The following is a 69914-nucleotide window of genomic DNA, read 5'->3' on the forward strand; positions in this document are numbered from 1 at the left end:
TTCAAATAAGTATTTATCACATTAAGAGTCTGCATAATCTTCTTCTGTGCACCTGAATATTAATGCATTGATAAATATTTATGTTCTGTTTTAATTTAGATTTTTCTTCATTGTTGTTATGTTTTTTTGTCTTTCTTAGGAAAATCTCCTTGGAAGATTAAAACAGATGGGTGAGTTTAACCGCAGGTGTGCTTCAGCAGACGGTAATTGCGTTTGTGTCTGTCTGTGTTTTTGTGTCATGTGGTTAGATGTTTTTGCTCTGGTTGACCACTCACATTATACACTTCAAGACTCAGGATTTAAAGTAAAAACTTACCCAGAAATTAAAATGATGTCATTATTTACTCACCGTCAAGTCTTTCCAAACCGTTTCTTTCTGTATAATATTTTATCTTCTGTAGAAGATAAATGGAGAAAAAAATGAAGAATGTCCTGGTCTCTCTTTGCCATAGTTACATGCATTAATGAGGGCAGGAGCTGTCAAGCTTCAAAAAGTTTGCAAAATCATCATAAAAATATCCCAAGTTTTCTAAAGTCTTATTTTTGAGGAACAGATATGAATGTAAGTTTTTGTTTTTGTTGTTGTTGTTTTTGGAAGATAGTGCATGGTGCATTCATGAGAATGAATCTTTTGCATCTGATATTTTTGATGAATCTATGATTCATTTGCAAACAAACAAACAAACAAACACACACAAAAAAACATCCAAATGATTTATCCATAAACAAGGTAAATTTACTTATTCAATGATCTGATTGCAGCTCACCAAAGGGGAGAATTATCAGTGAATCAGTGTTGTTATTGTTAACTAAAACTAAAACTAAAACTTAAAAATAATTTTTGGTAATTAATAAGACTGAAATAAAATAAAATATAAACTTAAGAATAGAAATGTTGCATATAGGCATCTAAAGGGCTTTTCACACTGCGCTTAACCCTGGGTTATCGACGTTCTAAACACCACTTTTAACCCCTGGGTAAAGGAACGTTTCACACTTGTAATTTAGATGCGGGGTTAGCACTGCTTTTAACCCGGGGTTAAGAAACCCAGCTCCGGAGCAGGGTTAGCACCGCTTTTGCCAAACTTGTACAGTGTGAAATGATGCAGTGTTAGACTGTTACAACTATGCTTAGCAACCGAAAACCAACCACATGCCTTATGTTCACATGCTTTGGACAGTCATGGAAACACAACGCACAATGTATATAAACGGTCGTTTCTACGTATGATAGGAAAAATGTCAAACGGCAATGGAAAACACAACAATTGGAGTGAAGAAGAGACCATCATTCTTACCTTTATAGTTTGAAAAGTTCATTCAGAAAAACTTGATATTACAGTTAGCAATGAGGATGCGCAATAAGCCTTTATGTAAACGTCACATGCTGCGTTTGTACAGTCAGTAACACTAGCCGCGTCTCATTTCGGAGGCTGCGTCCTCCAAAGGTCGCATTTGAAGGCTGCATACTCATCAGGATGTCTTATTTAAGAACTAAAATGTATTGTTATTCCCCGTGAGGTGTAAAATACTGTAATTTCTTTGTTTCTTTGCAATCTAATGGTTACTTTACTTAAATCAGACCACCTCGATGACGTATGCAGCCTTCAAATGTGACCTCCGTAGGACGCAGCCTTTGAAATGAGACGCAGCTACTGACACCCCAAATATGCAAATAAGGACTTTAACCCGGTGTTTAGGAATGTGCAGTGTGAAACGTGAATAAAGATAACCCAGGATTCCATTTACATGGGGTTTAGAATAACCCAGGGTTAACTCTTTCAAGTGTGAAAAGCCCTTAACTGAGATAAATAGGTACTAAAAAAGCTATAACTATATAGAAAAACTAATGAAAATGACAAAAACACATAAGAAAATTACTAAAAATAAAATGCTATCATTTGACTTCAGAAGACTTAGAATATATTAAATGGCTCATTTTGACCAGTTGCATGATACATTTATGATGTCTCCATTTATTGTAATTAAAATAAAAAGAGCAACTAGTCAAATCCTTATAAAGTCATAGATGAAGGTTAATAAATGATGACTTTCATTTTTGGATGAACTGTCCCTTTAAGGTCCCGCCCACAGGATCCTCTATCAGACTGCTGCACTTCATTCCCACATCTCTGCAGAACCCTTCAGGGACTCAGATTCTCTCAACATGAAAAGAGAAAAGTGATGAGACCCTGAAGAGGGAGAGGGATCTGGTATTTAGGTTTCTGTTGCTGGATTCATGCTGCCACTATACAGCACAAGTTTCACTTCACTTCCTCTCCCTCTCCTCCACCGCCTCTCATTCTATTCCATCTGTGAATAAACAAGTTTGTTATTTATTTGTGCCATGCTAACAGCGGAAGTCTGCGGCCTAATTCATTAGTTCCCTTGTTAGACATTCATTGTGTTTGCTAATTATGGGTTCTCTGTTTCCCTCCCTTTCTCCCTCCCGCTTTCTTCCACATCAGACAGAATTTGATTCTTCCCAAATTACTGTTATTTTCTGTCTCTGCTCTGAGCATATGAGTGGATAACAATGTAGCGCCTGAGGGTAATAACGGTTGAATCAGGGTGTGGCAATCAGGTAGGTCTGCCTTTATAACAGCCCATCACAGGGTCTATTTCAAACTGTCTCCATGGAAACAGAGCAGGGAGGGTCTAAATTTGCATGGACTGTCTGTGTGACGACACAACTGCCCTGTTTGCTCTCTTCCTGTCCGTTCCTGCTCTATCTGGCTCCACAGTGAGAGTGAGTAGAGTGGGGGGTTGCTGGATTTTGGGAATGAGTGCCATTGCAATGCAGTGAGAGCCCAAGCTAAAAATACCTATTGACACATAGACTCCAACAAACATGGTGAGAAGCAAACAGCCACACCTCCCAAAAAACACAAATGCACATGTAGAAAAAATGCTTCAGAACATGAAAAAAGTGATATAAGTCTAAAATATTGTCCGCTGGATCTGTAAAATTGTGTTTAGGCTGTCTTGGCTAATTCTACTACAAAATAGGCGGCTCATGGTGGTCCTGTGGTGGGATATATTCAAATGCCGTTTGATGATAATATATTATGTCAGTACTATTGTGTGCCAGCATAGTTTGGCCTCTCTGACTTGCCGTACTGAAAGCAGAGTTTAGAATCGGGCAGAAGACAGGACACCTAATACACTCCACTGCCAACGCCAGCACCCAACTCGGAAGCAGACTAGAGACAACTGCCTGCTCATAAATTACACTGGTCTATGTGTATGTGTGTGTGTGTGTGTGTGTGTGTTCTTGAAGCAGTGAGCGTACTGAAATAAATTTAAGGGAAACTCCTATCTAAATATAAACAGTAAACACTATAAATCATTTTAAAACTCAAAATCATGAAAAAATGTCAACATTTGTTTATATAGTTGTGCGAGGTCCTCTCAGTAGAGCTCTTCCATCATGAGGTCAGTTTGTAGGCCAACCTGGAGGGCTAATTCACTAATTGATATGACATGTAGAAGCCTGTTTCCACCAGAGAAAGAAAATAAAAAGGTAATGCAAAGTTATTTTTTATGTAATTTTGACTTTATATCTATCAATGTGACTTTATATCTCACAACTTTCTCAATTGTGACTTTGTGATATTATTACTTGTAAATGGCACTTTTCGTATTCGTGACATTATATTGCTCAATGTGATTTTATATCATTCAATCGTGAGTTTATTTCTCATAATTGTGACTTTTTTTTGCAATTGTAACACTTTTTCTTGTAAATGCAACTTTTTTTTCAATTGTGACTTTATATCGCTCAGTGTGACTTTATATCACGCAACTGCCCGTTTATTTCTTGTAATTGTAACTTATATTTTGCAATTGTGACATTATTTCTTGTCAAGGTGCCTATATTTCGGAATTGTGACTTTATATTGCTCATTTTGACTTTATATCGTTCAATCGTGAGTTTATTTCTCATTGTGACTTTTTCTTGTAAATTCGACAATTTTTTCAATTGTGACTTCATATCGCTCAGTGTGACTTTATATCATGCAACTGCCAGTTAATTTCTTGTAATTGTAACTTATATTTTGCAATTGTAACATTATTCCTTGTCAATGTGACTTTATATCATGCAACGTCAGTTTATTTCTTGTAATTATAACTTATATTTTGCAATTGTGACATTATTTCTTGTCAAGGTGCCTATATTTTGGAATTGTGATTTTATATTGCTCATTGTGACTTTATATCGTTCAATCGTGAGTTTATTTCTCATTGTGACTTTTTTTTTGCAATTGTAACACTTTTTCTTGTAAATTCAACTATTTTTTCAGTTGTGACTTCATATCGCTCAATGTGACTTTTTATCATGCAACATTGCAACTGCCAGTTTATTCCTTGTAATTGTAACTTATATTTTGCAATTGTGACATTATTTCTTGTCAATGTGCCTATATTTTGGAATTGTGATTTTATATCGCTCAATGTGACTTCATATAATGCAATTATGAGTTTATTTCTTACAATTGCAAAAAAAGAGTCACAATTATAACACTTTTTCTTGTAAATGCAACTATTTTTTTTCAATTGTGACCTCATATCGCTCAATGTGACTTTATATCATGCAACTGCCAGTTTATTTCTTGTAAAAATATTTTGCAATTGTGACATAATTTCTTGTCAATGTGTCTATATTTCGGAGTTGTGACTTTATATTGCTCTCTGGGACTCATAAAATGCAATTTTGATGTAATTTTGCAATTCCGTCATTATTTCTTGTACATGCTACTTTTTTTCTCGCAATTGTGACATTATATTGCTCAAAGTCACTTTATATCACACAATTGCAAGTTTATTTCTCGTAATATCTCAAATATCTGTAATTGTGACTTTACTTCTTATTTTAAGCTATCTCACAGTGATCATTTTTATTTTATATAACAGAAACATGAAGAACATGAACTAATGTTAACAGACCTTATTTTATCCATAAACTGAAAACCAAATTTCTAAAAACCATTTCAACACTCCATTCTCATAAAATAGTTTATCATGTGATCAAATATCCCTTGACTCATAAATATTGTGGAGCTACGACCAGTGACATTCCTAGGATTGCTGTGCCAGTGTTATCCGTTCCTTTTGCATTCCTAAGGAAGGTGATACAGAGGCTGTGAAGTCAAGAAGTCCGAATGCCACCTCTGCACTTCTTTGCATTCAGGATTAAGCTGCATTTTTCATTTCACTGTGAGGCATATTTAATCAATCAGACATCCTAACAGGGAAACTTATCCTTTCCTGCGATGAGTGGTATGGCTAACAGCTTCCAGAGTCTGCCAAACTCATCAGATGTCTAAACAACATGCAAATGAACACCAATCAGATTAGAGACACAATACGTGTCTGGTCTCTGATAAACCTCTGCGTGATCTATTGTGTTTACCATGATTTACATTGATAAGAAGTCAGACTCTGTCTCAGTCAATACCAGACCCTTGATTAAAGCCAGACTGGTTTAATAATAAGACTAATTCATTCAATCTTTGTTGATTAGTGGTTTAAAGGGTGTTGCAGACTGGTTATGTACGTCATGTGAAAAGCAAGCTGCGCTACACTAATTCAACACATATGGACAGCACAAGCATGACCAATGAGTCCTGTTAAAGACCACAGAATTTAATTTGGATAATTTATGAGGTCATGGTTGAGTGAAATGTGAGAATAGTGTAGAGCTGATGGCGGTTACAAAGAGGCAAATAGTTTTACACAATCTACATGAAATTAGTGAGTTGTGTTTCTCTGTTTTACTGAGGGGAAAATTATTGTGTTGGTTATTATGAGCAAATTATGATTATGAGGCACTGTAACATATCCAAGTCACACCCCAAACAACAAGCCTGTCTTAATAGTTTTCCCAGTTTAATTAGAAAAGGATTATAATGTAATTCACAAGCAGGATTTTACATGACTTGTTTTTGATTGTGGTGGAATAATCAAATTATATAGGAATGCTTTATTGTCTTCAGTGTTTACAGCTGGGAAATTATTAATAATGTCTTAGTTGATCTGATGCAAGACTGTGTGACCTGATGGCCAGTGATAGTCAAATGTTTTATTTCCTAAGTGTGTTACTGTGAAGCTCATAATTAGGCCTAGTATCAGTCAGAAGTGTGGACACACCTACTCATTCTTTTTGATTACTATTTTTCACATTTTACAATAATAGTAATTTAAACTATGGAAAAACAGTGATTGAAAGCAGGGGAATTATGTAACGACCAGAAATTGTTATGCAAATCTTAACTTCTGCTTCTTCAAAGCAGCTGCTCTTTAATTTGATAACTTTTTATTCTCTCAAACAAATGAGGTAACCACTTTCTTTCCAACAGTTTTGTAGGGCGGGTTCACACAGCACACGGTTTTGCGTTCCACTCCGCAGCTATTTACCTGTATTTCTATGTAAACATACGATAGATACCTGTATTTGACAGTTCCGTTGAGCATTGTTGCCTTTTCAGAGTCTCAAACAGGCCCATTTTGTTTTTTAAGGGTTAGTAATCCAAAAATGAAAATTTTGTCATTAATTACTCAACCTCACGTCGTTCCAAACCCGCAAGACTTTCGTTCAGCTTCGGAACACAAATGAAGGTTCGTCTTTTTAATGAAATCTGAGATTTAAAGGATTGGTTCACTTCTGAATTAAAATTTCCTGATAATTTACTCACCCCCATGTCATCCAAGATGTTCATGTCTTTCTTTCTTCTGTCGGAAAGAAATTAAGTTTTTTGAGGAAAACATTCCAGGATTTTTCTCCATAGTGGACTTCAGTAGGGTTCACCAGATGGAAGGTCCAAATTGCAGTTTCAGTGCAGCTTAAAAGGGCTCTACGCAATCCCAGACGAGGAATAATGGTCTTATCTAGAGAAATGATCTCTCATTTTTTTAAAATAAACAATAATAATAGTTAAATAAATAATAGTTTTTTTAAACCACAAATGCTCATCTTGCACTGCTCAGCGATGCCCCACGCATTACGTTGAAAGGTCACGCGTGAAGTAGGCGGAAGTACCGCGGTAGGGCGAAAAACTTCATTTAATTTTCTCCTTCAACTTTAAAGGTCCCGTTTTTCGTGGTTTTTTGAAGCTTTGATTGTGTTTATAGTGTGCAATATAACATGTGTTCATGTTTCGCGTGTAAAAAAACACAGTATTTTTCACATAATTTACTTATCTGTATACCGCTGTTTCCACTGTCATAAAAACGGGCTGATGACTTCCTTGTTCTATGAAGTCCCTCCTTCAGAAATACGTAACGAGTTCTGATTGTGCCAGCGGTTCCTGTGTTGTGATTCGACAGCAGTTTAGCGCATCTTGCCCGGAAAGGTCACGCCTCTTACCATAACGTGGAGATGCACGCGCTCAGTGTTATTGTAAACATGTCTTTAATTTTACCCTATCAATTTGAGCCGGAATCAGACCCGGTGATTGGACTGCGGGATGAAAATAACAGCGTTTCGACGACATGGCGACAAACACACTCTACAAACGCAACTCTTGTGTATTCCTGTGGGCGGAGGTTAGTCAAAAAACTGTTTTAGTGACGTCATTAAAGAAGGAAGTAGAGGGATGTAGCCCAAACTGGCCGTTCGATGTAGGCGACTTCTGTTAAATAAAATATCTCGCTTGGCATTGAACTTTGAGCTTTAAAATTTTACAGATTTTATTTATACTCTAACAACAACATTACACACTAACTAAAGTTTGAAACATGGGATCACAAAGAACGGGACCTTTAAAATCTTCCGATATTGTTGTTTTACCTTTTTTGTAAAGGGTGTTTAGCTTAAAGGGTTAGTTCACCCCAAAATGAAAATTCTGTCATTTATTACTCACCCTCATGCCGTTCCACACCCGTAAGACCTTCGTTAATCCTCGGAACACAAATTAAGATATTTTTGTTGAAATCCGATGACTCAGTGTGGCCTGCATAGGGAGCAATGACATTTCCTCTCTCAAGATCCATTAATGTACTAAAAACATATTTAAATCAGTTCATGTGAGTACAGTGGTTCAATATTAATATTATAAAGCGACGAGAATATTTTTGGTGCGCCAAAAAACAAAATAACGACTTATATAGTGATGGCCGATTTCAAAACACTGCTTCAGGAAGCTTCGGAGTGTTATGAATCAGCGTTATCGAATCATGAGTCGGATCGCGTGTTAAGCCGCCAAACTGCTGAAATCATGTGACTTTGGCGCTCCAAACCGCTGATTCGACAAGCTGATTCATAACGCTCCGAAGCTTACTTGTACTTATGTACTCATCCATGTAGTGTGTGAATTGTATAAGGTTATTTTGTCATTAAACAACATAGTCTGATACCCTCTCCCCCTCCGATATGTAATTAAAGCTGCGAAAGTTGAGTGCATGAAGTGTCCAACATTCCATACTTTGTTTTTTCTGTTATTTTAGTGCTTCATCCGGTATTTAAAGTGTACTTTTTCTTTTTGGAATTTTCAGCGTGAACGCACTACTTCCACTATTTATACTTAAAAACGTCATAGAATAGTGCATAAGTACATGAATTGGGATGCACTGAATGGATCGGTACTTCCGCCAACGTCACGCATGACCTTTTTAGTTTGATTACGGCATGCGTGTGGATCGCAGAGCAGTGCAAGACGAGCATTTGTGGTTAAAAAAGTATATCAATTTTTATTTTATTTTTTTTCGAAAATGACTGATCGTTTCGCTAGATAAGACACTTATTCCTTGTCTGGAATCGTGTAGAGCCCTTTGAAGCTGCATTGAAACTGCAATTTGGACCTTCTACCCGGTGAACCCTACTGAACCCTACTGAGTGTTGTGTTGACCGAGAGCAGATGTTGCGTGAACAGCTGATTGATTACATTAAGAATTGCAAATATTTATTGTATTACAATTTTTCTGAAATAGTTTAAATATGTAAATGAAACATTGTATAATTAAATATGCACTAATTTACATATTTATCCAGAACAGATATCTGAACATTGGATACAGGTTTAAAATTCTATTAATTTTGTTGACATATTAGAGTCTTTTATAGGGGATAATTGAAATCCCTTTTTATCATTGTCAACAGCCAGAAATGTTTTTATTCCACCATGTTAAAAGGCAAGTGATACAGGTGCTGGTCATATAATTAGAATATCGTGAAAAAGTTCATTTTTTTATTGTAAATTATTTTTAAAAATGAAACTTTCATATATTCTAGATTCCCTACATTTAAAGTAAAACATTTCAAAAGTTTTTTTTTTTTTTTTTTTTAATTTTGATGATTAGAACGCACAGCTCGTGAAAGTCCAAAATCCAGTATCTCAAAATATTACAATATTTCCTAAGATCAATCAAAAAATGGATTTTCAAAACAGAAAAGTTCAAGTTCTTTAAAGTATGTTCATTTGTACCCTCAATACTTGGTCGGCAGCACATATTACAGCAAATGACTTGCTCCTAGCACAAATTACAGCATCAGTGAAGTGTGGCATGGAAATGATCAGCCTGTGGCACTGCTGAGGCACTATTGAGCCTTCAGATCATCTGTATATTGTTGGATCGACTGTTTCTCATCTTTCTCTTAAAAATATCCCATAGATTCAGGGGTCAGGCATGTTGGTTGGCCAATAAAACACAGTAATATCATGGTCAGCAAACCACTTGGAAGTGGTTTTTGCACTGTGGGCAGGTGCTAAAGTCCTGCTGGAAAAGGAAATCAGCATCTCCATAAAGCTTGTCAGCAGATGGAAGCATAAAGTGCTCCAAAATCTCCTGGAAGATGGCTGCATTGACTTTGCACTTGATAAAACACAATGGACCAACACCAGCAGATGTCACGGCCCCCCAAATCATTACTGACTTCAGAAACTTCCCACTAGACTTCAAGCAGCTTGGATTCTGTCCTCTCCAGTCTTCCTTCAGACTCTGGGACCATGATTTCAACATGAAATGCAAAATTTACTTTTATCTGAAAAGAGGACTTTCGACCACTGTTCACGGTCCAGTTCTTTTTCTCCTTAGCCCAGGTAAGATGCTTCTGACGTTGTTTCTGTTTCAGAAGTGGTTTGGTAGTCCTTTTCCTGAAGATGTCTGAGTGTGGTGACTCTTGATGCGCTGACTCCGGCTTTATTTGACTCATTGTGAAGCTCTCCCAAGTGTTTGAATCGGCTTTACTTGACAGTATTCTCAAGCTTGTGGTCATCCCTGTTGCTTGTGCACCTTTGCCTACCCAATTTCTTCCTTCTAGTCAACTTTGCATTTAATATGCTTTGATACATCACTCTGTAAACAGCCACCACATTCAGTAACGACCATCTGTGACTTACTCTCTTTGTGGAGGGTGTCAATGATTGTCTCCTGGACCATTGCCAAGTCAGCAGTCTTCCCCATTAGTGTGGTTTCAAAGAACAAGAGATACCCAGAATTTATAGTGTAGGGATGGTCATTTAATGAAACTCAAATATAAATATTCTAATATTTTGAGATACTGGATTTTGGACTTTCATTAGCTGTATGTATTTAAAAAGAAACTTTTGAAATGTTTTACTTTACATGTAGGGAATCTAGTATAAATGAAAGTTTCATTTTTAAAAATAATTTACAATAAAAAAACTAACTTTTTCACGATATTCTAATTATATGACTAGCACCTGTATATAAACAAAGTCCTATATAAAAACCGTCAGGATATAGATAGGAATAAAACTATTTTGATATATGGAAGTGCTAATAAGGTGGAGATTTCAGGCTCTGTGCATGAGAAAAAAATTGGAAAAATGGCCTTTAAAGATATCTATTGTAACTGAAATCTACTGGCGTAAATAGATAAAGTACAATAAAATAAACACTGTGTATTTTGGATGTCTTCTTTCCACTAGTCTGAGGAAAAAAGCAGGTTATGAAAAGCCAAATAACCCACAATCTTTTGTGAAAAGTTTATAAGATGTTAATCGATCATTCTAATATCCACACAATTTAAAGTATACGTTTCACATAAATATTTTTACCTTAAATTTATGTTCGCCTACATTATACTTTCAATTACACTAAATTGTCATTGTGTTCTGCGCACTGTGTGTAAAGACTTAAGTAGCTGTGTCCTCTTGTGCAAACATAATGATAGCAAAGAGTCAGGGGAATGGTTTTATTGCAGAGGGCTGTTTCTGTCAGTACAATAACATTTCAATAAAGAAAGAATAACATTTCAATTAAGAAAGAATGATCCACACACTATCACACCCACACAAACAAAGACACACCCACATGAAATCCCTAAACAAGGGCATGCAGGACTGGAGGCTGAAAAACAGGAAACCAGCACACTTGTATCGGTAACTCCGCACATCTGTGATGATGGACTAACACCACATCATCACCATTACCTGAGTCCTATAGCAAAAGTACACTAACTATAGTTCTTCAAAACCAACCCACTCTCCACCAAATGCACTTTTTAGTCCAAAATAAACTGATCCCAAAATCTCCAAGTGGCTTGTGTCAGTGTGCATGTAGAATGTGTGTTATAGTCTCACTTTTATAACTGGAACGCTTGTATTAAGTTTTTCTGATCCCTCTTTAAACTTTGCATAGTCTAGAACATTTTGTGCCATGAAGTCACTCTCCACTGCAACCCTAAATGACACCCTAACATCATTACCCGCATAATAAACGTGTATCTGCCTAGAAATTAAAGTATTCAACAGTAAAAGACTGCTGGTTGCTGCCTCTTGCTTTAAAAGTGCTTAGAGTGTCCATAACTTCTTTTTATCAGAATAATCTTCTGAAGTCAACAGCCTTTGCCTCTATTTCTTATCCTCATACATGACATGGTTCTACCCTACATGCCGAGGTTTGCGGTACTGAGACAGAGGTTAAAATACATTCGCATGGGGGAAACTCACAGTTTGAGGTCAAAGCGTGACATTTGACCTCACCTAACCTTTGGCATCACTGCTGTGAGATTGACAATAAATCAGTGATTGTATTCATCAATGCTTGTTTTAGTAACATTGATTGTACAATCACTGGTTATACAGACATTCCCTCTGCCTTCTCAGAAAGGGAAAAGGCTGCATGCAGGAGGTACAAAAGTTTTCATAGTATTTTGATACTTTTCTGATGATAATAAATGAAAAGCAGAGAAGGTACAGAGGCACGGAGAGGTTGAAATAGAACACAAAAACCAGCTTTATACTGTCTATACGATGGGCTGTATGAGTGTGCGATGAGTGTCAAATGAGAAATAAATGTTCAAAACTTCATACAGTCCTTGATTGACACATTGCAGATTGAAATGAGATGGTCATAAAGAAATCAGTGATAAATAGAGAAACCGGAATGTGTGAACATGGAATGAGAAGGAGAGCGATCACGTCCCTCACTCACACTCGTTCTCTCCTAGCACACTGAACATGTTGAGAGTGAGGCCCTTCTTGTCAGCCTTCACGGTATCATCTTCATCATCCCCATAAGCGTCCTCATCATCATCTGCGTCCCGATCGTTATCCTCCTCCAGCTCTGAGCTGGATTCGGCATCGTCGTCTTCTACGCATTCTTCCTCTTCGTCCTTTCTTCCTTGTAGAGCGATGATCTCAGTCAGGTCAGGGTGTGATTCCCATTCATCTGAAGAGATGGAGATTACATGTCAAATCTGGTACTCAAGTGGCAGATGACATAAACAAATCTGTAGTGGTTTGACCTCTGACCTTTACTCTGAGAGTATCCAGGTGGCCGCAGACACAGACACAAGCGTCCGTCGATGGCTAATCGCAGTAGACTGTTGGCTGCTCGATAAACATCATTACGGGCCGCTTTAGCAGTCTTGTACCCTCTCTTTTCAGCCCAGGCTGGAAAAAATGAAAAAAAAAAAAAAAGACAACCAGTTCCTCCCTCCAATCAAATGTTAAATACGAAATGAATGACGCCACATTAGAAGAGTACACACCTTCACACACGTCCCATGCTGTCCAGTCCTCTGTTTCGGGGTCACATGGGGTTGCTGGACTGTGGTTGGGATGTTTCAACTTTAATATAGACCGGAAGTTGGTCCGTTCACACAGGTATCCTACTGAACTGTAAGGCTCCTGTAGCTGGGACACTGGATATATACCAGCCAGGATCTGTTTGAGAAGATGAATAAAACACACACACATACATGAACAAAAACAAGGCCGGGATGATTTCACTTTCATAAATTAAACAGTATGATGCTGTTTTTACCTGTAGTTGTTTGTCCACTTGGGAAGGGAAGACCAGCCCAGGACAATCACACAGTTTCACAGTGGGAGTGAGGTAGTATGTTTGGAAATATTTAGTGTGACCTGGAGTTCGAGACACGCTCACGACCTTCCTGCCAACCAGACTGTTCAGCACTGAAGATTTGCCAACATTAGGAAAACCTGGAGAAAGTGCAGAAAGACTCAATGTAAATCTTAAATGAATGAATGAATTTTAATTGACACTTCATATAAAAAATAAGTAACTGATATTGATCTAGAACACCAAATTGCAATTTGATACTCACCCTCAAGCAACCATAGGTGTATATGACTTATCAGACAAGTACATATCAGTTATATTAAATAATATCCTGGCTCTTCCAAGCTACATAATGGCAGTAAATAGAGGTTTTGAAACCCAAAAAAGTGCATCTATCCATCATAATCGATAACCACATGGCTCCAGGGGGTTAATAAAGGCCTTCTGAAGCGAAGCAATGCTTTTGTGTAAGAAAAATATCCATATTTAAAACTTTAAAATAACTAGCTTCCGACAGACAGCCATTACTCATCGATTTACGGCGAAAAAGTGACCTCTGACCCGACGCATGAGGTATTGACGAATGCGGAAGCACACAGGAGAGAGCAAAACAAAACACCGGTCACGAATTAGAATTTTTAAAGAGAAATGTTGGAGGATTTCGATAGAAGAGAAGAGGAGCTTGAGTTTGTTGCACAGCCCTATTTGTTTGAACCGCGAGAGACGTCAAAGCTTACGATACTCCTACATCGCGCCAAGGGTTACTCTTTTGGCTTAAGTCTATGTGCGTACGGCCATCTCCAGGAGGCTAGTTGTTTTAGTTTGTAAAGTTTTAAATATGGATATTTTTCTTACACAAATGCATATCTTCACTTCAGAAGGCCTTTATTAAACCCCTGGAGCTGTGTGATTATGATTATGATTATGATTATTATGAATTGCGATTGTCCTGTTTATCCCTATTTTGGTGTATCTCCAACTGAAACGGCTTCTTGAATGAGAAAAAGGTAGGGCGGGACTTAACTGTCCATGATTAGCTCACTGAATTGTTGTCATTTGTTAATTACTGCAATCTCATGTGAGTGACAGGATGCTGGAAGGGAGGGATTATTGTCCAGTGTCATCAAAAGATGTCCTTGTGTGGGGGAGGGCACATTCATTTTTTTTTTTTTAAATAATGATATGCACAGATAAATAATTTTTAATAAAAACTGAAATGTTCCATCAAAAAAACTGTCAATTTTGATTTCATGGTGACTTTAATCTAGGAGAAACAGGCCTTTACCTATGCAGCCCAAGGTTAGTACTCCATCTTTATAAAGTTCTTGCGTGGGGCTGTTCATTTCCATGGCAACGTCACTATGATGCTCCATCAGCACAGATTCTGATCCATCATCAGCCTGATCCCCCTCTGTTCCCACGGCAACAGCATCCCTCTGGATCTTCTTCTCCCAACTATTCAAATCCACTGAAAACAACAATATCATCATCATCATCATCATCATCATCATCATCATCATCTATGTTCCAGTGCTCCTTTAGTTGTCTGGGAGGAACCTGTCTTACCTCTTCCTGCTGTGATCTCCTGACACGCTTTCATGATTTGGAATGGTCCTCCTACCTGATTCCATCCTGCTTTCTTCCTCACCCTCTTCTTCTGTAGAACTGCAGTAAGTACAGAGGAAGAAAACATTTTTAAATCTCATCTCTTTTGCTCAGTCACATTATAGATAAAGCACTGATAGTGGAAGGACTCTCTCACGGGTGCTGTAGGGTTGTCCTGGGTGCGAGGTGAAGCCGACACAGTGCAGGTGGGGGAACTGTTTAGTCAGATAGTGTTTCCATGCCAACACCAGTGGGGCGGGGCACAAGTCCACTTTATTGAGCACCAGGATGATGTACTTCTTTAACTCACCGGTGATGTAGTGATACAGAGCAGGAGAAAACTGCAGCACCTACAGACAGAGTAATAATGGCAATGATTACTCAACTATGGATACTATAAATTATAGCTTCCACTCCATCCTTCATTTGCTCAAAAAGTATAAAGCAACACAAAAGTGCTGTTTTCTGACACTAAATGTAATACAATCTCTGGCCCCACCTAGTGGGGACTTTATTACTTCAGTTTGCATAATTTGAGACTTCTCACATTTAGTGTTACATCTATGCAATTTTGATGACCTTTTGAAAACTGCTAAAAGTTTCAACAGGCATTACAGTCGCACACTTACTGGGTGTCTGATATCCACTATGAGCAGAATGACATCAGACATCTCAATTACTCTCCACAGCTGCCTCCATGTCTGAAAGAGAGTCAGTCAGTAGTAAAGAAAACAAACAAACAAAAAAATTAACCAATTTGTAATAGCTGTTATTTGAAAGACCACTATTCATGCTGTCTGAACATCAGTAATGAACCCTTAATCTGTTATTCACATTCTTTTAGATTAGCCAACCTGTTTGTAATTCTTTGGCCCACTTTAGTTAAAATAATGACTTTGAGAGGTTTTTGGCTCAGGCATTTATAGTTTTGGATTCATGTAGTAAAAGGTTACTACATGAATCCAAAACTATCTGAAAACTGTTAAAACAATGAATTCACTGTGATCCAATATTTGCTGAGTAACTGCTCAGCTAAGTGCTTGCAACATTTAGCTGCAAGTTTATAAATTCTTAGAAACTAAGGTTGTTTGTCTAAAAATGATCTGCACAATATTGTGGTGCTTCTGTTGTCTGTAGGCTATTAAAGACAAACAGGAATCATAAAAGCCTTTTTTATATTAAGTTTAATATGCTTAAAATTAGTCTTATACATTTAAATTAGCATTTAGGATAAGCGTTGTTCCTTTTTCACAACAGTTTTATGCGTCACAAGGCTTGTGAAGGGCAACAGCTCATAAACAAGTGAATCTGAACACTTAACAGTGTTTGCCTCCAGCACTGTCTGGCTAAACAGATGCTCAAGTGCAATAAAAAAAACTATTTCATTACAGCTATTGACTCAGCAACAATCAAATTCTTGTTGCTGATAAAAATTATTTCTCCGAGTACTTCAGTTCTGTGTTTTCTAACAGAACATGCCTCACCTCGAGGTTGTGCTCAAAGTGGCTGAGGGTACCAGGTGGGTTCTTGGACTGAAGAGTGCTCAGATACTCCAGAAATGACTTCTCCTCTTTCCGCAGCAACTCCTCCCGCTGCATGCCATAATGCCATGAGGGCCGCCGTGGGAAATTTAGGCCTGTGATTAGACAAAATGAAAGTGAAATGAAAACATAAAGTGGACTTTATTTACAGCAAAGTCTATATATATATACAGTACAGTCCAAAAGTTTGGAACCACTAAGATTTTTAATGTTTTTAAAAGAAGTTTCATCTGCTCACCAAGGCTACATTTATTTAATTAAAAATACAGTAAAAAACAGTAATATTGTGAAATATTATTACAATTTAAAATAACTGTTTTCTATTTGAATATATTTCACAAAGTAATTTATTCCTGTGATGGCAAAGCTGAATTTTCAGCATCATTACTCCAGTCTTCAGTGTCACATGATCCTTCAGAAATCATTCTAATATGCTGATCTGCTGCTCAAGAAACATTTAATGTGTACAATTGTACAAAATGTGTACAATATTTTTTTTCAGGATTATTTGATGAATAGAAAGTTCAAAAGAACAGTGTTTATCTGAAATCTAATCTTTTGTAACATTATAAATGTCTTTACTGCCACTTTTGATTGATTTAATGCATCCTTGCTGAATAAAAGTATTCATTTCTTTAATTTCTTTTCAAAAAAATAAAAATAAAAATTCTTACTGACCCCAAACTTTTGAACGGTAGTGTATAATGCTACAGAAGCTTTGTATTTCAGATAAATGCTGTTCTTTTGAACTTTCTATTCATCAAGGAATCCTGAAAAAAAAAAGTACACCACTGTTTTCAACATTGAAAATAATCATAAATGTTTCTTGAGCAGCAAATCAGCATATTAGAATGATTTCTGAAGGATCATGTGACACTGAAGACTGGAGTAATGATGCTGAAAATTCAGCTTTGCATCACAGGAATAAATTACTTTGTCAAATATATTTAAATAGTACACAGTTATTTTAAATTGTAATAATATTTCACAATATTACTGTTTTTTACTGTATTTTTAATTAAATAAATGTAGCCTTGGTGAGCAGACGAAACTTCTTTTAAAAACATTAAAAATCTTAGTGGTTCCAAACTTTTGGACTGTACTGTATATATAGATGCTCCAGCAAAACTTTGGCTCATTTTGTGAAATGTGTCTCAGTTGAGAACCACTGTTTACTCAGAAACATAATTACCTTTCTCTTCAGGGTAGATCTGGTTTATATCCATCTCTAATTCCTTTTCTGCCACCGGCTTCAGGATTTTCTCCATCGCTATTTTCTTCCTCTTATCCACCTCCTCCTTGCTTTCCCTCTCAAAGTGTAGACGGAATCTGCAAAACAAGCCATTATCAGATTAACAAACAGGACGACACATGCCCTTGCTAAAACATCTCGTGTTGAATTAATAAGACGAGACTGGACTGACTGTTTCACCTGTCCCGACTCACCTGTTGGGGTCATATCTGCCGTCTCTGGTGCCAGGCTGCTGGTTGATCCTCCTGATGTCTGTCGTCTCGCTGTCTGATGTATCGGACTGTCTGTCTCTGCCAGGTCCTCTCTCCACACTGGCATTTCGGCTACTGTGACTTGAACCTGTTTCTCCTGCATACACACATACAGAAACTTTTGTTTCTGTCTGTCTTGAACATAACTGTCTAGAACTAAAAGCAAAGTAATATATAATATAAATAAGGTTTTTTAAGTCCTTAAAAAATTCATGTTTAATTTACTGTTACTTGCCGTTTCTTTAACTGTATGTTAAATTTCGTAGCAATTTTCTTGTAAATCACATAGTTTTTTATTAATTATATGCTCTTTTCTGTGAAAAACATGGTGTACTTCCAATAACCATGTCTCCCCCATAACAAATAATGTTGTCATTACAATTGTTATGACAATAGTGTGGAACTTTACAGTGATGGCATAAATAATTATCCCTTTAATGCTATTTCACTATCTCTTCTGCAACTATTTTAGGTAGTTTTACAGTACTCTAGACGCGAATACTTGCAGAACTGCAGGCGGACAGCAGTTAATTCAGCCTGCTTTAGTGTGTATTGATCGCTTTGTTGTTGTGTTACGTAACTTCACGCTGAGTCTGCGCACTTATATACCGCATAACACAAGCGCCAACTACAGCAAAACACGAGCTGTTCAAAAATGCGTGGCATAATCACCCCCTTTCAGCATCATTTCACTGTTGACAAGGCAGAATTTAAATTTGGTCTGTAAAGATAAATTACTGTGACGTTCGACCTGTCAGGAATCAGGAGTTGTTTACTGCAGACAGCATATCAAGCTCATCATGATACATTCATAATGTTGCTGGACGTGAAATTCAGCGTCCATGCAACCCAAATAAAAATGACAGCACGCGCAGTTTACTGCCTGTCAAGTTTGGTTACATACATCCACAGAAACTTAGCAAACAAAGTAGTTACAGCAGCGTAGTAGCTCAATTAATGTTCTAATATGTGAAAACATGTTCACATTTCTGCACACTGAAATATAAATCATAAAACAATGAGTCACGTGGCTGATGTAGAACGTCTGCGAGTGCGTTCAGCTTGTCGCGCGCTAACTCAGCTAAGCTAGTTACCCACCTCTCTTTTTCTCGCGTTTCACCTGGAGCTGCTTCTTTTTCTGTTTATTACTGAAAGGCTTTTTGCGTGGCATGTTCGCATGAGTCAAAGGAGAAAAGGGAAAGAACACGCGAGAACGTAACCTCCGTTGTTAGCTCTGTATTTACATTCGTGAAGTTTCTCCGCTACTCGCATGGACTTTTCTGTGACACCGCCCACTCTCGGGGTGGACGGCCGCTACCAATATGAACTTCAAAGATTCAACACTAGGCGTCACAAATACATATGGTCTCTGTACAATACAGTTATTCTCTGGTCTTTTACTGCATTTGTTCACTTTATGCGACTACTGTTTACAAAAGTAAAACGATAAAGCAATAAGTTATTTTGACCCCCCATATTTTTGACAGTTGGTGCAATCTGTCATAGAAATGAAACTGTTGTTCGAAAGAATGTTGGGCGTCAGGACGACTAAATATATCAAAATAAGTTAATTGTATAAATAACTATAAATCAGTTTTATAAATATCAATAACTATAAATAACTTGACGGTATGTTGCTGAAAGACTAATGTGCATAAAGTTAACCACAAATAATTCCTTCTGTCTTCCATATTCTAAGCAATGCTACTGTTTATGCATTACATCATTTACGGTCTGAGGGAATTTAGATTAAAAAGTTTAAAATCTACAAACCACAAAAGAAGTATCTTAATTATGTAAACTTGATTCTTGAAGGTTCTGGAGAGGGTCTATGGACAGAGGTATAAAAAACCCACAGAACTTATTTCTAAATGTGAACAATTACATTAATGACCTAAATATTATAAAAGGCAGTAATCATATTTAATGTTGTAAATGAAAATTACTAAAAGGGATAGTTCACCCAAAAATGAAAATTCTGTGATCATTTATTCACCCTCAAGTTGTTCCAAACCCGAATGAATTTCTTTCTTCCGCTGAACACATAAGAAGATATTTTGAAGAATATGGGTAACCAAACAGTTGATGGACTCCATTGACTTCCATAACTAATTACATAAAATTACTATGGAAGTCAATGGGGTCCATTAACTGTTTGCTTACCAACATTTTTCCAAATATCTTCTTTTGTGTTCAGCAGAAGAAAGAAATTCATTCAGGTTTGGAACAACTTGAGGGTGAGCAAATGATCACAGAATTTTCATTTTTGGGTGAACTATCCCTTTAACCCAGGCTGACAGAGTTTGTAAAGGTTGCATACCCATGCTATAAGACAATCACAAGGAGGCACATCAGAAGCATTTTTTTTTTAATTTCTTGTTTTAAAGGGTTAATGCACACTAATCTGATTTCGTTAATGTCTAGAGGTTGACATTTGGGGTGCATGTTATTAGTTATTTTGATAGAATAATAGTAGTAACATAGTAATAATAGAATATTACATGTCATCTGCAGATGGAACTGGACTAAACAGGATTTTTTTTTTTTTTTTTAAGAAAAACACCATCTCTAGATATTTGCCATTGACATTAGTTGACACAAATTCTTTTTGTCCTATTTACTGTTGTCCTTTACTCATTCACACACAATACATTTGATAATCATATATACGTGATTTTCTGCTTAACGTACTGCAAACAAATTTCCCTTTTAAAACGAAAAAAGACCAACAATTCCCATACATACTGTGCAAGAGACAATATTTCCATTCTTGTTGACAGTAACAATATTAATGTTGACAGTGCAATGATCGTACCAACAACTAGACGCAGACAATCATACAAATGTAATAAACCAGATATTTTAAGGAAAGACTTGAGATATGAGCTGGGTACCCACTGAAACAGCTACAGTCTTCAAGGAAGCTTCTGTGAGGAAGATCAGGATTACAGCAATAAATGTTTAAAAAAATGGAAAGAAAAAAAAAAAAGACAAAAGTCTTTCTTCTTCAATTTTGTCCATTTAAGTCCACTTGCTCCTTCATACAAATAAGAAGGTATTGAGTAAGAAAATTCTTTCAGTATCCACAGACGTGTAGATCTCGTTAATAGCAACAGTTTTTTTCTAACCTCCAAAGTTTCATTCCTCGCTCCATGGGACTCCTCATGAGTTCAGGTGTTCCACCTGTATGGCAGAAGCCTCCACGGTGATGCAGAGGTCTTTGTGAGGCGTGATGTCAGACACACTGACAGTTTTATACTGCACATCTGCAGAAGTTACTGGTTTGTACTGGTTCAGGTCGAATACGCACGGCACACCGGCTGGCCCGCCGAAAATGTCGGCCCTCTCGGCTCGGCTCTGTATGTCTCCTTCCGAGCCGCCTCCTCCAACACGACCTGGGCTGTGACTTTGTTGGGTTGATCCGGGTGGAGACGGCAGCATATCTGGGGCATGTTTACGCATGTGTTTCATCAGATACGTCTCCTACAGGCAGAGAGGGATATATATTAGGATCATTTTGAGAAAAGGAACTGGGAATGCTGCGAGACTGGTTGTTAATGTTTGTACCGAGGTATATGTGCGGTTGCATAAACCGCAGGAGTACAGCTTGGCGTGCTTGACCGTGTGAGTGGACAGATGAACCTCCAGGCTGGCTGCATCTACATAACCACGGTTACAGTGGTGACACTTATACGGTTTGTCCTTGTTGTGTTGACGCCGATGAGACTGTAAAAGATTTAAAGAAACATTGAAATGACTAAAAAATGAAAATTCTGTCATTTACTCATCCTAGTATTTTTTTTTTTTTTCAAATCTGTCAAAAGCCGATTTGCTCTCATCCCAATAATGAAATTAAATGGGGAGCAGGGGTTGTCAAGCTCCACAGAGCACCATAAGCATCATAAAACAACCCATATGACTTAAGTGATTAATTCAAGTGTTCTGGAGCTGTACACAAGCTTAGTGTGAGCAACAGACTGAAATGTAAGCAATTATTCACTAAAAATATGTGCACTAAAAATAACAAAACTTAAAATTGAAGAATCGGCTCTCTTTCAATTTGATTGTGAGTTTAAACTGAATTGGCCACATCCTACTGGAAGCAAAACAGGAATTTGAATAGGAACGATAGAAAGATCCATATATCTACTTATCTATATCTATATAGACACTACTGTACCAAAGTTTGGGGTCAGAAAGATTTTTAAATATCTTTGAAAGATGTCCCTTATCCTCATCAAGGCTGCATTTACTTGATAAAAAAGGCAATAAAAACTAATATTATGTGTCACATGATCCTTCAGAAATCATTCTAATCTTGTGCCGATTTGGTGCTCAGGAAACATTTCTTATGACATTCTTATTACTGATTATTTTTTCAGGATTCTTTGATGAACAGAAAATTCAAAGGAACAGCATTTATTTGAAATAGAAATCTATTGTAACATTATAAATCTCTTTACTGTGTCTTTTTATCAATTTAATGTATTGGCTAAATGAAAGTATTATTTAATTAAAAAAATGGTAGTGTATATCTGTCTCTATCTGAATCCTTAAAGCTGCAGTCCGCAACTTTTTTTGTGTTAAAAATTTACAAAAATTATAGAATGATAATATACAACATGAATCCATTTTCCAAACCGTGTTTTTGTCTTATCATGAATTATTATGGTACACTTATAATAAGTGTTTATATTCGGACTATTTCAGACCGGACTGGTAGGACTCGCCGCAGAGTATCACAGTAACTGCGTGACTCGCTATAGACATATACAAAGAAAAGTAGCTCCGGCTAGAATGCTCCTCCGCAAGACACGTGCAGTTCTGTTTATTAACCGCTAGAGGGCCAAAAATCGTGGACAGAAGTTTTAAGGGCAAACTTAAAGGATTTTTAAACATTTTTCAAAACTAAAATTGAAAGCTAAAATTCAAAATTTTTGCTGATAAACTGTTTTTCTAGTTCATTTACAGTTACAATTACATGATTTCTTAAATTACAATTAATTTTAATAATAATTTCTTTGCATCCTTTTACCTTAGGTAAAATTTAAAGCCATTCCAAATTCAATTCTGAAACGCAAAACATTTTCAAGCAAACGCAAAAGCATTGACAAATAATATTTCCTCCCATCCCATATGTTTTCCTTCACTATGTCCCTATAGGGGCTCTGTACAAATCTAGACAAACTGAGAATCACGATTTTTTGTTTGAAATGGAGATCATAATTCTCCCATGGTTCTGAATAGACAACTAAACAAAATAAGTAATTTACTTTTTAATTAATTGATGCAGTCTATTTGAAAAAAAATTATTTATTTAAATGAATTATTAAAAAAAAAAAAAAAACGGTTTGAATGATTGATTCAATGACTCACTCATAAAGACTTGTTTCATTACTGGATGAATCGGCGTTTTTGAACAAATCTCTTCAAAAATTTATTAAAGACAAATTTTTAACAATCACTTGTCGCCACCTACTGGCGTAACAATGTAATCGATACAATAATTAACGGAAGCGTCAAGTTGCTTTCAAAGGGTGATTTACTCATTTTTTGATTGCGCTCATAGACATCAGTGTTTATATCCAAACTATAAACTTATATCCCAGTACTTCTGTAAACATTTTAATTATTGCAACACAAAAATAATGACACAGTGTGGTCAAGCACACCTATACCTATACATGAGAACACCTACACAGATTTGAATGTAAACGTACTTGTCAAAGGTTTAATAGACAGTAGAATCATTATCATCACATTTAGGAATAAGATCGCCTGACTCTGAATCAAGATTGCAATCTTTTAGCAATTAATCGTGCATCTCTACTTTATAGATTTAAACAGAGAAACAGAGTACTTTCCTCACCTGCAGATTAGAGAGCTGAGTGAAAGACTTCTCACAACCCAAGTGTGAACATTTGTATGGCCTGTCTCCTGTGTGGATTCTGAACAGGCACAAAATTTGTCAAGAAGTAAGAAATGAACGGAAATACAAACTGAGTATGTGTGGTTAAGGATGAGGTGTAGAAAAAGCCATAAACACAAATGAAAAAAACAAAAACAAAACAAAATTACATTACATCCATTACTGCACCTGTGGTGTTGCTGTAAGTGACTAAGCTGTCTGAAGGTCTTCTGGCAGTAGGTACAGGTGTAAGGTTTAACTCCTGTGTGGATTCGTATATGCTGAGCAAGGTAGCTTGAGTTGGCAAACGATTTCGAGCAATGAGGACACTTATGGGGTTTGGATTCTGTGTGGTTTCTGTAACGAAGGAAAGACAACCATGCTTACCCATGGGCTCATTCAATAATTTATAGACATACACAAATATTTGACATAACAATATTCTTCATTTCTACACTCACTCTGCTGACCTTTCTCAGGTGGTCCCTACTGTCAACGATTGTCAAAAGCGCGCAGTGTATTTCGAAGACACATTTGGATGTGGTGTGGTAGGTGTTTGAATGAGGTCACAGAAAGGGCAGATCCATTTCTCAAAAAAAACATTTGCACTAAATCCTCACAGGAACTCTGTGGGCCACAGAGCTCAATCCCATGTCCAGGTGCGATCAGGAGTGGACGAAACCTTTATGTGACCTCTATTTCAGAGCGAGGCAGAACCTCATAAAACTTCTACACAGTTATGGGACCATAATGCAGAGTCAAAGAGAACTAGGCTTTCACTGACAGCTTCAATTTCAGTTCAATCCTTCAGTCAGTGTGTGCAAGACTCCACAGTGTGGTGTAAAAGTTTAAGTAGTCTGCGGTAATAAAAAGTGTGCCAGAGGAGAAATAAATTATACAAATAGAGAAAGGAAAATATAAAAAAATATATAAAATGACATTTCTTTCATTTTCTTGAGATGAAACTTTTGAAGAACTTTTCCTGACAATCTTTAGACTCTTCTAAGAATTTTTCCTCCAGTACATCAGTGAGACAGATTTAATGTGCAATCCACCCACGTGGTGACATCATGCTATAGCTGACTTCACCATTATAAAAACTGTGGTATATATTTAAACAGTCCATTAGATATAAACTTGCATACAAGCAAACCATCGCCAGAGAATGTTGCTATAGCAACAAGCAAAAGAGGATGAGACCCTGTTGTCCACCTTTCCAACGTGACTGTGGAATGTCTCAGAGGGTGAACACCCAGGACACGTGTCTGCGTTCAAAAACTGTTAAATGAGCACAACGGAAAGCAGAATGTGGAGTTCACAAGAAGCAATTTAACCGCCCAGGTTTTGTCAGTTATTTCTAAAGTAGGCAGGTTGAAAAGAGCTACCACTTTCAAATAAATAAATAAACTATAAGGTTTATTTATTTAATAAACTAAAATTATATATATCTCCTGAAACTAGCATTAGCCTTTATGAAAAAAATGCTGCAGAAAAACATTTTTGTGTTAAACATATGTAGTTAACATGTTAACTTTGACAGCCCTAAAAAAAAAATTCTTCACCACACTCACACTATTGAGACACATTACAATGGACCTAGTACCAATAAATTTTTGTGTTTATACTTTCATGCATTTATAATTTTCTACAGTTCAACTAATGCAGAATCAGATTAGATCAGGGTTGAGGAACCTCCAGGGTTTGCTTTAGCACAATAATAAAACAAAAAAATGTACTTAATTCAGAAAATGTGTGGTCATTATAATATGACAGTATAAATAAGTCTTTATAGATAAAAATCTGCATTAGGCTTTATATTTCAGAAAATACTCAAAATAACTTTTAAAGCTGCAGTCTGTAACTTTTTTGTGTTCAAAATTTATAAAATGTATATAAATTTCAAGGTCCAGAAAGGTACTAAAGACATCCTTAAAACCGTTGACACGACTGCAGTAGTTAAACCTTAAAGGTGCCCTAGAACCAGTTTTTACAAGATGTAATATAAGTCTATGATGTCCCCTGAATTTGTCTGTGAAGTTTCAGCTTGTAATTAATTTTTTAACTGCCTATTTTGGGGCATCATTAACTATGCACCGATTCAGTGCGCGGCCCCTTTAAATCGTGCACTCCCTGCCCCCCCGAGCCATCGACTATAATACAGTGCATAAACAAAGTTCACACAGCTAATATAACCCTCAAATGGATCTTTACAAGATGTTCGTCATGCATACTTCGGATCATGTGAGTATAGTATTTATTTGGTTGTTTACATTTGATTCTGAATGAATTTGAGGCTATGCTCCGTGGCTAAAGATAACATTACACACTGTTGGAGAGATTTATAAAGAATGAAGTTGTGTTTATGAATTATACAGACTGCAAGTGTTTAAAAATGAAAATAGTGATGAATACCATAAGAAACGATGGTAACTTTAACCACATTTAACAGTACATTAGCAACATGCTATCGAAACATTTAGAAAGACAATTCACAAATATCACTAAAAATATCATGTAATCATGGATCATGTCAGTTATTATTGCTCCATCTGCCATTTTTCGCTGTTGTCCTTGCTTGCTTACCTAGTCTGATGATTCTGCTGTGCACAGATCCAGACGTCCTGCCCTTGTCTAATGCCTTGAACATGAGCTGGCATATATGCAAATATTTGGGTCATACATATCAATGATCCCGACTGTTACGTAACAGTTGGTGTTATGTTGAGATTCGCCTGTTCTTCGGAGGTCTTTTAAACAAATAAGATTTATATAAGGAGGAGGAAACAATGGAGTTTGAAACTCAATGTATGTCATTTCCATGTACTGAACTCTTGTTATTCAACTATGCCAAGGTAAATTAAATTTTTGATTCTAGGGCACCTTTAATTTTATGAAGCGACAAGAATACTATTTGTGTGCAAAAACAATACGAAAATAATGACTTTATTCAACAATACCTTCTCTTCTGTGTTTTTTCTGTGTTTCTTCTCATATGTTGTTTACGTCCAGCGCTTCCAGATTTTACGTCAGAACGCCGGCTCATTGTTCGCCGGCTACTGCGTCAACATCACACGCATGCAACTTTGGCCAATACTGAGCCGGCATTCGGACGTAAACACGGAAGCCTTCGCTGTGCTTACTCCGTCGACTGTGTAAGAGTATGGAAGAGATTGCTGAATAAAGTCCTTATTTTTGTTGGTTTTGCGCACAAAAAGTATTCTCGTCGCTTTATAAAATTAAGGTTGAACCACTGCAGTCACGTCGACTGTTTTAACTATGTATTTAGTAACTTTCTGGACCTTGAAAATGTTGATTATATTGCTGTCTCTGGACGAGTCATATACCTCTTGGATTTCATCAAAAATATTTGTGTTCCGAAGATGAATGAAGGTCTTACGGATGTGGAACGACATGAGGGTGAGTAATAAATGACAGAAATTTTTTTTTTGGGTGAACTAACCCTTTAAAGTCTTTATACATAATGCAAAACTATTTGACGGCATTAATTATGCCTTAATTTTAGAACTGTAATATCAACATTTAATTGTTTTTTAGTCATATATGACAAACGCTCTCTGACCCAACACACTGATTCACTCTTTAACGTGTTTAATGCAGTTTGAATTACGATATCATATGTTTTGCAATGTGTATAATATCGTGAGGAAGTTGGCGAACACACACACGCGCTCCCGCAGTCCTCTCCCTAAACTAAGGTCCATCACACACACTCTCCACCACCCGCCTGCTTTGCCACAGACACCCACACACAAACACACACACGCTTGAGGTGCGGTGCTGAATACCGTGTGTGCTGCTGTAAGTGACTGAGCTGTCTGAAAGCCTTCTGGCAGTAGGAGCAGGTGTAGGGCTTGGCACCGCTGTGGATGCGGATGTGCTGGGCCAGGTAGCTGGTGTTAGCGAAGGATTTGGAGCAGTGCGGACACTGGTGAGCTTTCACCTCCGTGTGCGACTTGGAGTGCAGCTGCATGTCTGACTTACTGCAGAACGTCAAACCACACATCCGGCACCTACAGACAGAAAAACACACACACACACCAAAGGGTGGACAGAGGGATGAGAGAGGAGGAAAACATGGGAGAAGACGAAGTGCAGATGAAAACGGGGCAAAGAGAAAAGGAGAGTTATAAGCCTGTCCATCAATAGTGAAAGGAGAAACATGAGACACGACAAACAGGCAAGAAAGAGACACAACACAAGCGGGAGGGTGAGAGACGAGGAGGTCAGTGGAGAACGATCCAGAAGGAAATCGTAGACCCTGGCTCTAGAAAAGAAAAACGAGAGCGAGAGGCCAGAAACGCGAGTGCAGGTGGGTGACAGAAGTGTGTGTCTGTGTGTAGCTGAGGTTGCACATGCTGCTGAGCAGAATAACACACACTTCTACTGAAGCACAGCAGACAAACTCGTTGCGAAGCCTTCAAGCTGGCGAGAGCGTGCGTCTGCCAGGAGGGCCATGCATTTCTGCAGTATGAAAATGAAGTGGCTTAGGAATCCCTGTCTCTGTCTTTGCCTCTTCTAATAGATTGCAAGAAACACACACTGAGTTCATGCTGAGCCGATGTCCCTTTGAAAAGCCATACCTGTATGTTTTACTGCCTTCTTTCCCAGCATGCCCTTCTTCTGGGGACAGACTGTAGGGTTGGCAGAATGATGCTACAGAGAAAAGGAAAATCAGTCAAAAAAAAAATTGTTTTGGCTTTGGAAATGGCTAACTGACTTTATTGTGCTTTGGCTACAGTAGGTAGTTCCAGTGAGAACAACAACCATGCATGTCATTTCTGCAGGCTGCATCTTACTCTGTGAGATAAACAGTCACTCTTTTCATAGCTTTTGCTGGCTCTGAGACACTCGTTTGGTATTTCTCCTGCTCATTGTCTAGCAAAAAAAAATCCCTCATCACTAAATGAAAGCTTAATATGAAGGCCTGATTATTTCAGGGGCCTTGTCACAAGTCCATTGTTTTTGAATTTCTGTGTTACTTTTGCTATATTTTCAACTTAAAACAATGATTTGGTAATCCTCTTGTACCACTGTCCTCTTTTGTGCTAAGAAATAAATCTCCCGACAGTTCTCTCCTAAGTGCTTCCATTGTTGTCAGCATTAAGAATGATTCAGTGGGCTATATAACACTTTTAATTGTCAAGAAATTACTTCTCTTTAAATGTTTTGGTTCAACATACTTACCTGTTGATCAAACACTGCCTTAAACTTACACCAGAAAATTTTTATTTTGTTTTATTTAGTAACTTTTAGGAGGGTGTACTCATTTTTGCTACACAACATTTTATCATCTTGATAATTCTGAATAATTTTGGCATGCTTCTTTGGTAATTGATTAAGCAGACTTGCTGGAACATTATATCTCTAAAGAACCCTAACATGTCTTTTAAGTAATTGAGTAATTGTTGACTTTCAGAAGTTTCAGAGGGGGTGTACTCATTTATGCTGTGCACTGTGTATATATTTAACAATTGTACTGTTTTTACTGTATTTTGTTTTCAATAAACATTTTTATTTTAAATCTTACCATCCCCAAAATTTTGACCAATTGTGTATCTAGGCTTATCACTTTTTTCTAAGTTCAGACAATGTAATTCAAAATGATTTCAATGTATGCATGGTCATTATACCTGTCCTGAAAGACCCAAAATCATGGGATCTGTCCCAGTAGGCGAGCCAACCAATGGGAGTGTGGCTTTCTTCTTTCTGCCCCGTTTCGATGGTAATGGAATGATGACCGGCGAGCAGGGCAAGGAGTCATTTCTCTTGTCTGGTGGAGTCATGCAAGAGTAAAATACTTTAATTAATTATGTGAAACAAAACTAATGAGACAATAAAAAGTATCTGTAACCATTTAAGGCATATCAAACACTCAATAAACCAATAAACTGATACAATATAAGATATTCCCAAAATTAGCGTTGAATCATATTGCACCAAAAATCATACCATGTGCATGTCTATGTTTATGTCAAATAAAGTGCATTACCCGTCTGGACTGTTATCATGGTGGTGGATGGGTGTCCAGGAATAAGAGACTGAGCAGATGATACTGGAGACACCAGAGTGACCAAACCCGCTAGAAAGAGTGATGGAGTGATGGAAGACTTATCAAAGTGAAGAAATGTGGAAATAGTGTACTAAGAAGAGAAGAACCTGTAGCAGTTTATCATAAACACACACATACGGTACCTGCCGTCATGATGCCCGTAGGCGGTACCGGCACCACTGTGATACTGTGTGAGGACTGGGACGGTTGTGCATGCTCTTGTTTTAGTGTCCTTGCTGCCGCTGTATCCATGGCACCCCCAGAAACCGCCACCACCGCTGTGGTGGGATAGTGGGCGGGGCCATGCGAGTAGGTGGGGCTTTTGTCCTGACCAAGCTGCTCCTTTACCTTATTGAGAAATACAGCATTCTCAATCTAAAACCAAACAGACAAAATGGGTGAGACAAGAAAGATCAAATAAAAGAGTATTATTATTAAAATGAGTTACATTTTTTTCATGTTTTTTGTATTTAAAGAAGACTTATGCTCAACAAGGCTGCAATTAGTTGATTAAAAAAAGTATAAATGGTAATATTGTGAAATATTATTACAAGTTAAAATAACTGTTTTCTATTTTAATATACTTTAAAATCAAATCTATTTCTGTGATGGCAAAGCTGAATTAGCAGCCATTACTCCAATTTTCAACATCCTTCAGAAATCATTCTAATATGCTGCTCTTGGTGCTTACGAAACATTTCTCATTTATTATCAATGTTGAAAAACAGTTGTGCTTCTTAATATTTTTTGTGGCATTCATTTGAAATAGAACAGCATTTTTCATAATTTAAAAGTCTTTACTATCACCTCTGAATCTGATCAATTTAATGTTTCCTTGCTAAATAAAATTTCTTTAAATAGACTTACTGAACACACATTTCTGAAAGGTACTGCATACAATGTAAATTGTAAAATACAATATAAAGCATGCAAATACATTAATTATATATAATCATATATTAATGCTATTATAGGCCTGGCATAAAATGCAACAATCAATATTCAAACTTAGACAGCTGAAACGTAGATCTATCTGTGTGCTTACCTGTCCCTGCACAGGAGACCAGAAATATGAGGAATTGAAATGGGAATCCTCCATCACCCCTGATAAAAGAAAGTAAACATTTTGATAACATATTGTAATCTTTGACCTTATGGATAGGGACAAACAATTTTATTTTATACATAATAATAAAAAATTACCTGTGGGGCATATAAATTAATATATAAATTAACATATAAATTCACATTTAGCAAATAAACCGTTTTAATAACACAATCATATATGGAATCGGACACATGAATTATGCAGGAAATGTTATTCAGGAAGAGCTGATGCCTACCATAAGTCTATTTAAGGTCAACAACACTGCAATAAATAAATCATGCTTTTCACATCAGCAAGTTGTTATAAACTCTCCATACGTGACTGTAATACACTCCTTATGACAGAAGCAACACCACTCGTGAGTCTGTGTTCAGGTTATTTTGTTACAGATGGCGGGTTTACACAGAAGCTCTTGCGGCTATCTGGGTGCAATTTATCATTTTGTAGCAGAGAAGAGAATGTGCTTTGCTTTATTCTTTATTAAAAGCGATGCATTGTCAAATCATGTTTTTGGCCATATTATGAACATTTCAAATATTTATTTGTAAATAACTCATATCTAAATATCTGAATATTATTGACAGGCTGGGGCGAATCTACTGTACGATAGTGGAGGCGGACCTGCAGCCCACAGCATGACGCGACCCGTGCATTCACTCTACGGTCGGCTAAAATAAAAAAGAAAAGGCGAAAAACGATAGAAAAAAACAGAACGAGTGGGAAAAAAACGTCGACGCTGGAACCGAGGCGGTTTTACGCAGACTTCCGGCACATGAGTCTCGACGATCGGGCGACAGCAGCGCCAGCGGCTCACATCAACAGCCAAAAACAAGCTTCAAAGTGAAAAATAAAGACGATTACCAGCTCTCAAGACTTTAGCTTCGCCCGCCGGGGATTTCCTCCGATCGGGGTAGTTTGTAAAGTCTTTCCGAACCCACCCGATTGAAGAATTTCAATGTTTTTTTTCCCTCCCTTGTGTTTTTTCTATTTTTTTCTTTTCTTACGGAGTTAGCCGAACTGTCTACACAGCACTTCCTCCCGAGCGGCGCGAATGATGCCCGTGCGTCAGGACGTCATTTCCGCCCAGTAAGGTCAAACGTGTCCAAGAACTTTGTTTTTAACACCGTGAATGTTCATTACGCTTTTACACTAAAACACATTATTTTGTCCTATAAAAACAATGATTTAGACATTGTAATCATTGTTTCACATTGTTAATGAAACATTTGCAAACATCCATCACAAGTTCCAGATTTTTCGTTTTCAGTTAAACAACTTTCTGTATTCTTCAAATGATCATACAAAATTGTAAGGCACTGCAATTGCATGCTTTCAAACGTACTTACGTTTGTATAGATGTATGCTACAAAGCAATGTTCAATTAATCTACTGGTAGGCCTGTGCCATGTTTGTTGTATTTTACACCTGTATGTATGTGTGTTGCTTAAGAAATAAAAAAATGTCAAAGAACAAAAGTGTTGTAATACACAACTGCAGTTTCAACAGTGTGTTTCATTCAGACTTGCTGCTTTTGGACATCTACCTGGCTCCATGCAATTTGAATGAAAATATAAAAATCCAATGGCCATGGAAATATCAGGGAATTTGAATCCTTAATTAAGGATTAGGACTACAGACATCCACAGTCTTAAATGTCTTTTCATTTAATTAAATGAATTGAATGAAATTCATCTTTTCATTTAATTAAATGAAAAGACATTTAAGACTGTGGATGTCCGTAGTCCTAATCCTTAATTAAGGATTCAAATTCAGACCATAAGGTCATAAAATAAACAATGAAAATACATAAAGAAAGAGGAAAAGAAAGGAATAAGGTATAATAAACAATGAAAATACATAAAGAAAGAGGAAAAGAAAGGAATAAGGTATAATAAACAATGAAAATACATGAAGAAAGAGGAAAAGAAAGGAATAAGGTATAATAAACAATGAAAATAGATAAAGAAAGAGGAAAAGAAAGGAATAAGGCATAATAAACAATGAAAATACATAAAGAAAGAGGAAAAGAAAGGAATAAGGTATAATAAACAATGAAAATACATAAAGAAAGAGGAAAATAAAGGAATATGGTATAATAAACAATGAAAATATATAAAGATAAAGGAAAAGAAAGGAATAAGGTATGTTTACTTTATGTTTGTTTGTCTTTATGACCTTTGTTCATTATATGCTGTGTGAATGTGTTACCTTAGTTACTGTTACCGTTAGTTACCGTTTTTCTTTGTGAAAAAAAATATCATTGTTTAAATTAAATTAATTTCACGTTTCCAAACTGACGTACAGCATATTTGCTCAGAGATAATGAATGTAATTTATATTAATGATACTCTACACCAGCAGCAGGTAAGTGAGAGTAAATGTATTTCCTCAAATCCACGCGATGTCGCCAGAGAGATTCAGACATGTTTCCTTTACATGAGGTCACAGTTTAACACTGTTGATTTCCGGCTGATGATGAGGTCTGTGTACACGTCTGCATACAGTATCCGTGAGTGTAGTCTGGAGCAGAGCAATAACAATTCCGTTAACTCTTGAATACAGTATCCAGCGTGGATTCAGTACATATAAAAACATCGATAAAAGCATGCAAGTCTAACAAAGAGCTTACAGACTAGACGAGGAATCCCTGCAGTTTGAATTACTTCGGCACTGGGTTTGTGTTTACACTCAGTTCAGATGGGGGAGGTGAGGAAACTCCAAAAGAAGTTAAGGCAAATTGAGAACTTGGAAATCAAAATCTCCCTCACTCCCGAGGAAAAAATAAAGGTACAGAATTATCACAATCTTCTTCACTCACATGAAATATTTGTATGTTCCTATACTGGACTCAAAACAGTACAGAATATGTGCACATATAATCTTAAATACATATGGAGGTCTGAACTGCCCTTTTCCCACATAAAAAGATCACTCAGGAATGATTTACACATAATTTCAAGGATAACTAATGCATTCAGCTAAACCATTATTTAGATTTTGTCTTTTATGATTATCACGCGCAAGAAATCTCTAATCTTTTACTCTTTGTAGGTCTCAAAGAAGGCGGAGCTTCGCTCCAGATTGGCTGAGCTTCTGCTGCAGCATTCTGGCCCCCAGCAAACTCAAGGGATTGTGGGAAAAAAGGAGGATAAAATGAAAAGACAAGTGTAAGAATGAGCGACTAGGTAGGGAAGGAGAAAGCGAGACGGTCTGGGCGCGGGAGATTAAACTCTAGCTCTCTGCCAGTGGCTAGACCTCCGCTATCTGGCATCTAGGCAATATTGATTCATCATATTTCTTTAAAAAGTCTATGCCTGAACTCCCACACCCAGGCTTTCTGTCTCGCACATTGTTATTTAATAATATAGGTGTTACAACAAAGGTATAACAAGACAAGCATCATTTGTTTAACACCTTTGGACAGGCGTGAGAATATTTCACAGTGACGCTGTTTTGTGCTTGTTAATGTTTATTTTTCATGATAGCGAGGAGGTCACAGAGCCACATGTTGCCCGTCCCCCTGCGCTAAAGATTGCACGAGAGGAGAGACGAGAGAATGAAGGGAGCGATGGAAGGCAGACAGATGGCAGAGGAGAAACGCATCTCCCCGTCAGCCCCAGTGCAGAGGAACAAGAAGGTCAAATTAGTGCACTAATCACACACACAATTACAGTTACTCGCACAGATGTTGATTACAAGCCTGCTTGTCTTTCACAGGAAGTTCTGCCTTATGGCTGTCTCACACGATGATATAACAGATGGTTGGTTAGAGAAAAACATGACCTCAGCTTATACAAAAGTGTTTTTCTATATATATTGCAGATGCCGAATTCAAAACACGCAAACAAACTTGGGAAAAGTCCAAGTTTCGCCTCAGAACTCTGGAGGGTCACAGTGACATCATCACCTGTGTGGTCGCCGTCGACAATCTTGTGATTTCTGGCAGGTACTGGAACCAATAATTAGGAAGATTAAAAAAAAACACAACAGTTTTTGACTAATTGACTGTGAAATTGCTGATGTATCCATTAATGCCTCTCTCTGCTTCTCTCTTCTCTTCTTTTCACCTACCATTTTAAGTCGAGATACAACAGTTAAAGTGTGGCATGTTCCCACGGCAACGGAGCAGCGCAATTTGGGAGGTCACAGCGGTGGAGTCACCTGTCTCAGTGCACCACCTCCAGAGTACTGCAGAAGATTGGGTACACACGCACAAACACACACACAGACTCACACTCGCTCAAGCCCGGGAAAGTAAAGAATAATTGATCCTGTTGTTGCCGGGGCCAGCCGGTTGATACAGATGTACCCGTGATTGTTCACTCATCCTTTATGCTCTCTCTCCTTTCTCCCACCTCTTTTGTTCCAGCTACTTATGCCCTCCTTCCCATCTGTCCCTTTTGCTCTCCATCACTCCCTGTCTTGCTGTTTTGACAGTGCATTTGTTCTTCATGTCCTTTGTCCTTCGTTCTCACTTTTCTCATGTCCTGCAGTCACTCTTTTTTTTCTCATTCGTTGTCTCGCTCTCTCATTCTCTTGATCTGTTTTTCTGCAGCACGTGAATTCGACTTGGCTGACAAGGAAAGATTTGTTCTAAGTGGTTCCACAGACTGTTGTGTGAGAATTTGGGCTTTGAGCTCGGGTGAGTCTCACACACACACACACACACACACACACACACACACACACACACACACACACACACACACACACACACACACACACAAACTGTGTGTCCTCCCTCAGCAAACATTCTGAATGTACTATTTTTAATGATACTGATCTGTCATCATATACTTAAAGTGAGGGCTGTGCAGCTTCAGAATTGAATTGAAAATGTCTTTAATATTCCAAGATAGTGAATTTAATTTTTAATAAATACAAGATAGTGAATTTAATTTTTAATAAATACAAGATAGTGAATTGAATTTAAGGAAGATATAGAATTTATAGAAGTTATCACATAAGAATATATAATGATGCTTCAGAAATAATTCTGATATGCTGATTTGATGTTAAAGATACGAAAAAACCCCCCAAAAAAACCCAGTAATATTGTGAAATATCATTACAATTTAAAATAACTGTTTTCTATTGGAATATATATTTAAATGTTATTTATTCCTGTAATTTAAAACATTTATGATTATTATCAATGTTGAAAAAAGTGTACAATTTTTTTTTAGGATTCTTTGATGAATAGAAAGTTCAAAAGAACAGCTTTTATTTGAAATAGAATATTTTGTAACATTATAAATGTCTTTACTGTCACTTTTGATCAATTTAATGCATCCTTGCTGAATGAAATTAATAATTTCTTTCATTTCTCTCCCAAAAAAATAAGAAAAAAATCTTACTTTTGAACGGAAGTAGTATAAAATGTTACAAAATCTTTCTATTTCAGATAAATGCTGTTCTTTTGAACTTTCTATTCATCAAAGAGCCCTGGAAAAAATTGTACACAACAGTTTTCAACATTTATAACAATCAGAAATGTTTTAAATTACAGGAATAAATAACATTTTAAAATATATTCCAATAGAAAACATATATTTCACAAAAGATATTTCACAATATTACTTTTTTGTGTGTGTATTTTTATCATCAAATAAATGCAGCCTTGGTGAGCATAAGAGACTTCTTTCAAAAACATTAAAAATCTTACAGATCCCAAACATTTGAACAACAGTGTATATATGTAGCAGTGGCAGTGGCAGTAAAGATGTTATAAAATGTTGCAAAAGATTTCCATGAAAAAAAAAGTCCTGTTCTTTTGAACTTTCTATTCATCAAAGAATTATGAAAAAAAGTATTAAACAGCAAAACAGATTTTTAAGCAAATAAATGCAGCCTTGGTGAGCATGGTGACAGAGACTTCTTTCAAAAACATTAGAAAAATCATTGACTAGTACAGAGAATCCTAGTATGGAGACTATACATTTTTCTAAGATAATCATGTTTAATATTACAGTTATTACTACATCTGTGGTTATAGCTAAATTATATAATATATTCAGATTTTGAAGTGAGTTATATTTTCATAAAACTTTTTGAAAAGAATACGGTTTGGCGTTTGATGTAAAATGACTAAACGGATGAGAAAAAAATCTGTTCTATCAGGAAAAGAAAAGTCATAATTAGTCTAAATTATTAAAGTAATTCGTTCTGTTTTGGTTCAAAACTTGCAGGACTAATCCATTTCCCTTTTGTATGAATGTGCTGAATGAATTGCAGTTCAGTAAATCTCACTTCCTCTTATTCCAAATGAAATTCCAATTCAGAAACCTGTGATGTGTGAGCAATGTGATTCACATTCACACTCATGAATCAAAGCAGTTTTTAAAATTACAGTAGATGTTCTGTTGTAGTGGTTGCAGTGTGTTGAATGTCCATTATCTGAATCTCAAGAATCAAGTCATTATATAACTGGTGGAGAGGGTACTCGTTCTTTTTTTGGACACAGCAGTTTTTTTCAACACCTGCCGAAGAGGATAAATTAAACTCAAGTGTGTTTGGGGTTTGCATCACATGTTGATTTTGTTACTCCTGCAGGTCAGTGTATTAAATCCATCTACACCTTCAATGCAGTCACAAGCCTGTGCTTCATTCCTGAGGGACACGGCTTCATTGTTACTGGCTCAGGTAGGTATATGTGTGTGTGAGGGTGAGTTGACCATGCCTTGCATCAGTCTCGACATATCAGGCGCGTCTGAAGCTGTGTTATTGATCTTACACTAGATGCTGGGAAGCTGCAGGTGTGGAGCTGGAGCTCGCAGGAGAACTGTCTGTCAGCGAACGCACACCTGGACGCAGTCACCACACTACAGGTGGGCGAGCGCCATGGCAACAGAACTGTGCTGGCATCTAGAACTTTCTCAGTCTGCCCTTTAGAGCAGCACATGTTTTAAAAAAAAGATTGTGCCTCCGCTCAGAGCTGAAGAGTTTTGCCTGTAGAGGAATCCCTTGAGAGCACGTTTGCTTCTTTGGCGATCTTAAAGTTCACGGAAATGTCCAAGCTATTAAATGCCAACATTTAAACACTTTTCTTCTGCAATCTCTGTCTTACTTAGTGATTAATGGATACAAAGAAGAGTATGAAATAGAACTGGGCAGAACAATATATCATAAGGAAATCAGATACAGAATAGAAGTAAATAAATCATGTAGCAATTGTGAGGGTGAGATAAGAAACAGAATACTGTTGAATCAAACGGCGGTGACTCTTTTCCATATTTAATACTGTTAGTTGGCACGAGTTGTCATGGAAACACAGTGGCATTTACCCTCCATTCTTTCTCTCCACAGTCACAGGGTCCTCTGCTGTTCAGTGGCTCCGCCGAGGGATGTGTGTGTGTGTGGGAGGTGTCCGATGATGGGCCGGAGCCCCTCCGCAGGCTGCACCTCTGGGGGCCAGAAGTCACAGGGTGTGGAGGGGATGACGGGGTGAACGGGAGGCTGATTCTGAGCCCCCGCGGTGACCGTGTGTTTCTCTCGTGTGGGAGGGCCAGCATACGAATCCTAAATTGGAGAACGGGTATTATATTCATTCATCTATGGAACTTTAATATTGATATTAATTAGGATTATGGTAACACTTTACAATAAGGTTCATTAGTTAACATGAACTAATAATGAACTGCGCTTATACAGCATTTATTAATCTTTGTTAAAGCTGCTGTCCATAACTTTTTTTGGTTATAAATTATCCAAAATTAATTTTTGAGCATGTACTTTAGCCCGATTCACAACGGTAAGCTTGTAATAATGTTTTAATGTCGGGTGGTACTGGTGGGTTTTCGCGGGAAATTCAAGCATTTGTCTTTGCGTCACATCCGGGTGTCTCATACGTCCTGAAAAGTGAAGCTGCGGGCTCTTTGATCGCCCCCTAGAGGCTGGATGCAGTACAGGTCATAAACCCAGCCCTCTCAATGCAGACGAATGAGACTTAAGTTAAAACATAAAAATAAATTATGCTTCAAATAAAATTTTCCGAAAGATGGTTTTGGTCACTTAAGGTATTTGTTATCACGCTGATATATATTCAATTGTTCGTTTTTGTGATAAGTTTGATTTTAGCTGGCAATTTGGTGCTATAGAAACGGGGCGTGTCGTCGTGATTCACAGTTGATTGACAGCTTCTCTGAGGACTGTCGGGGCTTCGAGAGGAGATTGAAGATATATAACTAACTATTATTTTTCGATTTCTGTGTTATTTCACACCGACAAAATGAGCTGTTCAGCAGTAAACTGTACTAACTTGACCTACAGGATCTGACGGATATCTGAGCTTTTCTCTGTAACGTTTAATTTGGGCTTTATAAGCTAATTAATAAACGTTATTAGTTAAGATAACACGCCTAACGTTAGCCATGACGGGAAAAAAAGCAGGTGATCGTTATCTGGCAGTTACTAATTATTTTTTATGGGTATAAAATAATAATTAGCAGGATAAAACTAATGATAGCCTACTCTAATTAATTCTAGAGCACTGTCTACAGCAATCGATCTCCTGTAACGTTAGTTTAACCCTTTATTTAAAATGGCAGGACCGTTTCTGACATTTTAGAGTTATTTCTAGTGGCATATTATATTGAGTTTATCTACTGAATTTGCTGTTTCAAAAATATTATTGCTCTAGAAACAGAATAGCCTATTATTTTATAGGTAGAATTTGAAATTGTGTATAATTTATATAGCCTATTTAAAATATATATCAATGATGACGCAGTCGTCTGGGCGGAAGTTTGATATCGCGACTCCGCCTCCGGGCTCCACTGACGATTCTTTCTGCGCATGCCCAGGCTCCAAACTTTTTTTTTTTTTTTTTTACGTTTTTGCGTAACGTGTCAGCGCCCATCGGTGTCCGTTTTGGCTTCAGTTCAATACAATGGAAGGAAGCGGCGTCGCGTCGTCCATCTTTTTTTACAGTCTATGGTCACATCTGTGTACATAAAGGAGTCCCAACTATAAGGCGGATCATTTATAGCCTTTTCTCACAGCAGCTGCAATACTGAAACGTATCATTTTGATGGTGGATTGTATGGTATGACAAATTAACTTTAGTGATTAGACTGTACAGAAACTGAAATCTACAGGTAATGCTAATACACACCAAATACACATAGTCACGCAATGCAGATGTTGTTAACATTAACAATTTGAGAACAATATAACAATAATAATAATTTGCATGGTTTGACGTGATCCGAGCTAAGCGATCTTTAGATTTAATCACCATTGGCAATTTATTGGCAATTTATTGTAATGCTTTATTTTCTCAGTTGGTCAGAACAAAAGTGGCAGACATGTTACTTACTTGTTCAGATGACATTCTCCTGTGAAAATTCTTATTTTGGTCATACTTCCGAGACTACAATCTGTGATTCCGAAGTACGGTATCCACACCGATGTGGTGACTGACAGCAAACATTAGATTCATCCACGCTGAGAAGCCACGCCGATGCACAACCCACGTAAAGATAATAATTCCACAAACAACTGCAATTGCAGGTTTCGAACAGAGATGGCGACAAAGAGGCAAAATTACGGACTGCAGCTTTAATGTTAATTTCATCATTTACTAATACATTACTAAAATCTTGTTAACATTAGTTAATACACTGTGAACTAACATGAACATACAATGAACAATTGTATTTTCATTAACTAACATTAACGAAGATTAGTAAATGTATTGCTTATGGTTAGTTCATGTTAGTTAATACATTAACTAATGTTTAACTAATGAACCTTATTGTAAAGTGTTACCAGGATTATATTTATTAATTTAATCATTAATTAATTATTATTACTTAGGATAGTTTTGGGTCTGTATGATTTTTATCAATCAAAAATACAGCAAAAACTGTAATATTGTGAAATATTATTACAATTTAAAATAACTGTTTCCTTTTGTAATATATTTTAAAATATAATTCATTTCTGTGATGATTCTGTGATGAATTTTCAGCATCATAACTCCTTCAGAAATTATTCTAATATGCAGATTAAGAAACATTTCTTATTATGATCAATGTTGAAAACAGTGCGCCTTAATATTTTTGTGGAAACTATGATACATTTGTTCAGGATTCTTTGAGAATTAGAAATAATTTTTTCTTGAATTTATTACATTAAAATAAATCACAGCTAATCTCATATCAATATTTGATAAAAGCAGCCATCAATTGAAGATATTTCAAGATTTTATAGACATTACATAAAAGCGTGCAGATGAATAGACCCACATTTCTTTTTTAAATGAATCACACCAAATAAATATGTTAAATCGACAGCCTAATACGCCTATGTCAACATAATCCTTTGATCTGCCGTCAACACCATTATTTAGTCAACATCTCATTTTATAAAGCACATCTCATGGATATGCTGGATTCTGTAGCAATAAATATTTTACAACCCCCATTGGACCTTCATTTGTTCTTTGACTCAGGGCTATTTAACAGATTTATTAATGGAATACATCTTGACTGAGTCTATTCGCTCAGAGCTGCTAATATCATCTGTGTTAAAATCCCAGTGGCTCCGAGAACACAGGCTAGAGAGGGGGCTGTTCACCCCAGGGCAGACGAAGACGTAAAAACATCCGGCGCCTTCTCGTTTTAATCCCGTTTTCTCACAGGATATTTGTGCTGAAGGCCATAATCTCAAAAAAACTAACAACCTGTAAATAATTACATCAGATAAATCAGAGTTACTGGTAGGGGCACGTTATATGATGCAATGCTCAAATGGAGAGTGCTGAGCTTCATAATGACACCAGTTCATCAAACAACTCGTATCTGGAGCTCTCAAATAAATAATGACCTTCTTACAGACAGAAAACATTTGTATTAACGGCATTAAAACACACAGCAAAGTCGGCAGCTGTTGACAGAGTAAGAAAGGAGTCTATAAGTAGACAGATTATGTAAGTTTAATTACTTTTTCTCTGGTTTATTTGTGTTACAGTGAATGAATGTTATAAAGATGTAACTAACGATGCTTGTTTGCGCTCTCCAATCGTTTGCAGGCGTGATGACTAGACTAACCAATCACAGCAGTACTGCGGGTGTCACAGATTGTGTAAATCAGATACCCGGTCTTTTGATTGGCTCTTGTTTTGACCTCGCTAATGGAGAAAGCAAGATTAACCGTGAGAAATTTTAACATTCATTTAAATTTAACACCCCTGAAAACTGCAAGACATTTTAATCACTCACACTTTCTTTTTTCTTTCTCTCACGCTCTTTCAGTCTTCTCACTTCCCCAGTGCAGGTACCTGGTTTCTCTCACCTCTTCAGATCTTCCCAGAATTCTTTGCTTTGCCGCGTGGCTAACAGCAAGTGGGGACCATCGTTGGGTCACAGGGGGTCGTGAACTCATTGTTTGGGAGCAGCTTCCGGGAAGTTTTAAAAAGAGGTGTGTTTTTTTTTCTTCTTTTTTTTTTTTAGATATGAGTATCTCAAACCCACTTCGTATAACAGACATACTTCACAACCCCATTTTCTAGCCCTTCACAAACTACTTAATGTAATTTATTACAGTATATATCAATTCATAGATATTCACTGACACACAGTTACTAATATAAGACACTGCTCAATGTTTCATTTAGTCAGTGTATCAATATGTACATCAGTAATGAGATACTGGCTGGAATATAGTATCTTTGGGATGCTTATTAATGAGAAGTCTGCAAAAATGCTCCAGGCACTTGACAATGACAACCGTAGCTCACATCGAGCACTGGATGCTGAGCTGATGATCACTTTGTGGAAAAAAATATTGATTTCTTTGTAACTACATTTACAGAGTCTAGAGATATGGTTCTCAACTGTTGGGTTACAGGGAAAACGATGCTGAATGCAAATAATCAAATGCAACTAGCCATATAATTCTGCATATTTAGATCAGCAAAAATAGACTTCTCATGTTTTTAAAAGGAGGAGAAAATGCTTTGTTGTTGATGTCAAAGTCTTTGCGTCTAATATTTTGGCACTTAATCTGTCATTTGGACTCTAGCCAAATTAGGCAGATGCCAACATTTCATGGCAATGTTAATATCAATGTTTAATTTCAAGGACATTTTTGTTTAGTCTTGTGCACACTGCTGGCAAAAACATCTTAAAGTGTCAGGAAAGTACCCTGTTTTAGCACTGGTTTGTCTGTCTTGAGCTGGTCTTAGAGCGGTTTTGGGCATTTTTCAGCTGGTCAGGCTGGGAGAATCGCTGGGTGCCCAGCTAAACAACAGCTTGGTCAGGCTGAGAGACCAGATTAAATCTCCACACTGTAAAACTCAATAAGTTTAAGTAAACAAACTCATTTTTTTAAGTTAGTAGAACTTAAAGGGGGGGGTATCACACACAGTTTCTGCCAATCTCATGTTAATCTTGAGTACATATAGAGTAACAATGCATCATTCATATCTCCGAAAAGTCTTTAGTTTTATCATATTTATAAAAGATAGATACGCGAAACCGAGTCTTTCAGAAAAAAGCCGAGATCCTGGAGGCGTGCCTGCCGTCCGTGCCGTGGGCGGAGCTAAAGAGTCACGAGCACGTGCAGCTTTTGCATAGAGATGGTCTGCTAGCTGTGACATTATAAACAAAAAGGGAACAAAAATGTTTGTGTTGTTTACATTATATTCACTTGCGCGCCAATTGCCAACAAAACACAGTGTCACGTAATGGCACAGAGACAAGAAGGTAAGATCCAAATGCAGCTTTAATGGGGTAATCCAAAAACGTAATCCAAAAACAGGCAAGGGTCAAAATCCACAGAACAGTCCATACAAAAACACAAACAGAAGCTGGTGACCGTAAATTAAACCACAATAACAAAAGCAGAAACAAACCAGGTATAAATAGACAGACACTAATGAACAAACACAAAACAGCTGAGTGCAATGACAGGATAATGAGTCCGGGAAGTGGGTAATGGGAAATGTAGTCTGCAGTAGTGAGGCAATAGTCCGGGTTGGAGTGCCCTCTGGTGGCTAACTAGGGCACTCCAACTGGTGATCATGACACACAGACATCTGATGCAGCTTTACTCACCACCCGCGATCTACAAATCCAGCGCCGAACTGGGACTTGTTTACAAAGCATTCATCACCGAAATCCCAGGAACAAACAAACATACATGCACAACTCTCTTGCTGCCCCGGAAAAACAAACTTCATCCACTGTTCCCTTAACGCTGTGTTCTTGGGAAGCTGAAAAAGGTAATCTTTCCCTCACAACCACCTTTGGTGACAGGAGCTGCATCTCATTTCGGAGGCTGCGTCCTTCGGAGATCACATTTGAAGGCTGCATACGTCATAACCGTACTAAAATTCACTGATATTCATTGTGAGGTGTAAAATACTGTAATTTATTTCTTACCTTGGAATCTAACGGTTATTTTTCTTAAATGAGACTGCCTCGATGATGTATGCGGCCTTCAAAGGGTGCAGCCCCTGAATTGGGACACAGCCATTGTTGAAAAATCTCTTAGCTTCTGTATCCCAAATGAAGCGCAATGATGGGCGTGCTCTTGCTCTGGGTGATGTGTGTGTGTGTGCACGCTTATCAAGTGCCTATACAATGATTTCCGAACTCTTGATGTTATACAGGCCATACTCGAAAAAAATTCTCCAAAACCCATACCGAATCTGGAAGTAGTGTATTTGGCACAGAAATACTCTGTCATACGTCCAAGTCGTGTTTTGAAACTTTGGCTATGTTTAGCATGAGAATGCAACTCTTTAACAGTGTAAATAAGTCAGAATGCATGAAATAGCATTACACCCCCCCTTTAAAATTTTTTTAACAAGTGGGGTGGGGCTGAGAGCTGTGGAAGCGGAGCAAGGTCAGTGTTGTGCACAGGTGTCTCTCATTAACAGTCACGTCACCGGCATCCCTTCGCACCTACAGTTCTCAGCCTCGCCCCACTCATCATAATGTTAATTACATACAGTTCATTTACATAATCATCGCATTCAGATCTTGTTAAATGTTAGATAGCAAATAAAGCATGCTATTATAACTATCAAAGAGACTGTCATTATATACTTGCATGTATATAATCAAACAACATACAGTATATGTGGTCTTAAAAGTTTTGCAGCCCATCCTCAACTTAACCACAGGCTCTACTCTTCACCACAATGGTAACCCTACAAAACTTAACATAACAGAACCCCCTGTAAATCCCAACATAACACAACAATAAACACAAACTTATGTCTCCCAATGTTAATCTTGTGCAAAAACACATAAAATAGCACTTAATTTCAACAATTATTCAGCAGAGCATGCTGGGAATTAGAAATCTGTTGCAACTTAACTCATTCATATTAAGTTCAGCTTACTACAATGACATTCTATTAAGTACAATGAACTTTTATTATTATTTGAGTGAAATAATCTTTTACAGTGCATTTAAGACCAACTTAGGCTGGTTTAAGCTGTTTAAGGTGTTTTTTATTCCAACAGAGTGATAAACAGTTTTGACTTTGTGTTGGGTCACCTCTCAATGTCCAATTTAAAATCCCAAACTAAAGTCAAACACTGTGTGTCCAGTATTTTGGTGCTTAATCTGTCACTTGGAAGCTAGCCAAATTAAGCAGATGCTAATATTTCATGGCAATATTAATGTCAGCGTTTAATTTCAAGGACATGTGTGTTTACATTTGTACGCACTGCTGACAAAAACATTTTAAATCAACCTAACTTCATTTTCTGGTCTTAACTGGTCTCCCCACCTGGTCAGGCAGGTCTGTTTGCTGGTTTTAGACTGGTTTTGGGCACTTTTCAGCTGGTTAAGTTGGGATACCAGTCATTTGGCAAAATTATATAGATGATATCCAGTCATTTAAATAGCAATTTCCACAACTGGGAGTATCACGTACATTGTTTCCGACATAGATTTCGCTCATGCTCAAGTTGGTTTCATGACTTCACTATGTTGACCAACAGCTCCTTTTGTGCCCACAAAATGTCTTTGAAATGTTGCTAATGTGACACCTTAAGCCAGATATAAATAATATTTTTATGTTGAGCTGCCTCTGCCTAACTCTTAATGATGTACTTGCTACTTTGAAAGCAGTTTGTATAATGAAGCCATTTCAAACCCATTGACAGCGCGCTGTTGCCAGCAGAGCTGCTTTGCTTTTTGCTTCGGGCTGAGTTAAACATCCTTCTGTCCTTGTAAACAGTGTGACCTAAGTGCCCTGCACTGACGGTCTTCTGTTGTTTTTCCTCTAGAGGCGATGTCACAGTGAGACGAGACAGCCGATTGGAAGATTGTCTTTTGGAATCTGACAGAGACTCAGAAGATGACAAAAGCGAGGGTAAGAGCTGAACCTGTGTCGAAAACCAAATATTTCAAAAATATTTGTTAAACATCTTTTTTTTTTTATAGTCAAAGTATTCCGTTCCAAAGGGAATCTGCAGTAATTCAATAATAAATCTTTTCAAGCACTTTATGGACTTATGAAATTTAGAATGTTTTGGAATAATTGAGTTAACAGCATTCAAAAAGTGATGCTATTAGACATATAGAATTTATTTCGACAGCCCTAATGAAAATAACTTTTTCTCCTGTAGACGACGATGAAGACTCCATAACCCAGGATGCATCTGAAACAGAGGAACCCGCAAGTTCTTCATGGCTGCGTTGTGTACTTCAGTGAGCAAGAGGAGGGGTGAATGAAAAAAGAGAGTGACAAAGGGGAAGGAGATGGAAGGAGGGCTACAAAGAATGAACTGGAAAGGAAGAGCGAGAGAAGGCAAGGTCAAGGGATGACGGTGGAGTGCAAGAAATCATGCGAAGGGACTGAAGTGGAACAGATTGCCTGACTGGCAGAAGGGAAGAAACAGAAGGAAGAAAGAAACAACAGACTGTTTTCTATGTAAACGTTGATCCAATAAAACCTACCACGTTATGTCTGTGTGCATGTGAGAGTATTTATCATCGCTGCCACTTCTGCCTATAAATATATATAGCGTTGTTCATCATGTAGGGCTCCCGTCCAACGCTACATTAATGTATATTGATTTTCCTGCCGCTGCCTCTTTGCATTTGTCCTTTCTGAATAGTTTTTATTTACTTCAACTGGTCTTCAGAATATTAATAAGGCGCTTCTTTCATTCCATCCGGCTATTTTCGCCTTCAAAATTCATTTATTTTCTTCTCGCTGCCTATTTAATTTGAGCCAGTTAAGATGCGTAATTAGTATTTCAATCTTTCCTCCAATCCTCTCCTCCTCCCTCCCTCCTGTAGCTCTCTCTCTCTCCCTCTTCCGCACTCTATTTCTCACTCGCACAAATTCTACATGTCTCTGTCGCTACGGCAACCAATGCTTTTCCCCACTTCCAGGCGCTCAGCCTCTCTCCCACTCCCTTCTTCAATGGCATGAGGTAGGTATGTGAGTCGATATCTGTCTTGAGAGTGTGAATCTGCATGTTTTCAAGTGTGTGTAGGTGCATTTATGAGTGCTGCCTGGAAGTGAGAGTGTGCTGTAAATTTGGATGCAGATGTTGAGTTTTGTTTGATGGCTCCGAGTGAGGCTTAACGTAGGGAACGCATCCACAGGTGTCTTTGCACGCGTTTGTGAGTGTTTTTCTGTTGATCTTGTGCTACGGTTGGTTCTTAGTGAATGCGATCAGCTTTGTTCTGAATGTGTGTTTTTATTTGTGTTGTCTACAGCCATCTGTTTATGGTCTTTTAGTCAGTGTCAAGACTGAAAACCTCCCCCTTCCAGCTCTTCTTCTCTTCTCATCCTTCTCTCTTTATGTCATTCTCATTTAAGAGATGATCGGAGAAGCGAGGAGCCAGTGAACAGGCAGAAGCGATGGAGCGATGGTAAGCACCGAACAGACTGTTTTGGTTGCACTGTGCTCTCAGATCGGACCAATTAGTTTCCTGCAGCCCGTTGGGTTGCATCAGCTTCTGCTTTAAGTCTCTTTCCATCTGTGCACGGTTCACGCCTCTCAGTTCATGTGTTTTTTCCGATCTCTAGCTTTTCCTTTTCAATCCCTCCTTCCGTCTTTTCGTTGCTTTGTCTCTCCTTCCCCCCAGCTCCATCTCTCCCCACATTGGATTCATTCCCCTTTGGAGCTTCCTGCTGGTCACTGTAATTTTTTGCACTGCCACCGGTGACACAGATGACAGAAAGTGGGAGGAGTTGGGAGAAATGCAGATGCCAGTCACGGCGCAGGCCAGCACCACTCCGCTCTGGGCCGTGGACTGGGGTCCCACGCAGCCCCTGGAGGACGAAACCCATCATGTCCTGTCCAGCCTGGAGACGGCGAGTCTGAGGGTGACCACATCTGAAGACTGGACTCATCACCGGAGTGCGCCTACCAATCAAACGCAACGCCCAACTATGGGAGAGAGGGATAAGATAGAGACAGAGGAGCCGGACACCAAGGAAGGTTGGTATCCGTGAAATTAGTTCTTTATCTGAGAGCTGCATCGCCAACAGGGATCTGGGCTCATGCTGGCTCCTCAAAGTAGCAAATCTGCGCTTGAGGAGAGCTTAGATTCCTCTCCCATTGAGCAGAAGGCAGGCATAAATCCAATCAATACAATTTCACCTGATTATGACACTGCCCACTCTTTTCGCCCCCACATTCCTCTCCTGTAATGGCTTCTTGTTGCTTTCACTCAAATGTCTTTCCTCACGTTCTTCTACATCTCTGTTTCTATAATCTTTTTTTATAGGGTTGTGGGACATTTTGGAAGTGAATTCGAAATGACTTTTGAAATTCTAGTTTAATTCTTGAATTTGAATTGAGGTAGCAAACAGGACAGAATTTAATTTTATGCATTTGGCGAATGCTTTCTTTAAAAGCGATTTACAATGTATTGAGGGTGCATTTTATATTAGTTCATAGGAATTGAAACCATGACCTTGACCTTGCACTCACCATGCTTTACTCTTTGAGGAGTGTATTGTTAACTGTAATTCAAATTAGAACATAATATATTTCAGGAATATAATTCATACAACTGCTATTAGGTGTAGTTCATAATATCATGCACACACTTTCAGATTAGAAGATATCAATATTTGATGCTTGAAATTCAACCAATATAAATTCCATTAATAGAAATTTGTATTTTATTTAATATTTAATTTATCTATGTATTTATACACATAATGCATATATAATTATAATGTTAAATATATTTAATTAAATTACATATAGAATATGATAATTGTATGTATGTATACGTTAAATGGTCCATTATGGAAGGGAGCTTTATTTGCCAGAATGGAAATTTATCCCAAAGACTTGTCAAGAATATAACCAAATATTAAAATTTTGTGCGACCAAATGTAAATATTTAGGAATCTGTCACTAAAAATCCACATTTGTTGGCCACGACTCTAAACATTGGAGAGGACATGTCCTCTTCCATGTCTATTTTTTTTTTTTTACCTATTTCTCAAGCTCATTTTGTGACTGTGTTGAATTTTTTTTTTTTTGCATTGCAATTCAGCATGTCCTCATCCATTCATTCCAATTCAAAGTATAATTCAGCATCACATGGGTTCAATTCAATTGAAATCCACTCGAATTGAAAGGAAGCCAATTCTTTTGTTGTACTGCTCACTCAGTCTAATTGTTCTTTTCCTGTGCCATTTCTTTCTTCAGTGGACCCACAGTTTTATGTGACGGTAACAATATCATCTCTGCTGATTCTCTCTGCGGTCATCATCTCTGCTAAACTCTGGTGAGACGTTTCAACACTCCTCTGCTTGCACGGTTCTGTCATACATCCCCTGAGACAGCTTGCTCCCCTGTGTGTGTGAGTGACAGAACAGTCAGTGTGTCATAATGGGTTCACACAACAGATTTCCACAAACTTTCAGTGAAGGGTTCTGCTGTTCAGTAAGCGTTCCCTGCAGAACTGTTAAAAAATTTCATCTGTGGATATTCTAACTCTGCAGACACTAACAGTGTGGACACCTTACAGTGTTTTATTGTGCTGGTTTAATTAGAAATGTAGCCCGGAGCGTCGGGGGCCATCAGGCACATGAATGCATTTGTACTTACTCGGACGACAGCGTTCAATCGCATAGATGATCATTAAAATGATAGAGAGAGCTAAGAAATGGTCCATATCATCCTGAGAGTAACTATAAACATGGGGTGACAAGTTATGAGTGTGATTTATTACTACCTGCCTTAGTTTATGCTAGAATGTTCCCCTTGCTGAATTCATTTCCATTGAAGCGTGTCAAAAACTTCAGCCAAAACACTTCCACGGCAGTTTGTAACAATTTTATGTTTTGACAAATTGGTGGCTATTTGTATGAATTCATACATTTTTTTATGGTTTGCATAGGCCCAAAGTATGGTTTTTGCGTACGCTAGGCAATGTGTCTGTTGTGTGACGTAAAGTTTGTCAAACAGCGTAGTGTGCATACTTGCACGTGTCCAGTTTTTCTAACTGCACAAAATTTTCAGATATTATGGGACTTATAACTTCTGGAGAGAAACAGTTCAGACATTATTGTACATTGGAGAACTTCCTAGCATGTGTCCATTCTCTGTGAACGCTAAGAAATGGAGTATTTTGAAAGGCTGTGGGTAAAAAAACGTATCGTTTTGCAATATCAAGCAGCATGTACTGTTTTCATACAATATCAGAGAAACGGCTTCTCAAACAAGAAAAAATGTAGGGGGGGGGGGACTTTATTTTGTCCATCTGAAATTGATAGGATTGTTGTTGTTTTGTCAATTTCACGTTCTGAACATTAAAAAAAATGGTTAATTTTTATTTTATGGTTATTTTAAAATCCGAGATGGTGAGGTCGGGTGGACTTGCCTACATTTTTTTTTTTTTTTTTTTTACATTGTTTCTGTACGAATTACAAAGAATGTAGAGTAAATTCAGGGTGTTTGGGACACTTTTTGCCATTGAGATGAATTGGAAAAAATGACAATCAACCTTATTTCACCCTACGAATGTACAAAGAATACGAAATCGCCACCTCGTGAAATTGTTACGTTTTCTCCTCAGGTTTCTTCAACCAGGCACATACTTTCTTTACTCTGCGGTAAAGCAATGGTGCAGGTACTACAAATCAGACATTATGGGACTGTTCGAGAGCTTGTTTGTAAGCCCAATAAAACGGTCACATCGCGAACTCCCGATAGGTGATGTTAATGTGAGGCCGCCGCTCACCTAGAAGATAAAAACCGGCGTTCATCTGAGCGAGCCGAGGGCGATTTTATTGCATACACAAGCTACATCTCCGCAATTAATCTCTGTATGCCTCACACTTGCCTTGACAGACACCCTCGCGCTCATTTAACAACCCCCAGCCCTCCGCCCGTCATCCCATCAGAGCAGAGGTGGAGTGAACTCACTCCTGAGTCACTGCAGATAAGTGCGTGTCGGTGTGGGGTATTAATATTACATGGGACGTCACACAGAGTCAGCAACACTTTGTCTTCCTCATGGTTGCTGGACAAATATGATTTTAACTGAATATTTCAGCGTATCTCTCTAATTCGCACGCTTTAATTTCCCCTGCTCTGTTATTTTCGCCGAAGGCAGTCTATTAAATTAAGCCAGTGAGTGAATGAACTTCCTGTCAGTGTCACTGAAGTGTTTGCCTTCTTTTCCTTTATACTCTTTAATCTTTCTTTTCACGCCTCTTTCTCAGTTTTTTCAGTGTCTACATTCTCGATTCGTTCACTGGCTGTCGTCCTAATCTCTCTCTCTCTCTCTGTCTTTAATTCAGTTACGACCGCAGTCTCTCCCAGCGTCCTCCACCTCTCTCCCTCGCCATCCCTCGTTCCATAGCTCAGGAGGACAGCAGGCAGACACTGCACAGCACTCCATCCTTCTCCGACAGAGAGAGGTAGCGTGCGTATGTCAGTAAGCCTGTGAGGCAGGGTGCCAAGACTGGTACTTAGTGTGTGTGTGTGTGTGTGTGTGTGTGTGTGTGTGTGTGTGTGTGTGTGTGTGTGAAAGAGGAAAAAAGCAAGATTGGTAAGCCAGACACTGTCAAAGGGAACAACCTAAATAAAAATAGAACATGTTCCCAACAAACAAAGAACACAAGTAGTAGGGGCTATACTAAGTTTTGTTCTTTTAAAGTCAAGATTTGTTCTTTTAAAGTCGTCAAGGTGATCTGTGGATCCTTGATAAAATGTCAAAGTTTTCAAAAAGTATTCTAAATAGCACAGAAAGTCTTGTTGAGACAAAGAAGGATTATGATAAATGTGTACGTATAGTGTATTATGAGTTTGTATATTGTTACATAAAAAATAAATTGTTAAGATTAATATATCATAACATAAAATAAGAATTAGATTACATTTTTATTATTTAATGAACTCATTAAGTGGAAAATGTTAGTGGCCTATTTGAACTTTGTAGTTTCTGCATATTTTGCTGAAAATTAATACATAGATTTTAATTTTCATAAACTCCTTTGGTGAAAAACTAAGTAGAAAAAAGGCCTAACTATTTGAAGTTGATGCGCTATTTTAGTTCCAACATATATTGTTAGATATAAATAAATAAACGCATATTTATTATATGCATTACATAATTAATTAATATTACGTTATTATTGTAATATTAATTAATTAATTAATTTAGTGGAAAACATACCTGTTGATTTATATGTGACCCTGGACCACAAAACTAAGGGTCAATTTTTTTTAAATTGAGATTTATACATAATCTGAAAGCTGAATAAATAAGCTTTCAATTGATGTATGGTTTGTTAGGATAGGACAATAATTGGTTGAGATACAACTAATACAACAAAAAAAATCTAAATATTGAGAAAATATCCTTTAAAGTTGTCCAAATGAAGTCCTTATCAATGCATATCCACTCACAAAAACACATTTTTGATATATTTATGATAGGAAATGTACAAAATATCTTCATGGAACACAATCTTTACTTAATATCCTAATGATTTTTGGCATAAAAGAAAAATCTATGACTAAATGACCCATATTTTGTATTGTTGGCTATTGCTACAAATATACCCATGTGACTTATGACTGGTTTTGTGCTCACATTTTAATTCCCACCATTCATTCAAACTGAACGTTGATGTGGTTTAAACCTCATTATTTAATGACTAAAATACAAAGTTTGGAAACACCCCTGGCAAAGTGTGGTTTTGGACGATATCAGCATAAATCCATATCATTTTTTTGGTGCAAATACATTAAAGTATCTTGACATTATCATTGAAGACCAGCAATAATAATTTTTATTTTGATTACATAATAATGGCAATATATACATGTCAAAGTCAGACATGGCCCTTTGCCAGCTGTGATGCCTGGTTACTGGTTTAAACTTGGCCCAGGTTTGTAAAATATTTTTGGGTCAGCACACCTTAATAGCTTCAACAATTGATTGCCAATTATGTTTAGAATACAATGAACCAGTTAGAACCCAGTTTAGGTCAGATGGTAGATATTTTTGTATAAACCGTTTATATAATAAAATATGTTTTTGTAGTTTGTGTAGTCCCTTATCAGTGCAAAATGATCACAAATTAAAAAGGATTCATGCCAATATTGTCCAAAACCTCACTTTTCTAGGGAGTTTCCAAACTTTTGGAGGGCAGTGTATATTTATATCTATGTTTTGTTACAAAAAATTATTTTAAAAATGTGCATTCAATGAAAATGTGTTCAATGAATTCAATTTAAAGGCTCTCAGCCTTTTAATTAAAGAGTGCAGATACCCTGTACTTATATGGCTGATTGTGTGAAAATGAAGGTGTGTAAATAAGTGTGTGTTGTTAGATCAGAGGTAATGGCTTGCAATACAAAACAGCCAGTTAGGCATTGTTGTGGATGTTTTCTTCAATCGTTGTGAATATTTCAACAGGAGAGAAGCAGAGAGAGTAAGAGAGCGTGCCATCCATGAAATCAGACCCCTTCCTGCTCCTCTGTGCATTTCAGAATTAATCTCGCTCTCAATAATAGAGTGAGAAACCCATATTAATTTCATTTGCCGTCTCTTTCTTCATCTTTTTACCCCTCGCTGCAGGATACCAGTGGTCAATCTTTGAAGAGCTGACTGTTCTGAGCATGATAATCAAATCCCGTGGGCATGACACAGACTTTGGTGTGAAGTGAACTCGTGGGCAAGCCATCCGAATGTACATAAAATGCAGATTGACACATGTGGATATAAGGATGAATACATCTGTTTGGACACTCTGATGGAGACTGTGAGGTTTTGTGGTCCAATGGCTCTTCGTTTCTGGCTGTACCTCTTTCTTCCGGTGCCGTTTGTACAGTATTATACTTATACTCTCAACGCAGCCATTCACAAGGGCTTCGGGAATGCTATGTCCTCTACCATGAAAACAATCATTAGCTTCTGATCTTGGAATAAGCTGTGATGTATGTAGTCATTAATTTAGTAACCGGCGTGACATGCTTGCAGTGGCCTATCTCTCATGCATACAAAGGTTACAGCTGCCTACCGCTGCCTTTATCACACTTTGTGTAGCATTTATTTGGGCTTAATAAATGACTGCAGTTAATTTGAAGAGTTAAATATAATTCACATCATCTGTTTATAGTGTTTTGTTTCAAATGGCTCTGTGTCTCATGGCAACAGTGACTGCAGTGACGTCAGCTGATAAAAACAGATATCTGGAAACACCTCTGCAGTGTAACCTTATAATTTACACTAATTATCTGACGAACGTTTTCGTCATTCTGGCTCAACGTCTGTTGAGGTGTTCGTGAAACCTAAGTAACTCTTTTCCAAGTGTGTTGTTGTATTTATTAGCATAATACTTCTAAATCATGGCCATATATCTCTTCTCGGGGGTGTCTGAGACCTTGATAGAGAGGTAATAATAAGAGAGGTAATTTTTGGTTAGCAGAGCGCTAGCACACACCAAAATGACTGATGTGCGTGATATTTCTGTGTTGAGTTTATGGAAAGCACAATTAAGGACATGTATGCAGACAAACTGAAAAACAAGCTTGGCACTTCCATGACATATTTAGTTCGAAAAGCATTTAAAAAAACATGCCACACAAGTTTGTTTGATGTCTCGCTACGCTAAGAACCCATGGCTAGCGAGGCAGCTTGGGGATTCTTATTTATATTTATGAACCGCAACTATCAATAGGCTTTGGGCTTTCAGATGGTAGAAACCTTTTTAAATCTGTTCTGTAGTCTGTGTAAATTGCTACCGATTTTACGTCAGTATTTTGACATATTTGATGTATGAAACAGGATATTGGCTTTCTGTTCCAGAATGGAGCCAGACTGAGCCAGACAAATTTGCCAAAGCTCTGTGTGAATAGCTATCTGGCTAATGGCTAACATTATCCAATAGAGAGCATCAGTGTCCGCCGACTTTTTCCAGTGGCCTTGATTATTTGATTAAATGATTCATTTTGAATTATAAGCCATGAACCAAACCAGCCAGCTATGAGGTGAATTACAGCATCACAAACTTTGATTTGAAGCAAAAATAAATAAATAAAATTGATAATTTGACAAAAAGACAATGAATTGGTACAAGACTGCATTCTTAATAGCTTTATTGAGGGAAAGAACTACAATCCTATGAAATATTGCAAGATTTTCTTGTTGTGACTGATTAGTGAAATTTTCTGTACAGCATCATGGGTAATGCAGTTTTTCACCATGCATTCAGGTGTTAAACATGATTATTAAAAAAAAAATGTTTAAAGGGATAAGTTCACACAAAAATAAAAAAATTCTGTCAGTAATTACGCACCCTCATGTCGTTCCAAACCCGTAAGACTTTCGTTCATATTCGGAACTCAAATTAAGATATTTTTGAGGAAATTTGAGAGCTTTCTGTCCCTCCATTGACTAAAACTGACACTTTGACGCTTCAAAAAGTTCATAAACAGATCGTAAAAACGAATCCATATGAATTGAGTGGTTTAGTCCAAATTTTCTGAAGAGACGCGACCTCTTTATATGATGAGCAGATTAATTTAGGCTTTTATTTACATTGATTAGCAAACATAAACAGAAGCTCAATCGAACCTGCTTGACGCGTGAGAACAAATCTCTTGCGGAAGCTCAAACGAGCTGCGTAACACACGCGAATGAACCTAATTGGTTTTTGCATGTCAAGCAAACATGCTTGAGCTTCCGTTTACCACAACTGATGTGTGAGTTGATGAACGTTTATATGTGAATAAAAGCCTGAATTCAATCTGTTCATCATTAAAGCGATCAGGTCTCTTCAGAAAATTTGGATTAATTCACTCAATTCATATGGATTACTTTTACGATCTCTTTATGAACTTTTTGAAGCATCAAAGTGTCAGTCGCGTAGCTGTCTATGAAGCGACAGAATCTCAGATTTCATCAAAAAGATCTTCACTTGCCTTCCGAAGATAAACAAAAGGCTTACGGGTTTGGAACGACATTTAGGGTGAGTAATTAATGACAGAATTTTAATTTTTGGGTGAACTAACCCTATAATGCGGACAGATGACTTCAACCGAAGCATGTAACATCAATTAACAACCTCATAGCTCACATTAGGTCTGTCTTTAATGGTTATCGTCAGTAATCAGTTCCCCTATGGAGAAAGTGAATGGTATTTTTACTTCCGGAACCCTGATGTTGCTCTCTATAGCCTGTGCGGTCTATGTGATTTCATCGTAGAAGGAAAGATCAAGTTTTTACATTTGTTTAAAGATTCAAAGACAAACATTTTTTTCTTTAAAAGTATGCACTGATGAATTCTTCAAAATATGATCAAGAACAAAAGATGATCAGTTTGATTTATATTGATACATATCGACTTAAAACCAGAAGAAATTGTTCTTTAAGCTGTATTTTCCTAGGAAATCATAATCATCGCCTCTCAAATAACCATGTAAAAAACTGATAAAAAAAAAAACAAAAACTAAATGACAAAAGGGAGGTAATAAGAAACTAATGTGCCATTATAGTTTATGGGCACAGCAGATTGAATTTTTCACATCATGCACAAGTAGCTACACTATGTGAGATATGTTTGGAGGTTTTACACCATTTATGTAGCACTGCCTTAAATATGTGGTTCATTGTACTATGAAGTCAATAAAAAAGCCATCTCTGGTGTTTTAAAACATGTTTCTGTGCCATGGTTTTTGAAAGGGCTGCCTACATGACAGTGACTCATGCAGTCACGCACGCCAAACAGTCAGGCCAAAGGGACACCGCGAGGATTCATTAGCCACTGCACAGCAACAAAACACCGGGACATAAAGACACTTCACACGCTGTATGAAAACTGCAAGAGTTCACAGCTTCCATCTGCTCAGAGCTGAGAGACTGGGAAACAGTGAATCTAAGTCACGCTGACTGAAATTAACACCACTATTTATAGAGAGAAAGAGAAAAGGGTGTGTGCGTAAAAAAGGATCATGGATTTTGAGGTGGATGGATTTTTACAGCCAGAAAAAGAGAAGAGGCAGGGGTTAATGTAAAAGTAGATCATCACTCTCTGCTTTTTTATTGTTCTCCTCATTTCTGAGTGGACATTTCCACAAGTTAATCGCTACCATTACAGACCATTATGCAGGACAGAGAAAGAAACATTGCTTTAGTCAGGCTTCATGGCAGGATAAAGGGCATTTCGCCTAACACACTGGTGGAAAGAGTGTATGTGCTGAGAAAGAGAGGAAACCAGGATGTTATTTCAGGGCTCCGACATTAAAGTGTGGCTAATTAATGTCATGACCTCTTAACAGACATGCCCCCATTGAGACGAAACATTTAGCAGCACTTAACATTAGAGGAAAAGGAAACATGAAAGCCAGAGACTACACAGGGTGACAGATGGATATCATTTATTCATTGGCTTCATCAATTTACATCCAGATTTAATACCGAACAAAACAAACACGCAAAGGAAAAGGAGTATGAGTCAAATGAAATGACATTTACAGCACACACGCACATGAACACGCACCCAGCGTTGTGTAAAAGTTGTATTTGTGTTAGACTATAATGATGGTTTGTGTCTGAGAAGTGGCCATCGGTTGGTTTATTTGTCTATCCAAGCAAGCAGTCCACAATATGCCTGTCTGTGAGCGGGTGACTGAAGATCGAGATCAATTAGACTTTGACCAAATCTTTCCGCTCCCACGAAGCCTGAAACATACAAAAAGAAAGAATTATTCAAGTGAGAATATGACATTATAATGATACTTCATGACTTTCCTTGTGGCTATAAATGGTGCATATTTGAATATTATTTATCTGGCCCCATTTACATCCATTTTGAATGCCTAAAAGAGGTAAATTTTTTCGGCAATCGACATTATGCCACAAATGCGATTGATCTTAACTTATATAGAACCAAGGACATTCCTTTACTCCATTTTCCTAATAACATTTTAATAATCACATAATTATTATTAGAAAGTTAGCAGCAGCACACGGACAAGGAATAGTCCTTAAATGTTAATGACGAGTCTCCACTGAGACGCCTTTAAAGCCTTGGACTCAGATTAATCTGTGTCAGACCGGCCCTGAATAAATTATACCTCTTCTTAAGTGACATTCTTCAGTGACAAAGAAAAAGCAGTGGTGATCAAAAGCCCCCCGCTCTTTCCAAAGCACATCCTGACATGAGATTTCCAAACCAGGACAGAGACAATTTTAAACTCATTTGGGCTTAATTAGGACTATAAGCCTGTGGGTGATTTCTTATCGTACATGATCTCACTGAAACAGCACGTAAAAACATTCATAAATCATATTCTATGTGCTTAAAAATGCCATTAGTAAACACAAACTCCCTGAGTGTTGTGATTTATGTAAGCTCAATAGTTTTAATAGCAAAAAAACGGCACAGGGCTTCTTTAATATAAACCACTGTGATGTTTTATCTTAGTTATGGTACATTATAGAGTTATTTATAGAGTTGAAGACAACTAAGATGAACTGGAGGGAATTCTGAAGCACTAAACCCTAAAATACAATTAACTTACCCTTTGACCTTTGAACTCTTTTTTCCTGGTTGCCGTGGTTCCTGAGAGGAGGCAGGGTCTCTTGGCTCTGCTGGTTGGTCTGCATCCTGATTGGATGCTGCTCCAGCAGGGGCGGGGCCAGATGATGGGGAAGCAGAACTTGCCTTGAGGGTTTTCTGTAGGTTTGATACCTAATTAAAAAGGTGAGGAAAAAAATTGTAACTGAATCCTGGAGTTAGAATTAGTATGCAGCTAATATACATGGTATATTAGCTTAATACTGCGCAGCATACCTATACTGCCTATATATAAATGGTAATACAGTAAGCATTATGCCACAGTAAAACCTTTAAACTCTAGTATGCTACATTATTAATACTGTAACCAATAAATATGGTTATTTAGCATATTTATCCAATGTTGTGGATAAATGTCCAATCATGAACTGATCACATACTATACAATTTTACTTATCAAACAGGTAAATGCATAAAACAGTCTTCATATGTGTGACAGGGAAGTGATGCTTTTTTAAAATCTATTTATTTGTTCAAAATACACTAAAAATGGAAATCATACACACAAATGACTTGAATACACCTCTTCTATGATGAACATGTTTTATATTCCTGATATGACATTCATTTTGATATTTTTTGGGGGGTGGGGGGGCTTAAAGTAAAAAATGTCTGGGTGATGCAACCATCCTGAAATCATAATGAAGAAAAAAGCCTCAAAAAAAAGGAAAAAAGAATGTAGTTATTAGTTTGACATAATGTTTTATTATTTATATGAAGTATATATAATTTATTACATGTAGTATTTAAATAAAAAAGCTATGTACAAATCTGCTTCATTATCTTTTAAGAACTAGGGTCATTAAATTGAAACTTGAAATGATATTTTAAAGGTGCCCAAGAATGCTTTTTCACAAGATGTAATATAAGTCTAAGGTGTCTCCTGAATGTGTCTGTGAAGTTTCAGCTCAAAATACCCCATAGTTCACACAGCTAATATAACCCTCAAATGGATCTTTACAAGATGTTCGTCATGTATGCTGGGTGCATACATCGAATCATGTGAGTAAAGTATTTATTTTGATGTTTACATTTGATTCTCTATGAGTCTGAGGCTATGCTCTGTGGCTAACGGCTAATGCTACACTGTTGGAGAGATTTATAAAGAATGAAGTTGTGTTTATGAATTATACAGACTGCAAGTGTTTAAAAATGAAAATAGCGATGGCTCTTTTCTCCGTGAATACAGTAGAAATGATGGTAACTTTAACCACATTTAACAGTACATTAGCAACATGCTAACGAAACATTTAGAAAGACAATTTACAAATATCACTAAAAATATCATGTTATCATGGATCATGTCAGTTATTATTGCTCCATCTGCCATTTTTTGATGTTGTTCTTGCTTGCTTACCTAGTCTGTGCACAGATCCAGACATTAATACAGCCTTTCCTTGTCTAATGCTCGAACAAGGGCTGGCATATATGCAAATATTGGGGGCGTACATATTAATGATCCCGACTGTTACGTAACAGTCGGTGTTATGTTGAGATCTGCGTGATTTCCGGAAGTCTTTTAAACAAATGAGATTTACATAAGAAAGAGGAAGCAATGGGGTTTGAAACTCACTGTATGTCTTTTCCATGTACTGAACTCTTGTTATTCAACTATGCCAAAATAAATTCAATTTTTCATTCGAGGGCACCTTTAAAAATTATGAAACCAACATGAATACATTTCTAAGATCTTGGCAAGTAAATAAAAGATTATTTAAAAAAATTTCTACTTTACCATAGACATTATCTTACAGTAGAGTCCAAAAGTGATGTCTGGGGATATTTGTTTTTAATGACCCTACAAGTTTAATTAAACCATCAAATGTGAGGAAAATATTCTATATATTTTATATTTTTTTTTAAATAATTTTAAATTACACTAAACTTGGTTAAGGTATTTATCTGACAAAATTATTTTGCAAAAAAAGGAAAACTACAGCTACACGTTTTATTTTACGCCAAAGTTTTTGCATGTGTTCATTATTTACTTTGTATGACAGCATGGCCAAAAAATTATGTCTGCATAATTTCCCATGTTTCATTGTTTTATCACAAATAAAACAACTGACTCCAAGCACAACTATGTAATATGATTACAAAATCTTTAACAAATTTTTAATACTTTTTGAATAAAGTATGTGAATTTTCCTAGGCCCAAAATAACTTTTGGCCACTACTGTATATGTCACTTAAGGCCCCGATATACTTCAAACGAAATTGAAGAATGAACTGATGTGACGTCATTTCGAACAAAATCAGGCCAAAACGTAGTTCGTTTTAGGAGTTTGAAACAGCTTGCCAAAGCGAACTCTCAGGAAAAGTTCGCTCCAGCTGCAAAACACCTTCGTACTACCATTGGTCCGTGACGATAACGTAACAGGAGGTGAACGCTGAGGCTCCGCCGTCTTTCACGTGGAACTGTTCTCTGACTCATTTCATCTGTTGAGATCGTTGAGGTAAGATCTCCGCAGGTGAACACACTGGATAGCCACTTTATAGTACAAAATGAAGTTGTGCTTCTGATGAAATGAGGTACTGACACTGTTATTCATGTTTGATACTCTAAAGCTGCTATTTAATCTATTGAATAAAATGCCATATAAATAAACGTGAGGTGACTTTACTGGAGTGCTAATTTGCAGAGCTCATGCTAACACACCCATGTTATTATGATCAGATGCTTTTCTTATGCTTTCTATAAAAAAATGCTGTTTTTATTTCGTTACTGAGAGGAAAGCACAGTGCAGCACATATTTACATATTCATCTAACCGTTGCTCTCAGCAGTGTGGGCGTTGTCAGATGTTCGATAACAGTATATCACTGCTCGCGTATTCTGAACTTCATTTTACCCCTAAACAAAGAACAAAAAAGAACTTCGTTTGAAGTATATCAGGGGCCTTTAGGGTGGGTGAAGATTCACACACAAACCTCTGTTTCCACTTGAACTTTGACCTTGAGCTGGCTTTCTCTGTACTGATTGGCTCTTGACACCTGCTCCTCGATGCCACACAGAACTGCTTCACAACCTGCACACCTGAGCAAAACAGACAGACAGAATATTTAACACCAACACGCAAGGCATTTTCTTTTTTACACCAGCAACAGCATCCATCGCACCATACTGACACAAACACAAATGAACACTTACCACTCCTGCAGTGTGTTGGCAATGTTGGGTAATTCGTTGGGGCCCAGGTCTCGACCTATGCTGCAATCTACCTCGACCTGCTGGTTCCTCTGGTCCAGTTTCCCGTGGATAATGTCACTGTAAACAGCCTCGATCAGCAGGTCTTCCAACTCACGCACATTCTTCAGCTCTAACTGCTGGAGCAGTAGTGAATACGGTAGACACTGTCGAGAGAAAGAACAGCACAAAGAGGTTTGTTTGCTTTGTTTCCTGTGAATAGTATGCTGTGGGGTAAATTCAAACTTTTAATTTGTTCTAGTTATATTACAGAGGCTTGATAAGACTGGTTTCAGCAATCATTCAAGTCAATAACACTAATAGCCCATACTGTTAACATCTGTGTGCCATTCATAACAGAGCTCATTAAAAACAGCATTAAAGTCAGCATGAAATGGAAGTCTTTTCTTCCTTATTGTGACATATTTAAAGGTTTAGTTCACAGAAAAATGAAAATAATGTCATTTATTACTCACCCTCATTTCGCTCTACACCCGTAAGACCCTCGTTCCTCTTCAGAACACAAATTAAGATATTTTTGATGAAATCTGATGGCTTAATGAGGTCACCAAACTTCTCAAGATCCATAAAGGTACGAAAAACATATTTAAATCAGTTCATGTGACTAGAGTGGTTCAACCTTAATATTATAAAGCGACGAGAATACTTTCTGTGCGCCAAAAAAACTAAAAACTTTTTTTAACAATATCTAGTGATGGGTGATTTCAAAACACTGCTTTGAATCTTATGTTTCGAATCAGTGATTTGGAGTGCCAAAGTCACGTGATTTCAGCAGTTTGACACGCGATCCGAATCACTGAATTGAAACAAAAGATTTGAAGCTGTGTTTTGAAATCGCCCATAACTAGATATTGTTAAAAAAAAAAAATTATTTAGTTTTTTTTGCCGCACAAAAAGTACTCTCGTCGCTTTATAATATTAAGGCTGAACCTCTGTAGTCACATGAACTGTTTTGAATATGTTTTGAGTACCTTTCTGGGTCTAGAGAAGTTCGGTGGCATTGCTGTCAATGCAGGCCTCACTGAGCCATCGGATTTCATCAAAAATATCTTAATTTGTGTTCCGAAGATTAACAAAGGTCTTACGGGTGTGGAACGACATGAGGGTGAGTAATTAATGACAGAAATTTCATTTCTGGGTGAACTAACCCTTTAAGTTAAATGCTTTTCAAAATAGAAAAAAAAAATATGGTGGGACAGTAACACTTTATTTTACAGTCTTGTTTCGCATGTACATACTATATACTTATTGTAGTAATTGCAATAACTGAGTAATAACTGAATCTTAACCCATGTACCTTATATTACTCATTATTTTCTTGGTAAGTACATTGTAAGTACATAAAAGTGCATGTACTGTAAAATAAAGTGCAACTTGTGGGACTTGATATTGTCCATAAGGAAGTGGGTGGGTCGTTGGAAGGTTGTGGTTTGCTATTGCTGTGATCTCATGTGATTGACAGGTTGTCCCGCCCTCACATCACTAAACACGTCACCAGAGAAGAGGTGTCGTTGCAACAGGGAGGGAAGTTATTTTGAATATTACAAGGGCACATTAATTTTTTAAAAAGAGATAAATCATGGATTGGTTTGTGTAATAAATGGATGAATCGCTACCTTCAAATTGGAGGCCAGGCTGATGATTGACAGGTGACGGAGTTTGTTCTTCTGGGCGGGTGTGAGTTCAGGAAGTGAGGCTGCCCTCTCTAAATAGCAGACATACATTAAATTAACATACATTATAACCAAGCTCACAGCCAGGAGGAAAACAACTGATTACATTAAAGCCGTAGTAAAATCTGCAACAGAAAATGGGCCAGAGACTCCCGCTTCTCCCTCACAGGAGTTAACTTATTTAGCAAGGCAAAGGGCAGCATATACAGTCTCATTCTGAGTCAGAGCAGGGAATAAACCCACTGCCTCAGGGGGCCAATATCTGGTCAGATCATTTGTTGTCATGGTTACCTTTATAGTCGCAGTAGGTTCCATACGCAAAAAGATTGAGAAGCTGGTACACTGGAGCATGGGGACCCGTCTCCAGCTAGAGAGAGGGAAAGTGAAGTACGGACAAAGATTGATATGACAAAGTGTTGAAGTATTTTGTGTTTAGCACTAGCAAATAAGCACTTTAGTTCAGCTCTGTAGGAATGATGGTGCAGTACATGAGTACTCTGGGATCTCAGTGCAATATGTGGCAGGGATGCTTGTATGACATGTAATGCAATAATGATGACATCTGTTGACTGTTTTATTACAGCACTCTTAGCAAACATCAATATGAAATATACAGATACATATATAAAATAAGAAATATATAAATTACCATTAGAATGTTCAGGGTATTAAAGTTTGAAAGAAATTAATATTTTTATTCAGCATTTAAATTGATTAAAAGTGACATTAAACATGTCACTGACATTAACAGTGACATTTGGCATTCTATTCACCAAAGAATTATGAAAAAATGTATCATAGTTTCCAGAAAAATATGAAAAAAAAAAAGCAGCACAACTGTTTTCAACATTGATGATAATAATAAGAAATGTTTCTTAAGCAGTAAATTAGAATGATGTTTGAAGGATCATGTGACACTGAAGACTGAAGTAATGCTGCTGAAAATACAACTTCGATCAGAGGAATAAATTACATTTCATAATATATGTTACCCTGGACCACAAAACACAAAATAAGTAGCACAGGTATATTTGTAGCAATAGCCAACAATACACTGTATGGGTCAAAATGATCGATTTTTCTTTTATGCCAAAAATCATTAGGATATTAAGTAAAGATCATGTTCCATGAAAATATTTTGTAAATTTCCTACTGTAAATATATCAAAAATGTATTTTTGTGAGTGGATATGCATTGCTAAGGACTTCATTTGAACAATTTTAAAGGCGATTTTCTCAATATTTTGATTTTTTGCACCCTCAGATTCCAGATTTTCAAATAGTTGTATCTTGACCAAATATTGTCCCATCCTAACATATCATACATCAATGGAAAGCTTATTTATTTAACTTTCGGGTGATGCATAAATCTCAATTTCAAAAAAATTGACCCTTATGACTGTTTTTGTGGTCCAGGGTCACATATTCAAATAGACAATAGTTATATTAAATTGTTATAAGATTAAATGATTTTACTGTTAAAAATTAAAAAAAAAATTTAAAAAAATGGATTAAATGCTTCTGTGTGCATAAAAGACTTCAAAAATGTTTTAAAAATCATACCAACCAACCCCAGATATTTAAACGGTAGTGCATTCAGTTATATATATATATATATATATATATATATATATTTAATATATAATGTAATATTAATATCTTTATAAAAGCATACTGACATGAAATATGTGAGACATTCTGAAAGGGGGAAAAAACTTGGAATTGCAACCTGATTAAATGTGAATCAGATTTCAAACCATAAAAAATGTGATATGGATCAGATTTAAATAATCAGATGTCCGGTGCAGTTTTCAGGTGAACGTGATTTTGCCAAGTACAACATGTTCCTGGATCAACATTTCAATCAACCAATGAGGGATAGGTTTACACACTTTATGTCAAGTTTAGTCTTACAACCAGTATTATTCACATATCAATTCCATGTGATTCAAAGAATACGTTATCGGCAGGGTTTAGGAGTAAGGCTCAGGTTAGGACTTTTCGGACAGGAATGTTGTTCTAGGATCAGGAACTTGTCTTACTTGGCAAAATCATGGTGACCGTGGTTTTCAAGACCATGATACACAAATCTAATTTGAATGAGATATGCAAAGAAAAAATGGATTTGGTTTTAGACAGCATAGGAAAACACATCAAGACAGAAAACAAAATAGCTCAATGCTTGAACAGAAGATTAATCACCATGACATTAAAGATGACACACAAGCGCTGCCATTTAAAATAATTATGTTTGACACAGAATTCATACAGTCATCAAGTCTAACTGAAACAGATTTTTCCTCACCTCACGGACGTTGGGCAGTTCTAGTATGTCTGAGAAAACATAGAGGCCTGGGGTTTCCAGTAGAGAGCTGATAGCCTGAGCCAGAGCTGAACCTGAGAGAGACAGCAGCTGATCCACCTCCATCTGACAGGACAGAAAGAGCGTTTAAACAACCCAGAGCCCACCATCTCAAAGGATGAGGTAGACATTTAAAGCTAAAGAAAGTTTGCATTTCAATAAATAGAGAGGACTGTGTTCAGACTTCTTTACTAAAAGAGCTGTTCTTATTAAATCTGTACCAGCAAGCCTCAATAACTCATGTACAATAAACCTGTTTCATCGGGCTTGTTAAATGGCTGTTGATCCAAAGCAATATGCTTTCGACGACACTTTGATGCAGGGATTTAATAAGACAGGTGGCTCACGGTAAAAATAACTACATTATCAGGATGAAGTTATGCATGATGCACTTTCATGATGATTAAAACAAGGCTGCCAAGCGCACTAGGAGATTACAGCTCTGAGACAGCCAAGAAAAGATGCGTTTAAACGCACTTGACACAATGAGATTATTTAGGAGACAACAAACGATAACGAAAACAATGCATGTAAGTTAGAACTGCAACACTTTTGAACACAAGCATAGTGAACAAAAGTGTGAATTGTGTTCCTCGACAAAGTCACTAGGGTTCAGCACATGAAAACAATATCTAACCGCAGATATGCTTTGTTAAATGAGGTCTAAACGCATTCTGTGTTGCGTAATACTTATGAACAGAATAAACATGTCAGCTCGTGCTCAGTGTTGAGCACCCGGTATGAAGTACATCATACAGCACCAGCTAGGCCTTGTCGTTGTTAAACTAATGTCGTACATAAGCACGCAGCGTTGCATACTTTACCAATCATGCTCAAATGTATAATATTAATGTGCGACCACATTTCGTGTGCTGAAACGTGCCGAAGAAGCGATATATTTACCTTGTTTATAAAGACTGAGGTTGTTTGTGTCAACTGTGGTGCCACTGCTACTTCCGTTAGCAAGCGTGATACGACATGAAAACGTGCTTTCTGATTGGCGGAGATGCAGAAGAGAGGGCGTGGCCACAGAGCGATTACGAGAGTGAGTGGATAAACATCGCCACAGTGTGGTCATGAGAATTATAGCGTCTTGAAAAGTCTTCTCAAATCAATATAATACTACTACTACTACTACTAATAAATTAACTAAAAATATATAATATCATTAATATTACATATCCAATATAACATCTGTATCACATTTGTTCACAAAACCAATATGAAGCGTAAGCAATTAGATTAAAACATTTATATAGGGTGAATTGCCCTAATGTGGGACATTTTTTGCATTTCAGACTTGTGTGACATATTGCGATTTGTAGCCAAAACATTAAATTCACACACAATACCATTTTCAAAAACTCAGGATGTCTCCTAATCAAATCAAAAGAGAAAATGGAGATAACAAATTAATAAAAGAAATTATAGACATATTAGTGCTCTTAGTGCAAGTCGTCTAAAACAATCTGGTGCTTCCTAATGTGGGACACTGAAAATTCTATGATAAAAGGCCAAAATCTATGATGATGATAATAAGAATAATGATAATAATAATGATAATGATGATAATAATAATAATCATAATAATAAAAGGTCTATGAAAAGGCCTATGATAAAAGGCAAAAAAACATTTGATTCATGCAGAATAGTAAAAATCTTCCTAAGTTAGTAATTCTCTTCTTGGTTATGGATGGATTGATTGATAATTGAACATCATCAGAAAAATAATACAATATGATAGTTTTGATGCATTTATTGTAAAGACATTAGGCAACTATTTTCATAGGCTATGTTATGTCATATATAGAAAAGATTTAAAGGTGCCCTAGATTATGTTTTTAAAAGATGTAATATAAGTCTAAGGTGTCCCCTGAATGTGTCTGTGAAGTTTCAGCTCAAAATACCCCATAGATTTTTTTTTATACATTTTTTTAACTGCCTATTTTGGGGCATCATTATAAACGCGCCGATTTATGCTGTGGCCCCTTTAAATCCCGTGCTTTCCGCCCACAGAGCTCGCGCTTGCCTTAAACAGTGCCTTAACAAAGTTTACACAGCTAATATAACCCTCAAAATCGATCTTTACAAAGTGTTCGTCATGCATGCGGCATGCATGCGTCGGATTATGTGAGTATTGTATACTGTTATATTGTTTACATTGATTCTGAATGAGTTTGATGGTGCTCCATGGCTAAAGCTAACATTACACACTGTTGGAGAGATTTATAAAGAATGAAGTTGTGTTTATGAATTATACAGACTGCAAGTGTTTAAAATTGAAAATAGCGACGGCTCTTGTCTCCGTGAATACAGTAAGAAACGATGGTAACTTTAACCACATTTAACAGTACATTAGCAACATGCTAACAAAACATTTAGAAAGACAATTTACAAATATCACTAAAAATAGCATGATATCATGGATCATGTCAGTTATTATTGCTCCATCTGCCATTTTTCGCTGTTGTTCTTGCTTGCTTACCTAGTCTGTTGATTCAGCTGTGCACAGATCCAGACGTTCTGCCCTTGTCTAATGCCTTTCATAATGATAATGTTGGGACCATGGGCTGGCATATGCAAATATTGGGGGCGTACACCCCGACTGTTACGTAACAGTCGGTGTTATGTTGAGATCAAGCGGCAACCTCCCCCTTTCTCTCGTGAAGCCAATACAGAAGTAACTTAAACTGCGATTCATCGACTGGCCGCTAGGGACAGGCTCCAAAAGAGAGCAGAATCTCATAGAGTCCCATGTTAAATTGGCCAAGTTTATAGCAGAAAAAAACATGTTTACAAGTTGGTTCAAATTGTGGTTTTGGTCTATACGGCTATTTTTGCCCTTCATGACAACTCTGAGGGGGGTGAATTTCTTTATAACTTATCCGTTTAAATTATATTAAGCCTTAAAGTTCTGCATAATTAAGGGCGTGGTCACTTGAGTGACAGGTAGATTGCGCTGCTGTCTGTGAGCCGTCATGTTACCTCAGCTGCCGCTGAATTTGCCATCTCAGCCGTTTTTGTGCTTTTTTTCTCGATTATTTTATACAATTATAAAATATGGCTTGCTGCATAATATTCGAGACTGATGTGTGTCTGTGTAGATGTGCATGCATGGGGAAGAGACACAGAACACACGTTGTTGGATCGTGGCATTGCCTGAAAGTTTTGATTGTGAGATTTACTACAATGACAATGGCGGGAGGATATCAAAATCCGACAGCACTGCTTGGATATTATAACTAAAACTGCTGCACTATTTTGAAAAAAATATACTTTGGACACAGGCTCATTTGTTTGTTAGATACGATCGTATACAGTTTTACCACATAAAGGCTGTTCAGATTGCATCCTTTCTTGAAGAACGATGACTGAGAGCAGATCATTCAGAAGAAATGTGAAATGTTTTTTTGTTTTGCAATGGACACTCATATTTTACCCAAGTGCCACAGATTGGATTCATCTCGCGATCTCTATTTCATTATAAAGGTATGAAGTCCCATTTGATTTTCCATGTTGTTATTTGCACACCCAACACTACTGGTGTTGGAGCATCTATATCTTAAAGAAACACCGTAGATTGACAGTAAACCTTTAGAACGTTCTGATGATAAAACGTATCTTCATTAATAT

General features: G+C 37.2%; 5 protein-coding genes and 1 long non-coding RNA gene across 13 annotated transcripts; 3 read left to right on the top strand and 3 right to left on the bottom strand.

The window, feature by feature from the left end:
• Window positions 1–11141: 11141 nt before the first annotated feature.
• gnl1 (guanine nucleotide binding protein-like 1) lies at window positions 11142–19230 on the bottom strand. The gene is made up of 12 exons (XM_048151971.1): window positions 19017–19230; window positions 17862–18015; window positions 17608–17744; window positions 16359–16510; window positions 15504–15575; window positions 15032–15224; window positions 14836–14934; window positions 14555–14737; window positions 13231–13409; window positions 12956–13130; window positions 12717–12857; window positions 11142–12633 (listed from the first exon to the last, which is right to left on the bottom strand). Exons 1-12 carry the CDS (start codon window positions 19087–19089, stop codon window positions 12389–12391), a joined length of 1803 nt encoding a protein of 600 aa, XP_048007928.1. The 5' UTR covers window positions 19090–19230; the 3' UTR covers window positions 11142–12388.
• Window positions 19231–20269: 1039 nt separating this feature from the next.
• znf384b (zinc finger protein 384 b) lies at window positions 20270–31000 on the bottom strand. The gene is given in 11 exon segments (XM_048151983.1): window positions 20270–21401; window positions 21486–21644; window positions 23788–23866; window positions 24016–24183; window positions 27633–27857; window positions 28428–28485; window positions 28488–28500; window positions 29478–29617; window positions 29837–29926; window positions 30040–30271; window positions 30942–31000. Coding segments are annotated over 11 exon segments (1539 nt in total). The 5' UTR covers window positions 30996–31000; the 3' UTR covers window positions 20270–21080.
• Window positions 31001–31230: 230 nt separating this feature from the next.
• On the top strand, window positions 31231–32495 carry LOC125242933. Its single transcript, XR_007178945.1, has 2 exons — window positions 31231–31362; window positions 31589–32495. It is a non-coding gene; the product is annotated as an uncharacterized LOC125242933 (long non-coding RNA).
• Window positions 32496–33250: 755 nt separating this feature from the next.
• Window positions 33251–46932, top strand: si:ch211-154o6.3 (uncharacterized protein LOC563854 homolog). Of its 2 annotated transcripts, XM_048151982.1 has the most exons (14): window positions 33251–33368; window positions 33697–33791; window positions 34056–34171; window positions 34490–34641; window positions 34827–34950; window positions 35085–35206; window positions 35560–35646; window positions 37557–37646; window positions 37743–37831; window positions 38310–38538; window positions 42037–42159; window positions 42260–42425; window positions 46253–46338; window positions 46595–46932. In XM_048151982.1, the coding sequence occupies exons 2-14, from the start codon at window positions 33702–33704 to the stop codon at window positions 46678–46680; spliced, it is 1560 nt and encodes a 519-aa protein (XP_048007939.1). In that variant the 5' UTR covers window positions 33251–33368; window positions 33697–33701; the 3' UTR covers window positions 46681–46932. The 2 variants fall into 2 exon arrangements, with proteins under 2 accessions (XP_048007939.1, XP_048007937.1); XM_048151980.1 differs by lacking the exon at window positions 33251–33368 and having other exon boundaries at window positions 33450–33791.
• A 152-nt stretch (window positions 46933–47084) lies between these two features.
• LOC125242920 (PILR alpha associated neural protein) lies at window positions 47085–55525 on the top strand. Of its 6 annotated transcripts, none has more exons than XM_048152034.1 (6): window positions 47085–47411; window positions 47800–47852; window positions 48069–48424; window positions 49652–49730; window positions 51751–51870; window positions 54039–55525. In XM_048152034.1, the coding sequence occupies exons 2-6, from the start codon at window positions 47842–47844 to the stop codon at window positions 54058–54060; spliced, it is 588 nt and encodes a 195-aa protein (XP_048007991.1). In that variant the 5' UTR covers window positions 47085–47411; window positions 47800–47841; the 3' UTR covers window positions 54061–55525. The 6 variants fall into 6 exon arrangements, with proteins under 6 accessions (XP_048007991.1, XP_048007989.1, XP_048007994.1 ...); XM_048152032.1 differs by having other exon boundaries at window positions 47085–47407; XM_048152037.1 differs by having other exon boundaries at window positions 47085–47407; window positions 48155–48424.
• Window positions 55526–57821: 2296 nt separating this feature from the next.
• cops7a (COP9 constitutive photomorphogenic homolog subunit 7A) lies at window positions 57822–67343 on the bottom strand. 2 transcript variants are annotated; one of them, XM_048152022.1, is made up of 8 exons: window positions 67185–67343; window positions 66225–66347; window positions 64212–64287; window positions 63864–63952; window positions 62191–62393; window positions 61971–62076; window positions 58985–59154; window positions 57822–58142 (listed from the first exon to the last, which is right to left on the bottom strand). In XM_048152022.1, exons 2-8 carry the CDS (start codon window positions 66345–66347, stop codon window positions 58103–58105), a joined length of 807 nt encoding a protein of 268 aa, XP_048007979.1. In that variant the 5' UTR covers window positions 67185–67343; the 3' UTR covers window positions 57822–58102. The 2 variants fall into 2 exon arrangements, with proteins under 2 accessions (XP_048007979.1, XP_048007978.1); XM_048152021.1 differs by lacking the exon at window positions 67185–67343 and adding an exon at window positions 66535–67135.
• Between the last annotated feature and the right edge of the window lie 2571 nt (window positions 67344–69914).

The sequence above is a fragment of the Megalobrama amblycephala genome, linkage group LG13, assembly GCF_018812025.1.
Source record: "Megalobrama amblycephala isolate DHTTF-2021 linkage group LG13, ASM1881202v1, whole genome shotgun sequence".
NCBI classification, from domain to species: Eukaryota; Metazoa; Chordata; class Actinopteri; order Cypriniformes; family Xenocyprididae; genus Megalobrama; species Megalobrama amblycephala.

Excerpts from the sequence above, each read along its gene's own strand:
- LOC125242920 (XM_048152034.1), top strand. Across the intron at positions 48,425-49,651 it reads GGAGCCGGACACCAAGGAAG|TGGACCCACAGTTTTATGTG; the intron begins GTTGGTATCCGT and ends TTCTTTCTTCAG. Across the intron at positions 51,871-54,038 it reads TCCTTCTCCGACAGAGAGAG|GATACCAGTGGTCAATCTTT; the intron begins GTAGCGTGCGTA and ends CCCTCGCTGCAG.
- cops7a (XM_048152021.1), bottom strand. Across the intron at positions 64,288-66,224 it reads AACTGCCCAACGTCCGTGAG|CTGGAGACGGGTCCCCATGC; the intron begins GTGAGGAAAAAT and ends CCCTCTCTCTAG. Across the intron at positions 59,155-61,970 it reads AAGTTCAAGTGGAAACAGAG|GTATCAAACCTACAGAAAAC; the intron begins GTTTGTGTGTGA and ends CTTTTTAATTAG.
- gnl1 (XM_048151971.1), bottom strand. The coding sequence starts at position 19,089 with ATGCCACGCAAAAAGCCTTTCAGTAATAAACAGAAAAAGAAGCAGCTC. Across the intron at positions 13,410-14,554 it reads ACTAACCTTGGGCTGCATAG|GTTTTCCTAATGTTGGCAAA; the intron begins GTAAAGGCCTGT and ends CACTTTCTCCAG. Across the intron at positions 13,131-13,230 it reads AAGTGGACAAACAACTACAG|ATCCTGGCTGGTATATATCC; the intron begins GTAAAAACAGCA and ends CTTCTCAAACAG.
- si:ch211-154o6.3 (XM_048151982.1), top strand. The coding sequence starts at position 33,702 with ATGGGGGAGGTGAGGAAACTCCAAAAGAAGTTAAGGCAAATTGAGAAC. Across the intron at positions 34,172-34,489 it reads GATAAAATGAAAAGACAAGT|CGAGGAGGTCACAGAGCCAC; the intron begins GTAAGAATGAGC and ends TTTTCATGATAG. Across the intron at positions 38,539-42,036 it reads AATCCTAAATTGGAGAACGG|GCGTGATGACTAGACTAACC; the intron begins GTATTATATTCA and ends AATCGTTTGCAG.